The sequence below is a fragment of the Pezoporus flaviventris genome, unplaced genomic scaffold (genome assembly GCF_033815535.1).
Source record: "Pezoporus flaviventris isolate CSIRO_AGI_PZ_B2104156 unplaced genomic scaffold, CSIRO_AGI_Pfla_v1 ptg000023l, whole genome shotgun sequence".
Classification (NCBI taxonomy): domain Eukaryota; kingdom Metazoa; phylum Chordata; class Aves; order Psittaciformes; family Psittacidae; genus Pezoporus; species Pezoporus flaviventris.
In genome coordinates, this window is record NW_026892571.1 from 18,994,420 (window position 1) to 19,062,260 (window position 67,841).

At 49.1% G+C, this 67,841-nt stretch overlaps 4 protein-coding genes and 1 long non-coding RNA gene across 7 annotated transcripts; 4 read left to right on the forward strand and 1 right to left on the reverse strand.

The window, feature by feature from the left end:
• The first annotated feature begins 1,206 nt into the window (after positions 1–1,206).
• On the forward strand, positions 1,207–18,306 carry HSPA4 (heat shock protein family A (Hsp70) member 4). Its single transcript, XM_061457128.1, has 19 exons — positions 1,207–1,449; positions 5,240–5,297; positions 6,944–7,084; positions 7,790–7,912; positions 8,372–8,471; positions 8,875–9,008; positions 10,798–11,042; positions 11,424–11,500; positions 11,792–11,943; positions 12,869–12,975; positions 13,289–13,422; positions 13,858–14,039; positions 14,423–14,512; positions 15,002–15,154; positions 15,638–15,763; positions 16,741–16,848; positions 17,163–17,282; positions 17,634–17,795; positions 18,052–18,306. Exons 1-19 carry the CDS (start codon positions 1,343–1,345, stop codon positions 18,250–18,252), a joined length of 2,520 nt encoding a protein of 839 aa, XP_061313112.1. The 5' UTR covers positions 1,207–1,342; the 3' UTR covers positions 18,253–18,306.
• A 2,455-nt stretch (positions 18,307–20,761) lies between these two features.
• Positions 20,762–26,065, forward strand: RNF14 (ring finger protein 14). 2 transcript variants are annotated; one of them, XM_061457121.1, is made up of 8 exons: positions 20,762–20,947; positions 21,240–21,397; positions 22,116–22,640; positions 23,063–23,291; positions 23,972–24,144; positions 24,643–24,773; positions 25,006–25,101; positions 25,183–26,065. In XM_061457121.1, exons 1-7 carry the CDS (start codon positions 20,794–20,796, stop codon positions 25,064–25,066), a joined length of 1,431 nt encoding a protein of 476 aa, XP_061313105.1. In that variant the 5' UTR covers positions 20,762–20,793; the 3' UTR covers positions 25,067–25,101; positions 25,183–26,065. The 2 variants fall into 2 exon arrangements, with proteins under 2 accessions (XP_061313105.1, XP_061313104.1); XM_061457120.1 differs by having other exon boundaries at positions 25,006–26,065.
• A 2,548-nt stretch (positions 26,066–28,613) lies between these two features.
• Positions 28,614–32,487, reverse strand: GNPDA1 (glucosamine-6-phosphate deaminase 1). Its single transcript, XM_061457123.1, has 6 exons — positions 32,303–32,487; positions 32,128–32,229; positions 30,571–30,753; positions 29,747–29,931; positions 29,039–29,213; positions 28,614–28,751 (listed from the first exon to the last, which is right to left on the reverse strand). The coding sequence occupies exons 1-6, from the start codon at positions 32,424–32,426 to the stop codon at positions 28,654–28,656; spliced, it is 867 nt and encodes a 288-aa protein (XP_061313107.1). The 5' UTR covers positions 32,427–32,487; the 3' UTR covers positions 28,614–28,653.
• A 2,198-nt stretch (positions 32,488–34,685) lies between these two features.
• On the forward strand, positions 34,686–35,601 carry LOC133271325 (uncharacterized). The gene is made up of 2 exons (XR_009744087.1): positions 34,686–34,770; positions 35,317–35,601. It is a non-coding gene; the product is annotated as an uncharacterized LOC133271325 (long non-coding RNA).
• A 2,772-nt stretch (positions 35,602–38,373) lies between these two features.
• On the forward strand, positions 38,374–53,790 carry NDFIP1 (Nedd4 family interacting protein 1). 2 transcript variants are annotated; one of them, XM_061457125.1, is made up of 8 exons: positions 38,374–38,578; positions 46,055–46,142; positions 47,286–47,416; positions 48,662–48,749; positions 48,924–49,048; positions 50,435–50,501; positions 50,882–50,987; positions 52,756–53,790. In XM_061457125.1, the coding sequence occupies exons 1-7, from the start codon at positions 38,540–38,542 to the stop codon at positions 50,983–50,985; spliced, it is 642 nt and encodes a 213-aa protein (XP_061313109.1). In that variant the 5' UTR covers positions 38,374–38,539; the 3' UTR covers positions 50,986–50,987; positions 52,756–53,790. The 2 variants fall into 2 exon arrangements, with proteins under 2 accessions (XP_061313109.1, XP_061313108.1); XM_061457124.1 differs by having other exon boundaries at positions 38,376–38,578; positions 52,779–53,790.
• Positions 53,791–67,841: the final 14,051 nt, after the last annotated feature.

Here is a 67,841-nt window from a genome sequence, read left to right on the forward strand (position 1 = left end):
TCCTCGCTGCGCTGCCCAATACCCTCCCTGCGGAGCGGCGCTGGGCTCATTCCCTGGCACCTCGCTCTACGCTCAAGGACGCCCGAGGCTGAGCCGTTCATTACTACCCTGGCGCTGGCACCGTGATGCAATTCCCGGCCCAGCGGCAGCTGCCAGCGCGGCGTCACCCAGCTCCCTGCCAGGAACGGCACCCGGGGCTGCTGCTGGGCACGAGCCCTTCCTGCTGCCGGGGTTGAGTTTCTCGGCCGCGGGTCTGCTGGATCATTGGGACAAGGAGCAGTGCTGGAAATACAGAGCTGGGACCTGGGGAACGTCCTGTTTGTAACACAGTGCATTGCTGCCTTACGTTTTGGCTCAGAATTAAAAGCATTCCCAAACAGGAAGTGTCATAAAATCACAGAATCCCAAACTGTTCCAAACGGGTTGAAGGGACTTTACAGCTCCTCCAGCTCCAGCCCCTGCCACGGGCAGGGACCCCTTCCACTGGAGCAGCTTGCTCCAAGCCCCTGTGTCCAACCTGGCCTTGAGCACAGCCAGGGATGGGGCAGCCACAGCTTCTCTGGGCACCCTGTGCCATTGTCCCACCACTCTCATAGTGAAGAACTTCTTAATGTCTAATCTCAGCCTCCCCTCTGGCAGGTTAAAGCCATTCCCCTCGGCCTGTCCCTGCAGGCCCTTGTCCAAAGCCCCTCTCCAGGTTTCCTGTAACCCTTTAGGTGTTGGATAGAAGTTTCTCGAGGTTGCTAAAACAGAAGCTAGGTTTCACTGCCATTTTGGGGGGGGTGGGGGTGGTGGTGAGGCAGAACCACAACCGTGGTGCACTTGAATGGCTCTGGCCCAGAACAATAAAGGGTGATTTCTCAGTATTTTGGGTCCTTTTCTGCGAAACCCGAGTTTCCGGGAGTTGTGACCCATTTCCATCGCTCTCACAAGCACGCTCTTTGCCTCCAGCCCCCTCCCTTGTCATCCGGTGATTACATCGTGTGGAAAACGGCAAGTTTAACTTAAACGTTCTTCCTCTCGGCACTGCAGGGCACGAACGGGGCTGTGACGCCCCAGACCTAAAGGCAGGCAGGGCACAGAACCCCCCTTTCTCGACACAACCCCCTCACTTCTGGCCAAGGAAAAGCGCGCGCACAGAGCTGGGGGCGTGGCCAGCGCTAGCCCCGCCCCCCGGCGCGATCCCCGCGCCCCTCGTTAGTCTCGCGAGATCCGCCTCCTCCCTGCGCTCTCTTCTGTGCCGCGGCCCGACGGGATCCTTCGAGAAGTGCCCCCGCCCGGGCAGGCCCCGCCGCCGCGCATTTAACCGCGCCGCGCCCCGCCGCTCCTCCGTGCCGCAGCCATGTCCGTGGTGGGCATCGATTTGGGTTTCCAGAGCTGCTATGTGGCCGTGGCCCGCGCCGGCGGCATCGAGACCATCGCCAACGAGTACAGCGACCGCAGCACGCCGTGAGTGGGGCGCGGGCCGCGCTGAGGCGGCGGCCTCCCGCCGGAGGGACCGCGGCCGCCGGGGCCGGGTGTGCCGGGGCGGGAGGCAGCCGGGGCTGGGGGCGCTGGGTTTGCCATACAAACGCGATAGGAAGCGAGCGGTACCGCGCGGCCGGCGCGGAGAGAGGCTGCGGGTGCGCCGCGCTGCTGCTTTCCTTCCTGTGCAGTGTGAGCAGCGTGTGCGCCCTGAGGCAGGGCTGACTTCTGAACGGGGTCTGTGAATACAGGGAAAGGCAGCCACATCTTTGCTGGAAGTAATAAAGCTTAGCTCCTGATAAATCTCTTCACCGTGTTCCGATATCCTCCTGCCTGTTCCCCTGCAGTTCAGGCTCTCCTCCCATTTCAGCCGGGCTGAACGCTGAGCTCGTGTTGAGGCTTTTAAACTCTCACTTGAAGCCAGCCACCAGACTGACTGGGGATGTGAGCAGCGCAGCCAGCCCCCCCCCCCCCACCTTACCTGGAAAAGGCCCTGGCTGTGATAGTGCAGTTTGCCGGTGAACTCGGTCTTGAAGCAGGTCGCACTTCACAACGTTTGTAGTGTGTTCTAACTCTGCTGCTCTAAATCGGACTCCCAACACTTGTCTCGGGAACACTGTGTGATGCCTGGTTTTAATAAACTTTCTGAGAGGGAGAACTGGGATAAAACTCTTCTAAGAATAAATTGCAAAATAAAGATGGAAAAGAAACCCTCCAATGCATCAGATCTGGAGGGAACTGTTTGCAGAGCTCTCTGAAAAGTTACTCTCTGTTGTAGCATAGTTTTATTTTAAGCAGGTGTTGGAGTAAATAGCTGTCTTAATGAGATAGTTACATTGTCTTAGGTGGGGTTTTTTTAGGTCCTTCACATCTATTTATAAAGATGAGAAGAATAAAATGATCTTGCTTCTCATTAGACAATACCTCGGCTCTGTTTGCCTGTTGCTATCTCTAAGCAATGAATCAATGAAGGAAGTTTTTAATCTGGTACCATGTGCTGGAGTAAGGAATAGTCGCTGAAGTGTTGTCAGTAACATGGCAGCTTAAGGGTTAGATGTACTAGGAAAATAGTTAATGTGAAGAACTTCAAGGTGCTCGTCTAGAAGCTCTGGGTACCTCAGGGAGCTGAAGTTCTGCTTATATATATTTGAGGTAAGAAGACACATATGGCTCACTGAGGCTGTGTAAAGTACCTGGCGCAAAGCATCTTCCAGGAAATAATTCAGTTATGAAGGGCTGAAGTGAAATTGAAAAAAAAAAAGAAGCATAATTCAAATGATAGAAAAAGTTTTTAATAGGACTTAATCTCCAAGCACAGTTCTGGAGGAATGCAGATACTACTGTGTGAGCAAACCCATCTGTAAAGGGAATGCTTAATGACTTTGGCTTGGAAACAGCCTCTTTCAAAAAGCCACTGCTCAGTATTTCTGTACCGTGACCTCTGGAGAAGTCATGCAAGGTGTTGTGGCAGGTTTCCTCAGGAGCGTGCTCATGGTCAGGGTTAAACGCTATTTACTATGATGACATCCGTGTTTTGGAAAGGATTTTTAGGTATCTGTTATTGTCATTGTTTGTTTTAGTGAAGTAAACCCTGCTGAATGCACTGTATTTAGTGCAGTAGCACAATGGTGTTCTCTCTGAATCTGCTTTCAGCTCTGCACTTGGATTCTTCCAGAATCCTGTGAAATTGGAACTTCTCTATCCAAAAGCAGCACAAAACATGTTTGTCTTTGAATACAATATTCTTAAAATGGAGAAGTGGTAGAGAGCAGGCTGGTAAAAATGAGAGGTGGGGGGAAGAGGGAGGTCGTCCATTATCTCCATAGGATGAAAGTGAAGTTGTAACTGAGCTTATGGAGTTGAGTGCTGATTTTTTTTTTTTTACTGTAGAGGAAATGTGCTTTGAGGGGCAGGAGATACCATCTGGGGAAGTGGAAGCCGGTGGGAGTGTGAAGTTGTGCCTGCAGGAGCATTAATGAAGTTCAAAGCCCTGCTTAAGTTGCTTCATTAGACCTGTGATGACCTTCAGTGTGATTATGACTCTGCTCTAGGTGCTGTGGTTAGTTATGCAGCTCCCAGTAAATTGTGTAATAGTCTAATTCGTGTTTAATGAGTTAACCCTGGATCCTGTAGTAAACTGATTTGGGGAATGAGGCTGCCTCCTCCTCCTTCCTTCCTTGCAGTTTAACTTAGCTTTGTCCAGGGCCTGATGTGGCTGCTTGGGGCTTTGAGAAAAGAAGGGCTGGGATGGGCACAAAGGGAAGGAACAGCTGAGAACAATCCCATCTGTCCCACTGCAGCTCCTCAGAGAAGCCTGCCTGTTCATAAAGCATGGTTAAGAAGGATGTTTGCACTTCAGGGTTTTATTCCCTGCACATAATGAGTTACCATATCTTTGATTACTGCGCTGTCTCCTTCTGTTGAGAGGGACTTCTGCTTTGAGTTTTTAGTCTGGCAGGTTTTGAGAGTTCTGTGATCTGTCTTAGTGGATTTGTGGTGGATGGGGCCCATGGCTTGTGAACTGAGCAGTGAAGTAGCAGGGTATCTTATTGTTGTAGTCTAGGAGAAAAGCAGCAATTCCTGTTCATGTCTTTAATTCCTTTCTGGAGCCCAGAGTAAATTAGTAACCAGCTTCCAGCGTAGGGCTCCTGAGCTTTTTAACCATAAGCTCTACAGCTTGTGTTCCCTTAGGGTTTGCATAGCACAGAATCCCCTCACTTTAGCTGGTCCTTTGAGTAGTTGTTTCAAATAACAACAGGTTCATTCAAAAGTGTTAATTCTGTTGCAGCACATTGCTTTGGGGTGGGCTTTGCCTCAGTTGTTAAGCTGTTAATAAATTGGAAGAAGATACAAACCCAGTGCTTTATCTCACTGTTGTCTTCAGTTCTGGTTTTGACCATTTCTGTTTGACAGGCCAATTACAAACCTCAGGCTGGGATGGGATTTGTTTCTTGTGGCAGCCCTGTGGCAGAGCCCTGTTGTAAAGCAGATTCTTGACCTGCTGCACAGGGAGCAGTTGAATTTTGCTGTTCCAGTGTTGTGTGAATAGTAACTATCTACTTGATTCATGGCTTGCTTTTTTCCCCAGTAAGTTTACCTCAGTGGTATGAGGAACTTGGATTGGAGGGCTGGATTTAATTTTGTTATGTATGCAAATAAAGAGGCTTAATAGGAGCAGGAATTCCTTCAGAATGGAGGGGGTTTATTCTGTGTTTTTCAGACCTGCAGGCTGTCACAAGTAGCTTGGTATGAAGTATGGTTTTTCTTTCTGTAATCTATATTGCAGTGAGTGCAGATGAAATGTAATCACCAATTTTTCTCTGCAGGTTTGCTTTGCAACTGGGAAGGTTAGTTAGCATTTGGCGCAGATATGCAGGAATGATTTCTTGAATACCTGATTTATTTCCTGTATGTCTTCTGAACAGTTGAATGCTTCCTGTATTATTAATGAACAACTTGTCTTTGTGTGGCCTTAGATACATGTGTAACTACTGAGTTAAAGGGTGTCTCCCCAGTTAACTATATAGATATAGAACTTGAAGCAGCATGAGTTAAGTTTGGGTTCAGTGCTGTGCTGCTGTGCAGAGCATTGTTCTGACTGAGCTGAAAGTTCCTGTTTCTTCCCAGAATTTCTGTGCATATATTGCAGTGAGTGACCAGCTCCTCAATAGACCAAATGCTGTTTAAAATCTGATACTGTCAACATTTCTCAACAAGATAAGCAGTGCAGTTCTACCAACCACTTACTAACAGTCAATCTTTCCTCTCATTACAGGTCATGTATATCATTTGGACCCAAGAACCGCTCCATTGGTGCTGCAGCTAAAAGCCAGGTGAGAGTGTAGGCTGGGTAAGTCACTAGGTGAGGAGCAGGGTGTATTGTTTGATTACGGAAGGTGACAGGTGTCTCTGAGCTGGTTTCTTGGTGTCTCTATAATGTGTGAACAGCTGAGCTGAATTCAGCTGCTCAGCATGTAATGCTGCTCTGGTATCTTGGGTAGGAAGCTCAGGGTTGATCATTGCATGTGATGAAGTGTGGAAACAAAAAAAGATGCATAGTTTTGCTTCTTCTGAAATTCTGATAAATACTAATTAGAATTTACATTTTCAGCCCAGAAAGCAAGCTAAGCAGAGTGCTTCATCCTACCTTAGCTTGTTCTTTTTGTATGTCTTATGATAGCTTTTAATTATGTGACTGCATTCTATGGAATTCCATCGAGTGCGTAGTTCTGGCAGAAGGGGGACATACTTGAATGTAAATATATCTTTCTTGACTCTTTGTGGTTGAGTTACAACCTAGATGTCTGTCTTGGGCATTCTTGCTTATGCTTTGAGTGTCTGTTTGTGTAGGTAGGTAAATATGATTTAAGGACACAGAAAAAGTGAAGCTGACTTGTCCTGCTTCACATTTGGGTCCTGCTGTGTCATGCCTTGTGTTGCTGTGAAACCCCTATAAAATGTGACTATTTTTTTCTTTGAAGTCCTCTACAGGAAGTGACTATTCAAACACTTGGTTTTTCTTAGCCTAAAATACCTAGAGATGGGTGAAGAGTCATTATCTAGAATACAAAAATGACTGGACACAACCATGTTATTCAAGAACAGAACAACTGTACTAGAACTAAATACAGATGTTTTTTCTGGGATTGAGTGTCTGCTTAGCTTAAAGAAAAGCATTGATACAGAGATCCAGTAGAGATGAGGTATGTCCTACAGAAACTAAATGTACCCAACATCAGACCCAGGTTATGTAGGAAATAGACACTTGACTAAAACTGAATCACAGGTAAATGTTACATGGTACAGTGTTGTCTGCTCAGTGAACTGCTCTGGGGTTTTAGTATGTGTCTTGCTCTAATGTAAATTAAAGAATTAAACAAGTTTGCTTTCACCATGTGAAAACAGGCTGTAACTTCTTTCACTTCTCCATTTGCACTGATCCCTGCTATTAATAAAAGACTCTTGTCAGTTAAATCAATTTGACAGTAGCATCTTGGGGCTGTCTTGACTTTTTAAAGCTTCGTGACTGTGTCCTTGAACTGTTTTGTGGGAATGCCTGTGTTGACTGTCACATGCATGTGATGAACCTGAGATGGAGTTTACATCAACGTACTTGTTTTGTTTGTGGAATTACTGGCTGTGCTGTGATAGAAAGTTGGGGTGTAGGTTAAGGGGAAAAACACTTTGCTGTCACTTTTAAAGAGTGTCCTACAATTACACTGTGACAATGGAGTGCTGTTTTAATCAGATGTTGATAGAATCTTGGCTCAGTTTCCTAGCATACGTTTTATTTTAAATCTCAAATTCCTGTAGGTTCCGTGAGTGATCAGAGGGAAGGTGCCTTCTAGCAACTGCCCAGATACAAGATACAAATGACAAAACTCTGCCGGTGGGAGAGGCATGAGAACAAAACTCTGTCTTCTGTTTGAAATTCAGATGTTGCCCTGACATGTTGTATTAAAGATTTCTTTTCCTCTAGGTTATTTCAAATGCAAAGAATACAGTACAAAGTTTTAAAAGATTTCATGGTCGTGCATTCTCAGATCCCTTTGTTCAAGCTGAAAAAGCAAGCCTTGCCTATGAACTTGTCCAGCTGCCAACAGGCTCAACTGGCATCAAGGTAAGTCTGGCAGATCTGAAAAAGAGCCAGAGGAGGAAACTGATAAAGTGCTCTTTAGTCTGTTTATTTTAAATCTTCTTGCTGTAGTTTCTGTTCTCTTGTGAATGGAAAATCTCAAATGGGGAATGAAAGGCTGATAATGCAGATGGTCTCTCCAGGTGTTAGGTGAGACTGTATTTAGTTATACAGCTTTACTGCCTTGCAAAGCCCACACCAACTGCTGTAGCAGTGCTTTTTACCTTTCACTCCACGGTGAATCTGGAAGACAAGTTACTTAACCAGTGGACTTACTTGGCTACTGTCCAGGTACTGCAGAGTTGTGAGAAGTCAGCTTAGTTCCTTCAGCTGAAATGGTAAAAATGGGTCCTTATCTACAACAGCTGATCGTCTGATTTGGATTTTAGCAATAACTGATGAACTTATCCCACACCAGCAGGAAGGAGGGTATCCTATGCGCTGCTTACAACTTGGGGTTAAAAAACACAAAGCTGCTCTGCACATTTTATATGTGAATTAAAATGTGCATTCCAGTGTTTATCTCACAGTTGCTGTGCACGAGCCAGGCCCTCAGGGAGAAGCTTGTACAGAGCTGGATTACTCTTTAAGCTTGCCTTTAGTAAAGGCTCTTTCTTGCATATGTTCCTTATGTGTGTAGCTTGTGGGTTGTGCTGTAGTGTAACCTGTGTGCATGATTCTTCTTTGAAGGCTATGTATATGGAAGAAGAAAGAAACTTTACTATTGAACAGGTGACAGGAATGCTTCTTACCAAGCTAAAAGAGACTGCTGAGAATGCGCTCAAGAAGCCTGTAGTTGACTGTGTTGTTTCTGTAAGTATGTGATGGTAACCAGGTCTTACCTATTTGGTTGGCATCATAGACTGAAATGATGGCAGCATGAAATTGCCCATGAGACTTGAATATTCAGGTATTTGTCTTTTCTGTTTAAAATGAATCTTTCTCCCATCTCTTCAACTCTAGACTTACTTCATTAATGGTGAAATGTCTTCAATGGCTGCTAATCAGCAGCATAAATAATATTTGATACCTGTTTCTGGTTCTTTGCTCCTAAAACGAGTGGCTTGAGAATAGGGTGGAAGAAACTTCACAAGAAGTAACTTTGTCTTCATGTAATGTTCTTCTTTCCCTTTCTCTGTTTCAACTGAAGTGAGCACTGAATTTGCAGGGTACCTCAGTTGTGCTCTTTACTGATTCTCTACACACACTTGTAGCTGTTTGCTAAAGGTGGCTGTTCTAAATGCTTATATTGGATATCTGATCATCTTGCAGGTTCCTTCTTTCTACACAGATGCAGAAAGGAGATCTGTGATGGATGCTACACAGATCGCTGGTCTCAACTGTCTGAGACTGATAAATGAAACAACTGCAGGTAGCATCTTCCTTTCTCTCCCTTGCTTAATACTGTAGTTGTATTAAATAAAAGGGCTTGTAATCTGTCAGTGATCCATGTCCTCTGGAGTTACTGCTGCTTTTGTAAACTTAAAATGGATTAGTCGATCGTAAAGTTCCTTGAGCTCTGGTCTGTTATTTTGTTGCTTTACAGAGGCATAAAGATATTTCCTTAGTATGTGTTATAATGCAGCTACTGGGGGGCTTATGTTGTTTTGTGTTTTTCCGTGTCCCTTTAGCCCTGGGAGTTTTGTTTAACTAGAAACTTTTTTCTGTAGCTTGAAAATGAAGGTGAAATGCTGATTATCTTTACTGATGACTCACTTAAGGAATTATGGACCTGAATATCCTGACTACAGTCTCTGCTTCTTGTCTCTGTGTAGTTGCCCTGGCATACGGGATCTATAAGCAAGACCTGCCTGCCCCGGAGGAGAAGCCACGGAATGTTGTTTTTGTGGATATGGGGCATTCTGCGTATCAAGTTTCTGTTTGTGCATTCAACAAAGGAAAGCTGAAAGTAAACAATCAGTTCTGCATCCATTTTAATCACTAGTAGCAATCTTCACCAGCGCATACAGGGCCTGTGACAGGCAAGCTTGCTTGTCTTTACACTGTGCATCCAGACAGCTCAGTTCTTACTCTTAAAGTTGTTCTTTGTCTGGAGTTAAAAGTAGGGCAGGGAGCTAGAGAGCTTTTGAGCAGTGTGTGGAGGAAGCAAACATGCCTTAATCAGCACATTTTGGCAAAGAATAAAAAGCCCGAATTAAACTGTGTAGTCAGAAATTATCATATCTGACTGGATGCTGCTTTCAGAGAATACTCCAGTCATGAGAGCAAGCATGAAAGCAGGCATTCCTAGGATGCTCTAAGTGTCATGTTTTAAACATTAGCTGCGGGGCTCATGTGAAAGAGCAAAAACATTCTAATTACGTTAAGCTTTGAGTGGAAGGTAAGCAAGTTACAGTGTGAGCTGCAAAAGCATTACTGTTCTCAGCATTTCTTAGTGGCCTTTTTACAATTACAGTCTGGGCTTCTGCAGTTCCAGTAACTGAATCGGTTGGAGAAACAAACCCAAACTTTCAAGCACAGGGCAGTGAAATGCAGAGAGGGCAAGAGTTATGAAAGTCTTGGTTTTTGTTGAAGTCCTGTTTTCTCTTGTAAGGAAGCGTGACCTACTTTGTGTTTCTCCGATTTGTCTTTTAAACACTGTAACCACAGAAGTGTGGAAGGGATGCCTCTGAGTGTAGAGTGGAGAGCGGGGCAGCAAGGCGGTTAAAACAGTGTAGAGGCCAAACCTTGTCTGGAGGTGACTGGAGGAGAATAATGGGATACTTCACTGATTTCTGTTACTTAAAAAATCAGTTCCCAACATGTTTAAAGCACAGAATCAGCTGAGGTGGATGGGTCACAGATGTTCTTTGCAGATAATCCCCTCATCAGAAATGAGCACCTATTTGTGAGAGTTAATAGTATTTATTCTCTCCAGGTTTTATTCTTGGCTTGTTCCACCCTTCTGAGGCATCAAAAATTAATCTGGGATATGCCTCAAACTGACAGTGGCTAAGCAGAATTTGTGAACCGATGGTGTGCTTACAGTACAAGCTGCTGAACAGATTGTGCTGCTGAGCCTTGCCCTAGCTTCCTAAATTGCCTCTGAAAGTTGCCACCTGGCTACAGGAAGGCTGGGGGTCCAAAGCTGCTTCTAGCATTTGGTACATGGGGTTTTTCTCCTGTGAGAATTGCCATTCAGAGAGGGGTCTCATATTTGTGAAGGTGCCAGAATTTGTCCAAGGTAACGGTGGTTCTGTCTCCAACAGCACTTTGAACACATCTGATAACCAGCTACAACAGGCACAGGATAGTCATGGCTTAGACTTGGTAGGCTTTAAAGAAAACCAAAGGTATCTCAGGATGTGTACATCTGTTACTGCAGATGCTGGTAATGTAATTGCTAATTAGGTTGCCCTGAGATAGAGTAGAATAGCTTAGTTGTTGCCAGCAGTGTCTGAAGTGTGAAAGCTGAGTATGGGACATGGATTTATTGTTTGGACTAGGTTGGGCCTCTTCTAGATGAGGCTTATCAAAAGAAACTCCTCACTGCAAAGGCAGAGTAAAAAATGAACTGTACCGGATTCTTCCTGTTGTGGCTGCACCAATGCAATTCTTCCTCAGCAGTAACATTGTAGTACTTGCTTTAATTACAAATTGACTGTGCTTGAAACCAAGAAATGCTTTGATGTTAACTGCTAACTGCTGTCACTGAGTAATGAGAAACTGCCACTACTGAAGAGTACCGTTTCTTTAAGGTTCTCGCTACAGCGTTTGACACAACACTGGGAGGCAGGAAGTTTGATGAGATGTTAGTTGAATACTTCTGTGAAGAATTTGGCAAGAAATACAAACTGGACATCAAGTCCAAGATCCGGGCACTGCTGAGGCTGTCCCAGGAGTGTGAGAAGCTGAAAAAGCTGATGAGTGCGAATGCCTCCGACCTCCCAATGAATATAGAGTGCTTCATGAATGACATTGATGTCTCTGGAACGATGAACAGGTAATGGCTATACTTTAAGCTTCGTTCAAAATGCTTCAGTCAAGAAACTTAGCACTTCAAACTCAGTATGAAGTGCTTAGTGCTGGGGGGAGGTGGAAATGGAAGAACAGTGTGTGTGGGGTGCTGCTAAGAATGATGATGTTTAGAGGCTGGCCAGCGGCCTTGAGGTAGGAGGGAGGGCTGTGAGTGTTGCAAGTGTGCCTGGATTACTAGAGCAAAGTTTGTGGGAGAGTTTAGTTCATAAGTATAAAATTAGGACTGGGGGAGGGAAAACCCTGCAGCATGTAGCTGCAGTGGCATTTTTCTGCTTTTGGTGTCCTGTTGTATTTGCAGTATTAACTTCTGGTTTGCTATAGCTTGATTTATGGTTTCCTCCAACAGAAGCAAATTCTTAGAGATGTGTGATGGGCTGCTTGCAAGAGTAGAGCCCCCCCTTCGCAGTGTGCTGGAGCAAGCCAGTAAGTGATGATGCATTCCGTGTTCTGCATACAGGAAAGACATCCCTATCACAAGCTTCCTTTGGGTCTTGACAGGGCTCAGAGAGGTGGATTTAGCACAGCTAACAATTTCTTGCTTAGCAGTTACAAGCTTTTAAACTTCTTCACACAAGGTAAAAACCTGAAAGTCTTATTGCTTCGAAACATGGAGAACAAGCTTAAATTAAGTAATGGTTGGTGTAAGCATCTAGTTTATGATGTCGGCATATTTGTGTAAAACAGTCTAAAAACTAATGTCTGACTCCTTTCTAGAGTTAAAGAAGGAGGATATTTATGCAGTAGAGATAGTTGGTGGTACCACAAGGATCCCCGCTGTAAAAGAGAAGATCAGTAAATTTTTTGGCAAAGAAGTCAGTACAACTTTGAATGCAGATGAGGCTGTGGCACGAGGTTGTGCGCTGCAGGTAACAAGTGCTGTTTGTTTTAGCTCTTGAGTATTGTTACTGAAATCACAAGTATTTGAGGCGGGGTCCCCAAGTAACATGAAGGATACTCCATGTGTATCCTAGAATGGATTCAAGTAAGCTTCAGGAAAGCAGTTGGAAGAATGAGAATAGCAGATTTAAGCAATTCCGTTGTGCTGTTTGTCTAAGCCAAATCAGAAGGTCAGTGTAGCTTGTTGAAGTGAAGCAGAGAGCATGTTTCAGTGTGGCTGGGAATTGGTAGTTTGATAAAGCTCATGTGATGTTTTGTCTTCCAGGCTCCTTTGGGGGCCCAGGTTAAACAGGGGAAAACCTTTTTTTGTTACAGCACTACTGATGAACTTGTGATATTAAACAGTTGCTTAATAACATGGATGGGAATGAAAGCTTAGCTTCTTGCTAATGGGAATCTGTCTCCTGAGCTGGAATCAGCCGCTTGAATGGCTTAAGCAGTAGTAAATATTCTTAATAGTTACAAGTGCTATCATACCTTGAAGGCGCCTTGATTTTGCTCTGATCACCTCACTTCTCTGAATGTTTAACATGTGCTTACAGCTCTGTTCAGTCAGTTGTATGAGCTGTAGGGATCTGCTTAAAGAGACTTTTCTGTTACAGTATGCAGATAGCCTGGTACTGTGTCACTGTAGAAAGTAACTTGGGATTTCCTAATCCCTTATGTGGGCACAAAACCCACTTCAGTAGCCTAACCATAGCAAACCAGACAACATGACTCTAAGGCAGAACTTGTGTATTTCTGTTTTTGGAGTGATCAGATTAAGACAGCCATTAGCCTCCCTTAAACTAGAGTAAATCAGCATATGAAGCTGCCTAAATAACCACTTGCTGAATTAAGTTAGTGTTCACCTGAAGTTTGAATGTTTCTAACATGGCTCTTGTGTTCTTTCAGTGTGCTATTTTATCCCCAGCTTTCAAAGTGAGGGAATTCTCCATCACAGATTTGATACCGTATCCTATTTCTTTACGATGGAATTCACCAGCAGAGGAAGGGTTAAGGTAAAGAAGTTCAGTTTGCTTTCATGATTATATACAGCTTAAAACCGAGTGATGACAACTGGAGTAAATGATGCTTTTAGAGCAGTGCTCAGTTAACAAATCAAATGCTGATACTTTTTCTGACGTTAATGGGGGGCAGTTTAGCACTTCCTACATGGCTGTTGGCCTTGCTCTAACCTAAAAGGTTTGGAGACTCTTCTTGTCCCTTCTTAAAGAAGCTTTTTCCTTAAGGTATAAGGGTCTCTAGAAAAGTTGTTACCTTTATCAGATTCATTAGCCATGTACTGAAGGATTGCTCTGTTTTCTCTTGCAGTGACTGTGAGGTCTTTCCCAAGAACCATGCTTCCCCGTTTTCTAAGGTCCTCACCTTCTACAGAAAGGAGCCGTTTACTCTGGAGGCATACTACAGTTGTCCCAAGGAGCTGCCTTACCCAGATCCTGATATAGGTTAAGACCATTCTTTAACCATTTATTAGTGGCCATGTACAAGTTTCAGGACTTCTGTCTGATCATATAGTCTGGAAAGTGCCATGGGGATATGTTTCTGAAGTCATGGGTCTACAGTAAAATGAGTGGAGTAATATGAAGTTTATGGACAAGTAGGCTAAATAAAGATCATCCTGATGTTGGAACAAACCTGAAAGGGGTACACTGAGAGTTGTGCTGTCTTTAATGCTCTCTTACAGCACACCACAGAGAATTCTAATAGCTGTGTTTCCTAGCACTGCCGAGTAAAAAAAAATTGACTTGTTTGACTTGAGTAGGATTTGATACCCTCTTAAGTGCATTGCAGTGATCTGTTGTCAGCAAGTCAGGTTTTACTTCACATTTAGTGATTAAGCTAATCAAATGGTACCTTTTTTTCTCTCTGGGATTGCTTAGCTCACTTCTTGGTTCAGAAGGTCACTCCTCAAACAGATGGATCCAGTTCAAAAGTGAAAGTCAAAGTCAGAGTAAATATCCACGGTATCTTCAGTGTCTCAAGTGCGTCTTTAGTGGAGGTTCATAAATCTGATGAGAATGAAGAGCCTATGGAAACAGACCAGCATGCAAAAGAGGAAGAGGTAATGAATTTTGTTGCTCTTAGTACTTGGCCAGTTGTGCTTCATCAGCCTTCCAAGTTCTGGGAAGGTTCTAATACTTGTGTAAGGATTTAGTAGATACCTCCAACAACTAAAGCAAAGATGAGATCAAGTACTAATTGAAGTATGTTACACCGGTGACAGATCCTCTTGATGCCAGGACTGGGGGGTATAAATAAAATTCCGAATTGTGGAGCTGTTGCTTGCCTAGATTAGAAGCTTATAACTTAAATCTTGAGACTCTAGGTTTCATTCTGTTCCTTTTGCCAAAGAGCACTAGGTGATGTGATGAGCCTAGGAGCTGAAGCAGTGATCTGCATATGCATTGTTTAATGTGTCAAATTGGACCTCTTTATGAATTTCAGAAGATGCAAATAGATCAGGAAGAGCAGCAGAAAACTGAAGAACAACAGCAGGCCCAACCTGAAAATAAGGCTGAGTCTGAAGAAATGGAGGTAATGTGACCATTTGAGACTCCTGTTTTACAGGATGCACTCGCACACTACGTATTCCCATGAGTCTTGTAGAAGTATTTGCTGCTTTTGCTGTAGCTCTGGAAGCTGAACTTTCATTGAATGTATGGGTAGTCTGTGTTTGATTAGAGCTTTGGAAGTATGTAACTAGTGTGGATAATTAACTGCAGACCTGGCAAGTGTTCTAGTACTAATGAAATGAGTGAACACTCCTTTTTGTGTAGCTTTCAATAACTTAAATACTAGAGAAGCATTCAGTTATTGACTACACTCCTGTGGTGGTTTCAGTGTGCCTGGGAAAAGTCTGTAGTTGCCTTCACTACCTCTGACTAGCAGCTGCACTGTCAGTGTGACAGGCAGTATGTAGCTCTGCTGAGGTGCACCAACTCAGTCGTACTTTCTGTTATTAGTCTTGAATACTCTGTGTGAACTGGCTGATGTTCTTACCTTGAATGTATTTCTTTAATGCAGACTACTCAGGCTGACTTGAAAGACAAGAAAGTGGATCAACCACCTCAAGCCAAGAAGGCTAAAGTAAAGACAACCACTGTGGACCTCCCCATTGAGAACCAGTTGGTGTGGCAGATAGGGAAGGATATGCTGAACTTATTCATTGAGAATGAGGTAAACTCTTACTTGCCAAAGTTGCCATTTCACTGGTTGAGCTCCAGAAATGTTGCTGTTTGAACATAGTTAATTGATAAAGATAATCAAGGAAAGATGGAAAGGCTCATGCGTTTTTGGTGAGGTGAACAGCATTGACCCACAGAGCCAAGCTACATTCTTCCCATTAGTGAATGCTGTAACTTTCCCTCAGGAGGGGTTCTGCAGAAGGCCAGTTCACAGGGTGATTACTTCTGAGATCACCTGCAGTTAAAGGTGCTCAGTGGCAGCTGCTGTCAAGTTGAAAGTTCCTCAACCAGAGGAAGATCTGTTGGGTATCCCACCAAAACTGCCACAAATCTTCATACATGTGCTGCGTTTAGAACAGTTCTGTAAATCACACTATTCCAAAATCTGAAGTCAGCCTTAAGCTTTTAAGGTATTCTAGCAGTGTATGTTAAATAACTACCTTTTTGGCTTACTAACTTGACAACTTGTTCACAGGGCAAAATGATAATGCAGGATAAACTAGAGAAGGAGAGGAATGATGCCAAGAATGCTGTGGAAGAATATGTGTATGATATGAGAGACAAACTTTGTGGTATTTATGAGAAGTTTGTTAGTGAAGATGTAAGTACTGCTTACTTGGTATCTTCTAATGCTTTTCTGTACGATCAGCAGTTGTATTGTCATAACCTGTGACCTGTATCAGATGCTGTCTTTATCTAGACTGTCTTCAGACTTTAAATGAGGAGAAATAGCTTTTAACCTTTCTGGCTATGCAGATAACTGTCTAAATATGGCCTGAGTACCAGCAGATGGTACCCAGCATACATGGTGTGTTCTAGTCCAAAGCAGTTGCAGCAGTTAAGGTGTTATCAGAGTGTATGTTTTGAGACTGAAACAGACTAGGTGCATGTGCACAATGCTTTTAAGGTTTTCGTGCATCTTGTCCTATTCTGCTTCTTTGTCAGTATTTAGGAATAGTGTAAAGAATAAAAACCTCAAAGACAGTCCTACCTGGGCACAAAATCAAGGGATTGGTCTGACTAAAGGTGGGTGCCTGTGTCTGGACAGGTTGCCCTAAAAATCTCTTGGTGTTATTAATTAGCTTTCCCTCTTGTACTAACGGAGCTTGGTGTGTTAGCTTTAAAGTTAGGGGACTGTGGTAATCAGTTGAGTCACTGCAAACTCCTGCCTGGATCCCTGTTGGTGGCAGTGGGAGCCTTGCCATGTAGAGCCCAGGCACCTCCATCTGAGTCAGAAGTGGGCCAAGTTGAGTGGGATTCATCACTCCCTCACTAAAGATGAGTTTTTGTCTGTTCTCTGGCTTGCTTGTGGACTGATGATGAAAATGTGAATAGAAAATAAAGGTGGGGGGAATAGGTGTTTGTGGGACAGTACTGGTCTCAGCTGTGATGGAGGGTTCTTCCTTAGCCCTGGGCTCTACCACAAAGCCATACTGAAGGATTTCTGATTTCTCATTAAAATAGTTTCAAACGAGTTCTCACATTTTTAGCCTGTAACCCTTCCAGAAAGGTTCTGAGCATCATTTAATACCATCTAACAGAATATCTCACCTACCTGTTTTGTGTGGGTTCCTTCAGGATAGAAATAGTTTCACACTGAAGCTAGAGGATACAGAAAATTGGCTTTATGAAGATGGTGAAGACCAACCCAAGCAAATTTACATTGACAAGTTGGTGGAATTGAGGGTAAGTGGTTCTTGGATGCAGTAAGTTCCAGTGGGAATGTGGAGAGCTTTGTTCAGGTGGGGAGCTGTCAGAGCTCTCCTGGTGCAGTGATGAGCACTGCTAACAAGCTGCTTAGCTTGCTCATTAATAAGCACATGAGGAGCAGGCCTCCAGTAAACCTGTAGCAGTTCAGGGTTGAGGGAGATTCAGTCCTTCCTGTAAGTAGGGGGAATAGTAGAAGTTTCAGGGGGGTTCAGAAGTGGTGAATGTACCCTATCAGATCGTGCAGGAGCCATGGCTGTGTGGGTTTTGATACCTGCTGTTCTCTGTTTCAGGCTCTGGGCCAGCCTATTCAGGCAAGATACCAAGAATCGGAGGAAAGGCCAAAAGCATTTGAGGAATTAGGAAAGCACATTCAGCAGTACATGAAAACTGTTCTTGCATTCAGAGCAAAGGTATTTATGTATTTAATTTCTGGCAGATACAAGCAAGTGCTACAAGTCTTTTCTGCATTTTAAGTAAGCTCCTTCAACAAGCTGGTGCACCCTCCTGGCTGTATTTTCAGAAGTGGATGTTGGCTTGAAAACCTGACAGTCTCTTAAGTCCATGAGGTGTGGATTTCCTCATGGACTTCAGCTCTCTGATTAGAGCTGTGGATGATCAGGTGAACTGCTCTGCTGGCTCCAAAAGCCTCCTGGCTAAATGGGTCTTTCTGGTGTGCGGGAGCTCGGGTTTGAGGAGGTCAGTGTGCAGTGCACTTAGACAGATACTGGTTTTGAACAGCTACTCCTGCTTTGCTGTTTCAGGATGAACAGTATGACCACCTGGATGAAGCAGATGTGGCAAAAGTGGAGAAGAGCACGAATGAAGCTACGGAGTGGATGAACAACCACCTTAATCTCCAGAACAAGAGAAGTCTTACGTTGGACCCAGTGATAAAAGCGAAGGACATACAAGCCAAGATTAAAGTAAGTCTTTGTACATAATTCACTGCATTTCCATGAATCTTTCTGATTATTGGTCTAGTTTGTCATGCTCGGAGAGACCTTAAGGGAAGAAGTCTGTGGTGGCAGGACAGTGACTGGGTGTTAACCTCTTGATCATTGGGGAGCATCTGCCTGTGGCTTGAATATCCAACTGGTGGTGGCAGAGTTCACCTGAGCAACAGGTTAACATAGAGCTGTGGTTGGATAAACCCACTTCTGTGTTTTGTTTGATTTCCAGGAATTGACAAGTATTTGCAATCCTATTGTCCGAAAACCCAAACCCAAAGTTGAGCTCCCAAAGGAGGAGCAGAAGCCACCTGAACCCAACGGACCTGTGGATGGGGAGGGTGAAGGCAACACCGCGGCCCCCACTGCCGAGCAGAGCGCTGCTGCCCCGCCAGCTGCTGAGAAGAAGCTTCCAGAGATGGACATTGACTGAGTGTCAGCACCTGTTTATATTATGGCGAACTACAATAAAGCTTTAAGTTGTCAACTTTGTATGTTCTGAATACAGAGTGAAGCAAGTGCATACCACAGCGCTCGTAGGAACTCCTGGAGAGGTTCGGTCAGTGCGTCGACTGCGGCGCTCAGTGCCTCGCTCAGATAAGCAGCATTTCTTGCCATTATGGTTGTATTTAGAAGTGTTGGTATTTTTACTAGACCTTTAGGAACAGCCCTAAGTTCATTCTCTATTTGTAGTGGCCATGGAGAGCTGGCCTTGATGTAGAGGGGTGAGACAGCAGCACTGTTCTCTAGGCACCCCTGGCCTGTGGTTCTCTGTTCACTTCCCGTCACTGGTGGCCCAGTGGCACTTGGTGCCATGTCCCCTGGTGTGGGAGCTGCTGGGGGTTGGGGGAAGCTCCCACCAGAGGCTGACGCAGAACCTTTCCGTCACTCACCCTCATCTAACCCTTGCTGTAGTGTTAACACACTGCTCCAGCTTGTTCATGTGCGCTCCAATAGCACCTGGTTACACGAGGTTGCAAGGCAGGGGCTGGTACCATCATGTTAATGGGTACCCTCACATCGTGGGTCTGCATCCCTGGCATGCATTCAGAGAGGAGCAGCTCCTGTGGATCCCTGAATGTGCTCCTAGCCAGGGACTGTGTGTGCCTGGCTGCTTCCCCCTGATCAGACCATGCAAGCTTCTCTCTAATGAAATTAGCTGCTTGTAGAAAGAGTGAATACTTGTATTTCTGCTGCCTGCGCTGAGCGTTGACTCTGACTTGCTCCTAACTCTTCCAGGGAATATGCTTGCTTCCATGGGGATACGCTTGCTTCCATGAGGCCTTCAGTTGGAATGCTTGGGGTTTGGTTTGGCTTTTTTTTCCCAGGAAAAGGAAGACCTGACACATCTTGGCTTTTTTTTTTTTCTATGATCTTTAGGCAGTGATTTGCTTCTAGTACTGATTGTCATTAATCTTGCAAACATTAATTTGTATCTGTTAAAATCCAAACCTGGAACACCCATTCAGATACTGCAAGAAATAAATGCACTGGATTCTACCCCATCACCTTCTCCAGCTCTTGATTGCAATGCAGAGGCAGTGGTGGGGGGGCAGAGGCAGGGCACAGCTCAAAGTCTTTAATGCCTTTTGTGCTGCTGCGGGTGAAGCTGCAATTGCCAGACCCTGCTTCAGACCCCTTTAATGAAGCAGAAGGGAGAGGGGCTTTGGACAAGGGGAATGGCTTTAACCTGCCCGAGGGGAGACTGAGATGAGCTCTTAGGCAGAAGCTCTTCCCTGTGAGGGTGCTGAGGCGCTGGCACAGGGTGCCCAGAGAAGCTGTGGCTGCCCCATCCCCATTCAACCCAAACGGTTCCGTGTTTCCGTATGGGACCGGGGCTCTGTACCGCCGGGGGGGGCTGGTCTCGCCAGGCGCTATGGGGCCTCCCAGCCGCCGGGGGCGCTGCAGCGGGCGGAGCCGTGCGCTGGGAGCGGGGCCGGGTCCCCGCTTCCTGTCCCCGTACCTGCCCCGCCGCGCTCCCCCGGGCGCGCTCCTCTGAGGCCGCGGCAGGGACGCGGTGAGGCCGGAGCGGGGCCGGGGCGGGGAGCGGGCCCTCGGGTGCCGCGGGGCCTCCGTTCACGCCGGCGGGCGCGGTGGGGTGGGAGGCATGGCCTGGAAATGCGGGTTTCTCCTCTCCAGGTTCCCTGCAGCCCCTTCAGGCACTGGAGCTGCTCTCAGGTCTCCCCTTCAGGAGCCTTCTCTCCTCCAGCTGCCCCAGCCCCGCTCTCTCAGCCTGTCAATGGAGTAATGAGAGCACGGGCAGGGCTCCAGCCCCTGTGAGCGTTCCTCTGCCCGCAGGTACCGGAGCCACGGCCCCGCACCGCGGAGCTCAGCGGTTTTCCTGCCTTACCGGAGCTAAAGCCCATGAGCTGCCGTGCCCCGGAGGAATGAGCAGGGACCCTGCGCTGCGCCCGCCGCCGCCGCTGCCCCTAGTGCGTGACCGGAGCCTGCCGCTTGCCCCCGCGCCGTGTGAGCACAAGGTAACCCACTGAACGTGGCTTCATTTCCCTGAACAAGAACTGAGAGGGGACAGGAGGGCACCTGCGCGGTGTCGGGGGGAGCAGAAGCTTCCATTGCTGCCTTCAGTACCTTTAACCGGAAATGGGGCTGTTGGCTCGTTTCGGAGCGCTGGAGGAGGGATGCTGCTACTGACTCGTTATCCTCGGGCTTTCTCGTCCGTCCCTTTCAAGCATGAACTCACTGTCCCTGTGTCACTTTTGCAGCAGGTCTGGTTCAGCCGCTGACAGAGACCATTTGCTTTTTGACTTCCCAGTGTTGAGGGGTTTATTTTATACAATCCTCAATATCCTTCTGTCTGTAAGAAAGCTTGATTCTGTTTTACACTGCTGCATCTGTTGCTTGCGTTTGTAGATCTAACAGAAGCATGAAACAGAGACCCCAAATGATTCCTTTGACTAGGGTGCATTAGCTCGGTGGATGTTGAAGAGCGGTTTTAACTCCACAGGAGGTTTAAATGTCTTCCGAAGACAGAGAAGCCCAGGAGGATGAGCTGCTGGCACTGGCCAGTATCTATGATGAAGATGAGTTCAAGAGAGCGGAGTCTGCCCAAGGGGGAGAAACAAGAATTTGCCTGGAATTGCCCCAAAACTTCAAAGTATTTGTGAGCGGTGAGTTGAGACCTTTTATGTCATCCCAGACCGAGGGGGTACCCTGGTGACCCGCAGGGACACCGACCTGAGCCGTACCTGGCCCCGTGCTGTGCTCATGGCATTCCTGGGGCTTGGATTGGAGTAGGGATTTCATCCTCCTACATCCAACCTCCTTGGTGACCTTCCAAAGCAGAGATGAGCAATAGGATTTCTTTGGAATAACTGAGTTCATTTATTACTCCTTTCCCTTGAGGCTCTGTCTTCCCAAGTGCTGCAGGACATCAATTCTCACTCCTTGGTGTTGTCTCAGGTGCAGGCAGCTCCGGAGGCAGCCTCCAGACGGGTGGATTCGAGTACAGCGTCTGCTTCCTGCCGCCCCTGGTGCTGAACTTCGAGCTCCCTCCAGACTACCCCTCCACCTCCCCGCCCGCCTTCACCCTCAGTGGGAAATGGCTCTCCCAGGCCCAGGTTTGGCAACGTTTTAACAGAGCTTCTATGCCCATGAACAAGTTCATGAATAACCCAGCTCCGAGGGGTGTTAACGGAGCAGGGGAAACGAAAGACAATCCCAGAACCCCAGCCTGGTTTGTGTTGAAGGGACCTTAAAGCTCCTCCAGCCCCAACCCCTGCCACGGGCAGGGACCCCTTCCACTAGAGCAGCTTGCTCCAAGCCCCTGTGTCCAACCTGGCCTTGAACACTGCCAGGGATGGGGCAGCCACAGCTTCTCTGGGCACCCTGTGCCAGCGCCTCAGCACCCTCACAGGGAAGAGCTTCTGCCTAAGAGCTCATCTCAGTCTCCCCTCGGGCAGGTTAAAGCCATTCCCCTTGGCCTGTCCCTACAGGCCCTTGTCCAAAGCCCCTCTCCAGGTTTCTTGTAGCCCTTTTAGGCACTGGAAGCTGCTCTAAGACCTTAAACAACAACATATAAGGTCTTAAAATATCAGGTCTATAAACGATGACATTGCTTTTCCAGTTGGCTCTTCTCTTGTTTCCTGCTTGTTTTCATTTGGTTGCTCTTCTGAGGAATGAAAGCTTGCATCTCTGAGGGTGATATTTGTATTTTATGTACATATTTAAAGCTGTGGGGGCTGAGATGGCAGCATGGGCTAAGGAGGACTATGGGAGGGAAGAAGACAGTCATGGGTTGTCAACTACTGAAATCTGGAATCGTTTTTCCTTTCCTAGCTCAGTGCCCTTTGCAAGCATTTGGACAACGTCTGGGAAGAGAATCGAGGCTGCGTGGTCTTGTTTGCCTGGATGCAGTTTCTGAAGGAAGAAACACTGAGTTACCTCAATATTTCCTCCCCGTATGAGCTGAAAATGTGCCCCCAGGGGAGCGGGCAGGGCAGGACACCTTTGGTCCCTCCCTGTGCTGAGGACTGTGGCGGTGCAGCGGGCTCTGCTGCAGCTGAGGAAGAAGTCATGGATGCGAGAGCCGTGCAGGACGTGGAATCACTGTCGAGTCTGATCAGGGAGATCTTGGACTTTGATCAGGCCCAGAGGAGGAAGTGCTTTAACAGCAAGATGTACTTGTGCAATATCTGCTTCTGTGAGAAGCTGGGCAGTGAGTGCATGCACTTCACCGAGTGCAGCCACGTCTACTGCAAAGCGTGCCTCAAGGACTACTTTGAAATCCAGATCAGGGACGGGCAGGTCCATTGCCTCAACTGCCCAGAACCCAAGTGCTCCTCTGTAGCCACGCCGGGCCAGGTAATAGCAGTGTGTGAGCAGCGGTGGTAGCGTTCTGCTCCCTTACCCATCATTACAGAGGATGAGGTGTGGCTTTTCCTGGGGAGCCCTGTGAACAGGTCCAGGGAAATGCTTTTTGCATCCTCTGAGCCGCACTGGGGCAGCTGAGCTAAAACGGGATCACTCTGCACATGTTTTGCCTACTTTGCTCACCCTGATGTCGGTCAGAGGCCTGAATCAGTGTCCCATTCCTTTTCACGCTGCATGCTTTTCCTTTCATTAATGAATCATGAAAACACCGTTTCTAAAAGTGTTTTTATGAGCTATTGGGGCATGGAAAGCAGATTCACCCCAGCTGCAGGTCCTTTCATTGCCTCCCTGTGGCTGCAGGTAGCAGGCTCAGCATTTCCAGTGCATCTGACCTGTCTGTAGTCTTTGTTCAGGTGAAGGAGCTGGTTGGAGAGCAGCTCTTTGCACGCTACGACCGCCTGCTCCTGCAGTCGAGCTTGGACCTGATGGCAGACGTGGTGTACTGCCCTCGCCCGTGCTGCCAGACCCCCGTCATGCAGGAACCGGGCTGCACCATGGCCATGTGCTCCCAGTGCAACTATGCCTTTTGCACCCTCTGTAAGATGACCTACCACGGGGTCTCCCCCTGTAAAGTCACCGCAGGTGAGTCTCCATGTTTCAGAAATGGAGTGAGAAGCAGTTAAGGTTTGCATAGAAAAGACTGAAAGTCAGCAGAGAAGCAGAGACACTCATCAGCCCGTGAGCTTCCCCAGAGATCAGACTCATGTGGAGCTGGTCTGCTGCTGGCAATTAAAGATTACTCCTTTGATGACACTCCACAGCTCAGGGGGTCCCTGAACTGCTGATTGCCAAATGCTGAGAGGCCACAGCAGGCAAGAGCAATTCTACATGTGCCTTTTCCTGCCCTTTCCTGTGTGTCCACCACTTCCCGTTTCAGGGTTGTTACTGGAACGGGGCGATGCTTCTCTGTTTGGCCTCAAAATCCTGTGACAGAGTTTCATTAAGTGTATGCTCAGAAAAAACATTCCCATTTTTCAGCTTAGTCTACGTTTTAGACTAGTCCATTGGCTGGCCTATTTTATAATGGTGTAAATGTATATATGTAAAGTATAACAGAGAGAAACTGTTGAATTTTGGGGTAGGGAGGTTTTAATATTCTCATCTTACGTATTCCAATGTCCTCCTTGCTTTTTTATCAGTTATGTTAGTTTCCTTTGAGAGTATTTATGCTGTTACTTGCTGGCCTCCTTTATGTAATATCTGACAAAACCTGTTTTATTTCCTTCCTGTTTTATTTGGGTTGGTTTTGATTTACTCCCCAGAGAAATTAATGGCTTTGCGAAATGAGTATTTAGAAGCAGATGAGGCAACTAAAAGGTTTTTGGAACAACGCTACGGCAAACGGGTGATTCAGAAGGCTCTTGAGGAGATAGAGAGTAAAGAATGGCTGGAAAAGAACTCAAAGGCTTGTCCCTGCTGTGGTACTCACATAGAGGTAAGCGCAGAGGGGAGAGGTGGAGGAGTCGTAGTAAGTCTGCGCACAAACTCAGATGAAGTCAGTTCTGTGCTTAGGCTGGAACAGAGATGGGTTTGTAGGTGCCAGGGTCACCAGGGAGGGCAAACTGCTAGGAAATGGTGAGAGAATTTTCCCTTTCTGTGTTGTATGGAAAAGGAGGTGATGTTTCTGGAGCTCAGGGACTTGGGTAAATACAGCAGCTGGGGTTCTTCAGACTCCAGGACTAAAATGATCCTGGTTTTCTGTGGATCCGTGTGGATCCCTTTGTTTTCCATGTGTTTCAGGCTACTGCTGTTTCCACAACAGCCAGGAAATACAAATAGCTTCAGAAAAATACTAATTTCCAGCATGATGATTATTATTATTCAAGCCAATGTGCCATGTGTGATTGTAGCTCCTAGACCTTTGCAACAGGGAGAAAACGTCAGGGGTTGGTCCAGACTTGGTTATTGCCATTTCTTGTTTTCTTCCCCTCAGAAACTCGATGGGTGTAACAAGATGACGTGCACGGGCTGCATGCAGTACTTCTGCTGGCTCTGCATGGGCTCTCTGTCAAGGGTGAACCCGTACAGGCACTTCAATGACCCATCCTCCCCCTGCTTCAACAGGTACGTGTTCACCTCAGCACCCTCACAGGGCAGAGCCTCTTCCTGCCTTCTGGTGTTAACGTGCTGCAGAGCTGCTTTGTTCAGGTCATGCTGATCGACCTGGGGCACTGCAGCACCGGTGGTTTGTGATACTGAAGATACTGAAACTTGTGGCTTTTGTAGCTTTTGTCCCATTTTTGGTGGGTGTTTTACCTTTTTTACACCCTGATGTGAGTTGCTGGCTGCCTTGCAGGTTGTTTCAAGCCATGCTTACTGAGGAGGAGTACTGGGAAGATGAAGATGAAGAGCAGTAGCTCTCTAGCAACAACACTGAGCAAAGCAGAATCAGGTGCTTCCAGTTTCATGTCAAGTTTGTTTGCTTTCCCCTTCTATTGCGTGGTAGAAGAATGGTACCAACCTTGCACTGCAGGATCCTCACCCTTCAAAGGCTGTGGCCAAAACCAAAGGAGAGCATTTCACCCATCCTGCAGTCAGGGTCACTGTGGAAAGCCCTGATAATCCTATTGATTGTTAAAGGCAGGTGCAGCCGGTCAGAGGTCTCAGTGTTGATGGCAAATTCACTTGTGTTGCTTCTCCTTATCTTGCCAGTGCTAAGGCACTGAGTGAGTGGCCAGTGAGAGGGTGGAAAGCATCAGTCAGACATTGAAACACATGTTCATGGATACATAGCTGAGAGTAAGATGAATTCTTGAAGATACTGAAATGCCCTTCTCAGATGATGAAGTAATTTATTTTTACTAACTCTTCGTAAGTTGCTAGGTTTGCTTCTGGACTAGATCCCTTATTTCCACTGTTCTTGCACTTCACACTGTTTCAAACCCCAGCTGGTTTCCCTGGCAGCTCAGTGAGTGGTGCTGGGAGCATGGCAGAGAATGCTGCAGGGAACTGCTCAGTTTGAAGAGGTTTTTCCATGCGCAGAATGGTCTAAAAATGTTGAAATTAAAACTGCATCTCTTGGGTTCAAATCAAAGAGCAGGGGCCGGGGGTATCTTGGCCACCGGGAGGCTCTTTAGAGGCTCAAGGTGAATTCCTCTCACTCAGCTTTGATTGATAGTAAATAAATTTATACTCAGATACCTGGCCAAAACGAGTACTGATTTAGTGCCCTCTGCAGAGGATGGGGGGGTCTGCGCTCTTAGAACTGGCAGTGATTAGAAACATGAGCTGGTAAGAGTGGATCTTGTCTTGGTTTAGCCTGTGGGACAGTGTGTAGGGAAAATTCACATTGTGTATGGTTTAAACTGTATTTCCTGCACCTTTCACCTGCACTAAATTCACTTTAAGACAGCAAACACAGTTGTCTCCCTGTTTGTCTACGTTCTGGCATGTCTATGGCAGTGCAGGTCTGTGCCTGGGTGGTGATGGCTGCTGGCTCCTGTGTGCCATGGGGCTGAGTCACTGGGCTGCAGAATGACAGAGTAGAGTGGGGCTGGTGCAAAGCTGTAGGGTGAAGCTGTACGGGGTGTGTGCTGCTGAGAGGCTTGGCTGTTCATGTTCTGAGTGACCTTGCACCCAAAGAGCCCAAGTTTTCCCTGAGCTCCAAGGATACCCGGTGGCTGTTCACGATGCCACACTGGGATTACTGCAGAGGGTGACACCAGCTCTGAGCTGCCATTCCCACTGGAGTTTCCACTCTGGCCATAATTTTTAACTCCAGAAGCTGCCTGCTTCTGGATGGGAATATTTGTGACAAGGAATGCGCTTAAACCCTGGCCTCCTGCCTGGGTGGAGGAGATGGTGCTGGAGCTCTCAAACCTACAGCAGGCCAGGCATGTCCTTTCTGCCAGGACAGAAGTGGGCTGAGGGCAGAGCTGGGACGCTGGAGGGTATGTTGGGATGGAAAGCTGTGGCTGGGGATGTCCACCAGAGCCACCACAGCACAAATGCTATAGGGAGTATTTGAAGGTGCCGCAGTGGCCTACCTCTGCTTTCACAAACGGTGCATGGAGGGGAAGAGGGGTGATGTGGTCACCACCGTGTGTGAATTCTGGGCACTTAGGACTCAGGGACAGACCCTCTGAGGAAGGGACAGGCAGGGGACTTCACTCAAAGCGCAATCAGTGCTGCAAAGGTAGGACAGATAACCCCCAACCCATCTTCACAGAACGGGGCAGGCAGCTTGGGTACTGTGGTGCCATTTCCTCCTTGTTTTTTCTCCCCTCTTGTAAAGTCCACCTCCATTTCTGCATGCACAGAAGGAGCATTAGGTTATGTGCAGGTACTGTGGTACTGGGCAGAGAGCTGTGACCTCCTTCTCCTTTAAAGGCCTAAGAGCCATTTTTATATGGCAGGACAGGAGCACAGCAGGTGTGTGGTGGAACGCTGCCTGCAAACACTGGCCGAGGCCTGAAGGAGGGAGCAGCAGTGGCTGTTCCTACCAGACTCTCTCTGTACAGCTTTGGCTCTAGGTGCTACTGAAAGCTTGTGCAAAATGACAGCTCTTTCTCATGCTTTGAAGGTTTTGTTCTGCTCAAAGACTGTGTTCCCAGTCCTGCTGACCCACAGGAACCGTTCTGTGCTTCATAAGCACAGTGAAACTGAGCACCAGGTACAAACGTGAGCAGTTAGAAAACTTAAAGACATTTAGTGTAGAAAGTTACATCACAGAGTAACAGCTTACAGCACTTCTGCGTGGGGGGAGTAAATGCTGCCCGCTCTGTCTTGGCCCTCGCATGGTAACATTTGATAGGAAACCCAGGGATCAAGTTCCAGAATTCATGGGGTCTTGTCAGTACAGGCTTTTGTCCAGCAGTGTGGGACTTGTGTAATTCCAGAGGGAACAGTTCTTCCTTGAGGCTTATTTGGATGATCAGGGGCTGGAGCACCTCCCGTATGAAGACAGGCTGAGTAAGTTGGGGCTGTTCAGCCTGGAGAAGAGAAGCTGCATGGAGACCTCATAGCAGCCTTCCAGTATCTGAAGGGGGTCTATAGGGATGCTGGGGAGGGACTCCTCATTAGGGACTTTAGTGACAGGACAAGGGGTAACGGGTTAAAACTTAAACAGAGGAAGTTTAGATTGGATATAAGGAGGAAATTCTTTCCTGTGAGGGTGGTGAGGCACTGGAATGGGTTGCCCAGGGAGGTTGTGAATGCTCCATCCCTGACAGTGTTCAAGGCCAGATTGGACAGAGCCTTGGGTGCCATGGTTTAGTGTGAGGTGTCCCTGCCCATGGCAGGGGGGTTGGAACTGGATGATCTTAAGGTACTTTCCAACCCTAATTATTCTATGCTTCTATGATTATTTGGGATTTCCTTGTAGCAGAAGTAAAAGTACAGGAAGGGGCAGCAAGAGAACTTAACTGCTTCAGCTTTGTCTGGCTCAAAGCAGGGTTCAGCCAGCACTTAATCCAGTCAGGTCTTGAAATGCTCTTGAGGACAGAGACTGCAGGTTCCCTCTGGGGAACCTGCCCCACTGCTTGGCTGTCCTCACGGGGAGATTTCTTCCTTATATCCAGTCTGAGCATCTCAGGGTGATCTGTGGAGGGAAGGACAAACTGGTGCTTGACCTAATTGCAAGGAATACATCCCAAAGCGTTGACCCATTTGGTTTCTGCAACACTGAGTTTTGTGTCTCTCCATATTTAAGTTCTGCAGCCTTCAGTCCACATCAGCAGAGCTGCTCCATGGGGGAAACAGCTCATTCTCCACTGACTTTACCTTCAGAGAACATGGCAGTGGCAGAAGCTTGTGGAACGCAATGCACTGGATCCATCCACATTTGGTTAGTCAGGGCAGGTGTTGGGCATGTTTTTAATGGAGAGAAGCAGCACATAATCACTTTGCTAATTTAGGAACACATCCAAGTTTATGCAGCAATTCCCTTCTTTCACAGCTGGTTTGCAGCAGGAAAGCTGGTTCAGCACCTCTCTGAGCAGTCTTATTAATCGCTGTATGGCTTCTTGGAGTGGCTTTTTTCTTCTCCAGTCTCCTTCATGCTGTATAACGGTTCCACAAGCTTGTTGTGAACCAGCATTAAACCTGATGGAGGAAGTGAAAAGATGACTTCAACAGACATAATAAGGCAACATTCTCTTTCATTGGATGCTAATGAAATTACACATCACTACAGTCCCTGTTCCTTTGCTCTCATTCCCATGCAGTTAAGAATCTACCTTTGCACTTCTGTTACTGCTGCATACCTCAGCTGTTACAGTTAAGAAATGTACTCCTTTGGGAGCTGAGTATCAGCAACATCTAATGCAAAGCATGGCTTGTGCCTCTTAAAAACTAAATACAACAGCTGCTTGGCCTGCTCAAATACCCACCTTTAAAGTATTTCACAGTCTTAACTCTGAGTTCCAGCGTGGCGTCCTCATCACACACAAACACAGTGTTGGGGTGCTGCTGGAAAGCAGATACTGTCCACATGTGGTTGACACCTTCCTCAATTGCTTTGTACAAAGCAAAGGCTTTGTGGGCTCCTGTGATAAGAATCATAACCTGGACCCCAAGACACAGAAGATGGCAGTTAGGGTCTGGAAGATGGTTTCAGAGCACACACACCCCCCTGTTGAACAAAGATTGCTGCGCTGGTCCCTAATAGAGCTCCATCATCCTGCACAGATGCACTTCACTGTATCACAGTTTTGGCTGCATTTTGTCAATGAAGTCGAGGTACAGACTCCATTAAAAGCTGTCCCAGATTTCATGATCTGCTGGTGGGACATTAAGTCAACCTGTGATTCTTGCAGTTATTTCCCCAGGTGAGATATTTAATCAAACACATCCTCCCAAACCTTCCTAGCTCCCTGTGGATAACAACTGTACTGCAGGGTTACACAAACCTAACTGCTGGTAGAGCAAAAAAGGAAGATGGAGCAAGAGGATCAGGTATTCAGCTGTCTGCAGCAGGAAAGGCATCAGCTGGCCTACACCAGCAGGGTGCATTGCAGCTCCAAAACGGAATCATCTTCAGCTGTTCCAGGAAGCCCTGTTAAAGAGCTACTGTATGGAGTCACTGCCTTCCTCCTAACCTCTCTGGCATCCATGACCGTGCCTACTCCGACCGTCAGAGCCATTGTGGGGACTTTGGAGAGGTCACCATCAAAGAACCTGGCGTTGGCCAGTATCGTGTCCATAGCCAAGGTCTTCACTCGTGTCCTGGATACCAAACTTGAGCCAGGCTCGTTGAAGGCAATGTGACCATCTGGGCCAATACCTGTGACAGAGACAGTTTGAGAAGGTCAGTGGCTGTACTGGTTGTCTTGGGGAGCAGGGAGAACAGCATTCCTGTTAGAGGGACACTCAGTGCTTCCAGGAACAGATACACATCTGAGAAAAACACTTGCCATTTTCTGTTCAAGCTCAGATTAGCTTCTGGTAGAAATGACAGCAAAAGCCCCTCTGAAGCCAACAGAGACTCTTCCCTAACGGTCCCTAATGGGACAGCAACGGACCAGAGCAGATGGCAGAATCTTCAGGCAAACTGATAGGAAAAGCTTGCCTTCAACTCCTCTGTGCTCAGAGGACTCCGACTGCTCCTGGCAGTGTCCTGTTAGCACTGGCAATAGCGGTACATTTTGTATTTGGTGCAATTCTAGCGCTGCCCGTTTCTCCTGCTAATCCATTCCCGAACAATTCACTTACTGGATTGAAATACTTCAAATGGGGGGAGCAGTGCACTGGAAGGCAACGCTGCCAGCACAGGAGTGCCCAGGGCAATGAGCACGGGGTGGCTTTCACTGCAGACCCACTGCACTGCACATGCACAGTCCCACCAGTACATGGGCTAGCTGGTGGAGGAAGGCAGCGCTTCCTGCCAGTGGGGTTAAGAGGCTATCAGTGTTTTGGGCCTCACCTCCCACAAAGAGCTCGATTCCTCCGGCTGCCTTGATTTTCTCCTCAAAGGCGTCGCACTCCACCTGCAGATCCGGGGCGTTCCCATCCAGAATGTGAACGTTTTCTGCCGAGATGTCGATGTGCTTGAAGAAGTTATTCCACATGAAGGAATGGTAACTTTCCGGGTGATCCCTCGGGAGACCTGGAAGCAGCAGAGCATGGACAGGACTACGACCAACTGAGAGAATATCACCCATAACGTAAGCCACCTCTACGCCCTTGCAGTGGCTTTGGTAACAGAGCTCTGCTTTTGGCTGTCATTTGTGACTCCCTCAACTTCCACGAGTTGGTTTTGTTTCCTTAAATAGCACAATTAAAATCAATCACTGTAGCTCCTCAAAGACTCCTATAAGAGCTCCTGTATGTGCTCATCTTAACATGCAGCAGATGTTCCAGAAAGCAGGCATGCACTGTGCCTCATCTGTTACCACCTTGAGCACTATAAACCCTCCCTGGACTGCCTATTCCCTAATGCTGCCTGATGAGGATTTTCCAAGAAAATATCTTCACCAGAGTAAAAGCAGCATTAGCAAATAATTAGCCCGTGTGTCTTTCACCTTTGGAACTTCAGGCTTATTACTAATCTCTTTGTACTCTTTCTTCTCAAGAGGCTGTTTCAGCACAGCTTGCTTCATAATGAAACAGTTCTCTGCTATCTCAACAGGAGGGCTCGTTGTTACAGGAGGGCAATCACAAGGTAACATGTTGGTCCTTGTCAGACACCTGAACCTAAAGCGACCTTTATAATCGCACAGCAAGGGTGGTAGTTAATATTGCACAGTATTGCGGGGATCCTTGGTCAATCAGTACCTAAGTTCATGTAAAATAACAGCAGTGTCCAGTGTGTATGGTACCACACACCTGATACCCTTTAGGATTTCATAGGAACATAGAACCCCAGCCTGGTCTGTGTTGGAAGGGACCTTAAAGCTCCTCCAGCTCCAGCCCCTGCCACGGGCAGGGACCCCTTCCACTAGAGCAGCTTGCTCCAAGCCCCTGTGTCCAACCTGGCCTTGAACACTGCCAGGGATGGGGCAGCCACAGCTTCTCTGGGCACCCTGTGCCAGCACCTCAGCACCCTCACAGGGAAGAGCTTCTGCCTAAGAGCTCATCTCAGTCTCCCCTCTGGCAGGTTCAAGCCATTCCCCTTGGCCTGTCCCTACCGGCCCTTGTCTCAAGCCCCTCTCCAGGTTTCCTGCAGCCCCTTTAGGCACGGGAGCTGCTCTAAGGTTTCCCCTTCAGGAGCCTTCTCCAGCCTGGCTCCAGCTCTCTGGTCATATTTCTTACATGGATTTCAGAATTGCCCTGTTCACTGCCATGGCCAACACAAACGTTATCCCTCCTGTTGTGAACGTTCCTCAGTGGGATTCTCTGCACGCACCGTGTGCTGACACCAGAGTCCGGCTGCGGTACCGAGCACTGGGGCACATCTGCCCCTCCTCAGGCCCTTCAGACCTGCACACCCAGAGCACAACAGGTCACGGAGAAGCAGCACTTCTGCTTTGCGGTCACTCACCCACGTACTCGTCCATGTTGAAGGTCTTCACGTACTGGAAGGAGAGGTCCCCGTTGTGGCAGTACTCCACCAGCTTCCTGTAGCAGCCCAGCGGCGTGCTGCCTGCGGGGAGCCGCCGCCTCAGCGCCGGGGCCGGGACAGGGGAAGGGCCCCCGCTCCCGGCCCCGGCACCCACCTGTGGGCAGCCCCAGCGTGAAGAAGCGGCCGGGCCCGGGCGCGAAGTGCACGATGCGGTTGCGGATGTACTTGGCGGCCCACTCGCTGGCCTGCGCGTACGTCTCCAGGATGACCAGCTTCATGGCGGGGCCTGCGCGGGGCGGGAGCCGAGCTGACGGGAGCCGCCATCTTCCCGCCGCCTCCCCGCTCCCCCACCCGCACACCCACCTACCTACCTGCCGCCGCCTCCCCGCGATCCCCTCCGCGGCCACGGGCACGGGCACGGGCACGGCCGGAGCCGGGGTCGCGGCTGCAGCACCGCCGGCAGGGCCGCCGCCCGCGCCCGCGCCCGCGCCCGCTCCCGCTCCCGCTCCGCCCCTCACGGCGCCCGCCCGCTCGCCTCAGGAGCCCCGCTGGAGGGTTCGAGCCTGGGGTTAGAGTGAGCAGAAGTGGTTAAATACAGCCAGTAATGAAGTGTTTGGGCAAGCTGCTCCAGTGGAAGGTGTCCCTGCCGTGGCACGGCTTGAAGCTGGGTGAGCGTTAAGGTCCCTTCAACCCAAACCAGGCTGGGGTTCTGTGAAACGTCCTTGTTCCTTCATGCGTGTGCTGAGGGGTCCCTGCCACTGCAGGCATGATACGTGGATGGACTCCACACCTCGTTAGAGTTGTAAAGTAGGTATGCTTTATTCAGCGCTGAGGCGCATGGGGATTGCTCCTCCAAAAGCATGCGCACCTTTCCTTTGCCACTCAGTTCGTTTATATTACATGTAATGATTACCTAAACATGCTTCACGCCTAATACATATGCAAAACCTATTCCCGTCTAGTAGTATAATTAGTTTTCTGGCATTCATCCCATTGGTGCGCCTGCGCAGTGCCTCCTGGTGGTGCTCGTTAGGGGGTCATGAGGATGAAGGCCTGTAGTTCCTCTTCATCACCATGAGTCACCTCTTGCTTTCACGCAGACTCAATAGGGTTTCGGCTCCGATCCAGACCTCAGGTTCGGTACAAGCCGGTTTTATGTATCTTAAAGCAGAAACTTGTCAAGTTTGTAAATTTTGTTACTCTGGCTATCTTCTGTTCCTTTTCTTTCTAAAGATACTGTTTGAACAAGAATGTCTTAAATATTGAGCTATGAATCTTACCTACTACAATTCTGCCAAGCAGCTGTAACTCTTACAATTCTGCTTCACCATTCTAGCAACTTTGACTCCTACAGTTCTGCTTCACCAAGCACAGTGACTGCTTAAGCAAGCAGGCACAGTGTTAACCCTTTATTTCCCGGTATCAGGGATCTGCCTGACTCGGTCCTTCAGCCGCTCCGCGTGTCATTCACTGACCCCTGATCCCTAAAGGGAAGCCGTGAGCTGTGTCCTGGGCAGGAATGAGGAGCGCTCATCCTTTATACACCTTGTAGGGACCATTTCAGGGCAGATTAGGGGCATTTGGGTCCTCAGCTGCAGAGACAATGAGCAGATGATGCCCTGCGGGTGCCTGTGCTGCTCCTGACAGCAGTGGCACCCCCAAAAGACCTGGCTTCTGCTTTGGCTCCAGCTGCCTTCAACTGTGATGGAGACGTGACTGGCTCTCCTTGCAGTCTGGGCTGGGTGCTGAGGTCAAAGCTCTCGCTGCATTTAGACAGCTTTTCACTTTCATCAGGAGGACACATAATAACCAACGGCTGTGCTAGGATCCAGCCCATTCAAACGGCCTGGCTGGCTGAGTGGTCCTCACACTGGGTCTCATTGTGGATGCTGAGAAGTCCTGGCTTGGTTTGCATTGGGATGAGGAAGGAAGGGTGTGACGGGCTGTAGCTAGGCTGTGGTTGGTCACGGGAAGAGTTTTAGGCTACAGAGACTAAGTGAACTGAAAGTGCCATGTGTTTGCAGCAGCACTGGTTAGCCAGCAGGCAGGGAAGTCTTGCAGTGGCTGTGGTGATGGGTGAAGAGCTGACAGCAGCATCCTCGTCCCTGCTGCAGCGCAGGGCAGCCTGGGCTCTGGTTCTGGGTGAAACAGCGTTTCCACTGTTCCCATGGGGGTCATGTTGGTGGGATTGGTGCCATGGACACCGGCAGGAATTGCAGTGCTTGTGGGTTCACAGATGAACAGGACTGTACCTCCACTGGGACCTGCCTGGGGTCTGAACGCTTCCCACGCTGTTCATTCACCGACGGCATGCAGGGAATGTGGTGAGTGTGGCCTCTGACCTGACGCCGAGAGGGGAGTTGTGGTGAAGAACCACAGTTCCCACCACAGACTCAGTTACTGCAGCTCACCTGCAGCTTCTGGTGTGCAGAGCCAGAACTGGTGCAGGGCTCGGAGGGGAGAGAGCACCAGCACCTCAACCCTGCAGTCACCGCATCATTGCTTGGCGTTACCATGGAAACGTGCGCGGGATCGGAGGGTTCTGGAAAGCAACTGCTGGAGACACGGAGCACATAGGAACTGATTGCAAGAGACACCATGGACTTCCCACAGCAGAGAGCTGTAGGGCAACAACCGTGTCCTGCCCTGGGGTGGCTGGGTTTGTCTGCTGTCAGAGCGGCCTGTGGACACCCATCACCCATCCCTGCCCTGCCTCTGCTGTACTTTGCCCCCAAAGGAGAAACGTGGCATTTGAGGATCAGCCTTACAGCATCCTACCACGCTGCTCACACAGCCCCAGTGTCAGGATGGATTTGCTTGAAATGCTGGGGTCTCTGTTGATCACAAAGGGTCTGGCTCTCGCTTTAATCTCCTGTGCAAGTGGCTTTGGCAGATACAGTGCACAAAGATGAAGGAGGCAGCCGGCAGCTCCCAGTAAAAGCAAAACATGTTTTGATGAGAGGAAGAAACTACAATGGTACAAGAGAGCCAGGCACGTGCATCTGCTGCCACAGCTGCCCCGTTCTGCCCACATCCCGTGTATCTGCATACTTTATGCAGTCTTATGTTACTTAGGAGTCGCTCCAGGGCTGGGTTATATGTGTGACTGGCACGCAGGGTATTTTTAGGTATGATAATTTATGCATGTTATTGTTTCTGCATTTCCAGCTAGCTGTGCAAATGTTGAAGAACTTCCTGGTATCTGAGCACGCTGATTTTCCTTCCTTGCAAAGGCAGCAGATGGAAGGAAACAAACACTTCTCCGCAGAAGAAGTTGAACCAAGGAGTTCTAACAAGCACAGCATTTTCTTTTTCTCTGTGTCGAAGTGATTAGAGTCAACAGTGCTCAGAGACCAGGGCTTTCGCTGGGAACTGCTTGGGAGCACTGGGATTTTTTCCCTGAAAAAAAGCAACAATTAAAAAATTATCTCCATAAAGGCCCCTCTCTCCAAATCCTGTAATCAAAGTCTTTTTAATATCCACCATCTGTCACCTCTCCCTGCTCCAGCATGTTCCACTTACCTTCCCACCTCTATTTATAAGAAAAGGAGAAACAAGATTCCATGTCGGGCAGATGTCGGCCCTGTGAGCCCCACTCCCTGCTTAGCTCTCCCAGCAGCACCCAAATCCCAGTTAGGAGTTTGCTGGGGGGGTCACCACAAGCCAACGTGCTGAGGTGGTGCACGAGCAGACAGCTCTAGAGCACACACATGCCAGTCCCTTCCCGACAAGGCTGCGTTGGGGATTGAGATGAGACATAAGGAAGAAGTTCTTCCCTGTGAGAGTGGTGAAGCCCTGGCACAGGGTGCCCTGCTTATTTCTCACTATTCTAGCTTTAAAACACCCTGCCTCTGGGGTTTGTTATTTAGCTTTTAGCGTTCAATATTTATTACAAAGTGCAGATGAAAAGTGTTCCCTTTATTGCGCAGTCATACACAACAATTAAAGGAGCGCTTGTGCAGTGCTATTGTACAGTGATTTCAGAAGACTCTCTACTGCAATTCTGCAACACATTCAGTCGCTTTCAAATACTTCCACAGCACATCCCATGTGGAAGTCAATGAAAAGCAATGACTTCAAGCTTCAGAACACCTCTTGGGAGAAAAGACACTTTGCACTGGAGGAAGAGTCAAAACACACAGAGGCATGAAGTGATGTGCCCAAACCCATGTGGGAAAGGAAAGCAGAACCAGTCATGCGCTATAACCACAGAGTCATCTTTCTACAGCTTTCCCCCACCTCAGAAAATCAAACACACACAGAAAGCAGCTGGAAGAAACTGCATTGCCCCCCGCAAATTAGTCTTGCTCAGACTACACGGCCTAATTAGGCCGTGGTTTGCCTCCAGCTAGCCCCAGAATGGCTCTGACACAAACTGCTTCACCATTTCTTCAGGATACATTCCAGCATCTTCCTGCAGGCATCTACAGGTTGCTTCTTTTTTTAGTGTCTACGATGTCTGAGTCAATCAGTGCACAGCTAATCACCAGTGTGGCTATAGCCTTAGGGCTATAATCCCACCTCAATGGCAAGTAAATCTGTGCGTGTCAGCAGGACAGCTTCTTACTGCAGGGAGATTCTTAGTGCAAATGGTGAATGTTGTGGAAAGGTGAAACCAGAGAGCCCGCCAGCGCCTGCAGCTCGCATTCCAGCTCCTTCAAAGGTACCTGTGTTGCAAGAACCGTGCGTTCTCCTTGCGTCTCCAGCATTTCTCATGAGTTGCCCTTTGAGGTTATTCCTGGCTAAAATCCTTTATGATTTCTGCCTCTTCTTCAACATGACATCCGTTCATCTCACTAAGGCAGCAGTGAGCTATCTACTCCTGCAAAGGCAAAAAAAGGAAATGTCCAACCTGATTATGGCCCTGACTAATGAGCATCAGGGCATGTATTTATGACTGAGTAGTTCAAACCGATGTTCTCAGGTTTAAATGCTTCCGACTCTGAATTTGCAGCTTGGAATCCCAGGGGGGCTGATTCAGCCTTCCTCATCCTAAAGCTGATATATTTAAGCCTCATAAACCTTAGGGACTGATGTGGGTAGTTCTGTACAAGGCTGACTATAGCTGGACTGCGCACGTAGAATATAAAGGTTACACAAGCTGGGAAGTCTCTTCACCAGTGCAACATTCAACGCAGAAACCCGTCTGAATAAACCAGGCTCTATCTCCGTGTGGTTTCCTACGCGTGCTTCTTTTGGATTGAGGTTTCAAATCTGCGATGCCATCTGCTTTCTGTGGATATGAAAGATCTGATGGTGCTCTCGGAGGAGTTGGCCAACATCTCGTATTTGCTTCAGCTGCAGCGCAGCATGTCGCAGGCCTCTTCTCTGCCTGTGCGGGTACGCCGCTGCGGATGGCAGTGCAGGCACGTGTCAGCACACCGATGGGGTGTTGGTGATGGGGATAGGTAGGGGTACATATGGCCAAGCCTTGGTTAATGTGGCTTAGGACGGTGCTGGTTTCTGTGGGTGCCCTGGTGCGTTCTTGCTGAGGTGGCCTTGTTTTTCAACACGGGTTTATTTCAATTTTCTGACTCAGTGGGTTTCACAGAGTCATCATAAAATCACAGAATGTTTGGGTTGGAAGGGACCTTACACATCACCTAGTCCCAGTGTCCCTTTAGGCACTGGAGCTGCTCTCAGGTCTCCCCTTCAGGAGCCTTCTCTTCTCCAGGCTGACCCAGCCCAGCTCTCTCAGCCTGGCTCCAGAGCAGAGCTGCTCCAGCCCTCGCAGCAGCTCCATGGCCTCCTCTGCGCTCGCTCCAACAGCTCCACGCTCCTCGTGTGCCGTTGGCCCAGAGCTGGACCAGAACTACCCAGAGCACAGCAGAGGGGTGGAATCCCATCCCTCCATGTGCTGCTCATGCTCTGTGGATGCAGCCCAGAACACGGTTTAACAACACTTTCTATGGAAGCTTTCATTCTGAATAATCATACATGAAGTTTCATTATATAATATATAAAATGTATAACATATAATATATAATAAAGTGGTGCACAGAGTTTGTGTGGTCACTTCTGCAGCTCCCACAAACCGCCGGCCCACAGCACCCCGCGGGCAGAGGAGCACCGGGGGCCCCGGGGCCCGCTCCGGGCCGGCTCCGGTCGCTCCCCGGGCACCAGCGGAGCCGGCCTGGCCCTTGCACCGACCACCGCTCCGGACCCCGCTGCCAGCGGGCCTCGGCCCCGGCCCGCCCCGGCCCCGCAGGCGGGCGGGGCGGGAGGCGGGCGCGACCGAGCGTGACGGGGGAGGGCGGGAGCGGAGCCCGCAGCAAGGAGCGACCCGGTTGCCGCCTCCTGCGCCTCCGCCGAGCCCGTCGGGAGGCGGCCGGGCAGCGCCGCCGCCGAGACCCCATCTCCGTGCCCGCTCGCCCTCGCCCCGCCGAGCGCCATGGCGGCAGCCGAGCCTGGCTGCGGCCGGTACCAGCAGGTGAGGGGGGCCCGCGGCTCCGTAGGCCGCGCCGGGGAGGACGGGGCCGGGGAGGACGGGGCCGGGGCCGGGGCTCCACCGCCTTCCCCCGCGGCTGTGCCCAGGAGCAAGGAGCCGGGCGGCGCCTCAGCCCTGGCCCGAGGCCGGGCGTCTCCCAGGGCTGCGGGCCTGGGCCGGGCCTGCGGGAGCGGAGCCGCTGCCCCGCTGCGGGGAGAGGCGGGGATCGGGGCGGTGACCGGGGCTGCGGAGGCCTCTGTGCCCGCTGGGGCGCGGTGGGCCCTGCCGGCGGGCGGGCCGCGCTCGGGCTGCGGAGCGGCGGCTCCTCCTCGGCTGTGCAGCCTCGGGGCCGGGGCGACCTTGCGCGCAGGCGGCGGTCCCCGGCCGCTGTTGTCAGCCCGACCCCCGCGGTGCTGCAGGGCCGCGCCGCCGCGGTCCCAGCCCGCAGGTCGGGAGCGGGGCTGGGCCGGGACGTTACAGTTAGCTTCAGTTCATCGCTGACTTGGGGTCCCCGCTGCCGCAGGTTGAAACCCCCGCAGGCCAGAGACCGGCCCTACAGAGCTCCCTCTTAAATGCGGGGTTGTTCTCCCTTCCCCGCCTCCTGCGGGATTGGACGTGTTCTGTCAGGAGCATCAGCCCCATGGAAGGGGTTTGGGCCCCCTTGGATCCCGCTGTGTGACCCCGCTCCTCTGGTTGTATTCCTGATAAGCAGACGTGGAGAATTCATTACGTAAAGGGAGAAGTCCCTCCAAATGGTACACAGCACTTTTCCTGCTGACCCAAGGTTCTTCGTAGAAATCCCTGTGCCATGACTTTGCCTTGGGAGCATTGTCAGCGTGGGTAGGCTGTCTCCAGAAAATGCGATTCTCTTCAGGGATTCACTTCAGCACACGAGATGCAATATTACCCTTATCGTGCCAGCTGGAGGCCTCTGGGGTTTACATACTAGAAATGTAAAAGTTAAGTAAAACTCGGGCTTTTTTCTGTTGTTCCGTGCAAAGCAGATGTTTGCTTATGAAGACAAATCTCTGTTGTCGTTCTTGGAAATGGCAGGTACAAATAACCAGGTCTTCACTAATCGCCTTTCCTGTCAAGAGTCCTGCCATTGGCATTGACCCCAACAAACATCTTCGCAAGTGTCTTTTAAAAGGCTCTTGCTTCGTGTCCCATCGTCTGGAGCCTGTGGAGAGGGGTGACAAACGTGCCACTGCTGAGTTGCTCTTCAGTGGCGCTACCTGCCCCATACACGCTGTCCTGGTCTCCTTACAGAGCAATGTGTGAAGCTGGTGTTTCACCAGCTCCTGTGGACACATCAGGCAGACAGAAAGCAGAGAGTGTTGGTGCTGTGGAGCTCTATGGGGCACTGCAGAGAGCAGGCTGCGCCCCGGGGGTTTTACTGCTAATGCCAAGCAGATCATGGAGGCTCCAGGAAAGCAGTGGTGTAACTGGGGTGCACAGGCAGAAACTGCCCTGTAAATATATTTACTTTTCTGTAGCTGTTTAGAAATTGATTGTTTTTCCCTCGACCTCTGCCAGAGCCCAGGTATTTCATGGAATCCCAGCCTGGTTTGTGTTGGAAGGGACCTTAAAGCTCATCCAGTTCCAACCCCTGCCATGGGCAGGGACACCTTCCACTAGAGCAGCTTGCTCCGAGCCCTGTCCAGCCTGGCCTTGAACACTTATTTGTGGTGGTGTAACGTGTGTTACTGCTGAACCAGCTCCTAATGCTTGTGTAGCTCCCAAAACCCCTGCAAGCTGTGAAACTAAAGATGCAGAGTTGGTATTTAGATGAAGAGGAGATGAGAGGGTGGGAGAGTCTCCCCAGCACTGAAGGTGTTTCAACAACAGCTGATCCTTACTGTGTGCCTGGATGTACAATTAATGACTACCGTGTGCCAGTGAAGACAGACTTGTAGTGATTTGATATCTGCATGTGTGTACTTCCAGAAGAAAAAGGTTGATGGTGATGAGGGTGATCAGACCACAGCAGGGATCGATAACTGGGTTTGAATCTGGCTGTTTTCTTCCACCCTGTTCCTCAGCCCTGTAGATGGGGAGTGAGGGGTGGCCGTGCACCCCAGCAGCCTCTTTGGCTGCAGACTGGCAGCCTGTGCTGTGTCCGTTCACCCACGCGTGCAGTGTTCCAGGGCTGTGCAGTGGCACATGATTTGTTCTCTAAAGCTAACTTTCCAGCCCGTGTGCTCTGTGCAGGCATTAGATAATCTGATAAAAAATAGCCTACGATGACGCCTTCGGATGATGTTGCAGTCTGATCTGACATGTTGAGGAAGTGCAGCTCGGTGAAGAATAAAGCTAAAACTCCAGAGAAGGGATCTCGGCTTCCCCCAGCCCTTTTCCATCAGGAGCACAGGCTGGAGCAGTGTGACCAGGGCAGACTGCTGGTTTCAGTTCCTCCTGGAACCTGCTGTCAGGGTGATGGGCTGAGCTTGCTGTAGATGGGAATGGGAGATGTCTGCAGGAAGGACGGCAGCAGCACGCCCTGGTGTCGTTATCCTGGGCGGTGCTGTGTTCCAGAAAGGGACACTGGGAGGCTGTTGGCATTTAGACCTGCCTCTGGGGAAGCTGTACAGGGATGTTGTTAGGATTAGGTGGCTTAAAGCCTTTTGGGCATGACCTGGATTGTGAGTTCAGTGGCAGAACTGTATTTTGTCCTTAGAATAGAAACCAGCCTCCACGCTGGAAAAAATAACCAGGCTTTTAATAGGTTTATTTACAGTGTGTGTTCACCGCAGCTTGCTTTTTACTTGAAGCTTTTGAAGATATGTGTGATGTACGTGAGTGATGTAAACCCACCTAGAAAATGATGGGTGTGTTAAATAGTGAGGACACATTCCTTGCTGAGTGATGTTTCTTCCTGTTCCATTTGTTGAAGGCTTACATGGATCCTGAATCTCTTCATAAGGGGAGGTGTCCATGGCAAACATAAGGAAGAATTTGAGTTCCTTTGGTTTTCTTTTGGTGAAACTGCAGAAGAAATACATTGCTGAGGATATGATGTGAATGCAGCTTGAATCCATGGAGGACCACAATGATTACTTACTATCTGGGAAGGCTGGAGTGAACCAAAGAGCCAGTTGCCACCTTGTGCTTGCCTCAAGCTTGTATTTCATTTTTTCTGTTGAAGCAGTCACACAGATTGAAACTCAAAGATGAGAATATACCAAATCTTTTAATGTCAGCAGTTACAATTAGTGGTGTCGGTGCTGTTCGTTTCCTTGGTGAGGTGCTTGCAGTATGCAGAAGATGTGCTTGCTATAGATACAAGCAACTGATAAGAACGATAAGAAAATTTCCAGAGTAGGTTGTTTTCAGTTTTTTTTTGCATTCAGACAAGCAGAGTGGGAGATACCCATTGGCATAAACCCAGGAAAGATTTAGAGAGTTGCAGAGTAAAGTGATGCTCTTGCATTCTGCTGCAACTGATAGGGACCACACGCCTTGCCTGGGGCTGCCCAATGACCAGCCCAGAGTGTGTTGAGGTGACTAAAGTCTTGCTGTTTGCCTCTGAAACACCTACGCCTGTAGGCAGCAGTGTACCTGTCAGGTGAGGCTGAAAGGCTTTAGTGATTCTATCTGAAAAAGTTATTGTGGAATTAAAATATAGTCCATCTCTAACAGGACTGGGAAGAGGCAGTGAAACAGTAGTTGTCCAGCGTCATAAATAGTTTGTGTAACAGGAGAAAATAGCCTTGCAAACTTCTAAATAAAACATTATCTTAGGTATCAGGATTCTGCCCTGTGAGGGTGCTGAGGCGCTGGCACAGGGTGCCCAGAGAAGCTGTGGCTGCCCCATCCCTGGCAGTGTTGAAGGCCAGGTTGGACACAGGGGCTTGCAGCACAGGTTTGTGCTGGCCCAAGCGCGTGTTTGCAGTCCAGCCAGACCAGTATAGTTCCCTGTTTGAGCAGAGCTGTTTCCCAGGGCTGAGGTGTATTTCCATGTTGGCAGGCCATTAACTGCAGTGAGTCAGTGAAAACCATCCTCGTGAGCAGGGGTGGTACTTTGATGGACATCAAATACGTTTTGCTTTGTGGTGTTCACCTTGGTAGCTGGGGAGGTCATTGCAAACTGACCCTTCAGGTGGATGCTCCTGCGGGGTTCCTGGTCCTTGCCCGTGCATCCCACTGTGTGGGTGCAGCTGTGTGCTCACTGCATGGAATGTTTTGGGAGGGGGAATGAAGGAACGGTTCTCAGTCCTGTATTAAAGTGAAGGAGAAGCTGAGGCTGGCAGAGACCTCAGGATTCACTCCCCAGCGCTGGGCTGTGCTCAGGGCCCAAGGGAGAATCCATTCCCTATCGTAAGGCCTAGGCAGGAGCATCGGCATCTCCTGGTGCACGGAGGAGCCAGGGGAGGGTTTGCTTGGACTGTGACTGCTGAGTGTCACTGAAGAGCTGACAGCATGTGTGGGGCTGGGGTAGGCATTGTCACTCCTCGGGCTAAAAGAACTGGAGGTGACGACAGAGAAAACAGTTATTTGCTCATCAGGGAGAGGCCTAATGGATGTGGGCTGCCTTGTCTGACAGCTTATCAGTGCTTATATTGTATATCTATTATATATATATTATACATATGTCTGACAGCTTATATGTGCTGTTATTCCTGGTGATTAATAAGGGGAATTATAAGTTATAGGGATCTGGAACAGCATAGGGCAAAAGTCAAGATTTCAAGTCAGGGGATGTAAGGAAGTATAAGTCAGTGAAAATAATTCTCTTCTTCAGAGTTGGCAGCAACTTGCATTTGCTCCCACAAGGCCAGAGATACGGAAGGAGAGGAATAAGGGATGTTGCGATGGGAGTGAAGTGTAACCTGTTTGTGGGCAGGCTCTTGCTGTGCTGGAGTACTCCCAGATTTAGTAGTGGTGCACATTTTAACTTACTTATTCTTAGCATTTGGCTTGCAAAGGTGATGATTCCATTGCTCTGAAAACATCGATCCTGTTGCCTTTTAAGACAAATATCAGTTCTCTTTCTGGCATTCACCTGAATATCTGCCTTTTGAAATCTCAGAGAAACCACAGTAACAACAAAAATGGGATCTGATCAGGGTTATCTTCCTCTGTTGCATTTGTGTGCTGTTCTACCTTGTGTGCCAGACATAAAATAAGAACTGAAATGCAGTAAACACAGATGATCTGTGGCTGAGTTAATGTATTATTGATGATCTGTTGCTAAGGCGAAGCTTGTAGTAATGCTGAATTAGTGTAAAGAATATCTGCAAAGGGCACGGGGAGGTTAACACCCCCCAGGGTTAAATCTGTGTCAGCAGCCCCTGTGCCAAGTTCAGCAAATTTAGAAGAATTAATAAATATATGTGTTGGAAATGCTTTCTGCAAAGTTCACATGGAACTGTTTCAAGACAGAGAAGCTGTGGCTGCCCCATCCCTGGCAGTGTTCAAGGCCAGCTTGGACACAGGGGCTTGGAGCAAGCTGCTCCAATGGAAGGTCCCTGCCTGTGGCAGGGGGTTGAGACTGGGTGAGCTTTAAGGTCCCTCCGAACGCAAACCAATCTGTGATTAAAGCCTCAAATATAGGAATCTTGCTGTAAAAGCTAAAATCCATCAGTAAATCGAAGAAGGAAGACCCACAACCTCAGCAAACCAGCCATAAGTCAAACCCTGCTTTCACCGGGTTCTCTGAGTTCTGAAGACTCAGCAGTGGCCCAAGGGGGAATTGGCCGCAAACCCGAGTAGCGTGGCTCAGTGCATCCCTGGTGCTACCTGGGGCAGACAGAGCATGCGAGGTGAGGGCAGAGCTGCACCACACGAAGCCTGGTGATTCATTCTTCCTGCCACATGAACCCTTGCTGCTTTGCTAATAGGCACTTAGTTGAATTTTAGATGGTTGGGATCATTAAAAAGGCTGGCAGGCATTTGTGTACGTTGTCCATTAGAAGAAAAAGCTGTTTTCTGTAACTATACCTCCTGCAGCCTTGAGCTGCGCTTCCAAAAGTAACTGTGTTTTTTGTGTCATTACCTGGATTGGAATGGTTTGAAGCCAGCAGTAAGCTCCGCTCGCTTTCTCCCACACAACATTGTTGTAAAAATAGGCATTCCTTTTTACTATTGAAAGAAGAACCTTGTAAGAATTCCAGTGGTAGGAATTAATGTTCCACTCAATAATCTGTGTCCTCTTTCATTTCATCTCTCCCAGTGTTGTCACATCTAGCGCTTTCCTTCCCCCTCCCTGGTGATTGTGCTTTTAAGCTGTATATGTCTTCTTTCTTGCAGACATTAGGGCTTTAGTTTCTGCCACCCCTTCACCAGGTGAAGGGGTAGTGCAGGGAATGCAGTATCCAAAGTGTTCTGGTGTGTTGGAGCCTTTCCTCCTTCACTAATAGAGTGGGTCTTGCATCCAAACATCCAGTGAACTGCGCTTCGAGCATCTGAGAAGGTTTTGGCTTTGACTTTCACAGAGCACATGGATGGAGTCTGGGCTTTGCTCTTAGGCATTAAAAGGAGTAAAAACCCACAACAGTTATGTATGAAACAAGCCCTTCAGTTAGAAGTGTGAGCTGATTTTGATTTTTTCCTTATAAGACATGAAGTGAAACAGGAACATATTCCCACCCCCTGACCCCTTGCATTACATTCTTGGGAAGGACTTGAATGGCAGCATGTCTCTCCAGAGAAGAGAAACCAAAACATCATGGATGGCTTCAAGAGTAGTAGTGTGGGTATATGGGAGGGGTAGGTCAAGGAGATGTTAAGGAAGAGGTTGCAGGGTTATTCCTGTGGTGATTACAAAAGGGGGTAGTTGGTGAGATGATGAGAAAAGGAAAGAAGAAGAAAATATCATTAGGTGGCAGCTGATTTACAGATTCCTTTCTGGTCAGTTCTGCTTTGGATGCTTCTGCCCTGGTATTGCTGGATTCTCTGGCCAAAGCCTGTGTTCACGTGCCTGCTTCATGCAAGTGACACTCTGTGTTTGATAAGCTGTGTGGTTATTTATACAGAGACTGTGGGAGGCACAGTGCACAAAATAACCCATCTCCTTTTCAGTCATGCAGTGTGAAAGGTTGAAAGGAAATGGCAAGATCCACACTTGTATGTATCTTTATGTAATGTATCCATGGAAAAACCCTTAGCAAAGCCACAGGCAGCAAGGGAGTCTTCTGTTGGGTATCTCATGGTGTCCCTTCGACTAAACCAGGTGTAACTGCAGTTCCTAAGCAGTGTGAGCTGAAGAAGTGCCAGGGGAATGGGAAGGTGCTGAAAAGATGTGTGCTGCTCTTTGCCAGGTGTGTGAGGATACGACTAAAACCACATTAAAGCTGAGATGATGTATAGATCATTTCAAGTGGGAGCGTTTGGAGGGAGGCTGAGCTGCTTCTCGTGTATCCCATGGTGCTGCACAACAGTTGTCCAACAGAAGAGTCTGATGTGTGCAGTTAAAACTGGGGGGTGATTTCACAGAGCTTGGGAAGCCCTGTTAACCTCTCTGTGTGTGGGTCTGTTCAGCTGCAGAATGAAGAGGAGCCAGGCGAGACTGCACCCGTGCTGAATGATGCCCCTCCACCTTACAGCAGCATTTCTGCAGAGAGTACAGGTACATTTCACTTACAAAGCAAGGTTTGCTCTGCTCTTCTTCCTTGCTTGTTCTCCTTATTATTGATGGGTGGCATTGCAGCATCCTTGCCAAGGCTGCAAAGGACCAGAATTGATCCAGAGAGACTGCTGTTACTTGTGGTTTAGGAGATGCACTTTGGCTACATTCATCTGATGTCATCCCATCAAGTGGTGTTCAAGTTACATTTCGTGGTGTTCTCAGCAGGTTGAAGACAGTTAAAAATCAAAGTGCTGTGAGGATTTGTGGTTCCCCTCTCATTATTTGCCATTTGGATGATGCTGTGCTCCTTCCAAAAAGGGCTTGTTACTTAAAAGGGATTAAGAATTCACTCTTCCTGCAGTTTTCAGTAACTAAAGACTTTGTCCTAAGGATTATACTTCTGAATCATCACACTGTCATGTCCCTAATAGCTTGTAGCAAAGCAGCTTGGTTTGTGTTGGTTATGTATCAGAGCATTTTGGCTTAGGTAAATCTCTTTTTTTTTCCCTATTTTTTTCATAGTCAACTATGCAGACAAGATTTGTGAATCAAATGCAGCATACTGCAGGGTCTGTCAGCCAGCTATGGGTAGAAGTTTGGATATTGTATTTATCAAGCTGCCTGTTGAGCATCCTGCCTTGGCACAGTCACCATGAAGATGTCCCGTTAGTTCTAGTTCTTTAGTGCATCTCAGTGACTGGGGCTCAGAAGTGCGATGTCATTTATTCCAATCCCTTTTCCATCCAGCTAGAAACTATTTTGAGTCTCTGTCTGGAAAGACTGGTCACTGGTGGGCTGCGGCTTGCAGTGAGCCTTTGACTCACTCAAAGCCCTTGGATTTGAAAACATGACTACTTCTGATCATTGAAGTCAGGAGAAACACAGCGTGTATCATTGTTTTAAACAGGAACAGCCAGGCCTGTTACACTGATACCCAGGGCACTGCTCTATATCAGATAAGGTGCTCCCATGTTTTCCACTTTCTGTTTTGGGATGGCAGGAGGCTGGGAGGGAACAGGAGGGGCCGGATCTGACAGCCTGGGGTATTGACGTCTTCTGAAGTCATCCAAAGCACAGCTCATTCCCAACACGGTGTTCTCGGGGAACCCACAACTTACCTTCTGTATACCCTTTGTTTTGCAGCTTATTTTGACTACAAGGATGAGTCAGGATTTCCTAAGCCTCCATCTTACAACGTGGCCACAACACTGCCTAGTTACGATGAGGCAGAGAGAACCAAGGCTGAAGCCACAATCCCCTTGGTTCCTGGAAGGGTGAGTACACTCGGCCAGCTCCGTGTCCTTCACGTTGCTGGTGGAGAACTTCTGGTTTAACTCCTGCTGAGCAAGTGCCATGGCTTGTGTTTGTTCTGAGCTTCCTGGGGCGCTGGTACCACACACTCCCAAAAGCCTGGGGCTAATTTGGGTTTTTTTCTGCTGGTTATTTTTATTATTTGTAATTGCCAGTGTTCCTGTGGGTGGCTGTGGTGATGTAAACACCTCAGCAATGCCAGCATCCAGATTAGCTGGGCACACTGACAGGGGAGCTGTACTGTGTCCCTGGGCACCGCCACTGGGGCTTTTTAAAGACTTAGGATTAACTGTTCAGCCTTGATACTCCTCCTGCTTACTTTGTTGACTGCCCCAGAGGTCAGTGTAGCTGATACAAGGATGGGAAAGCCATTCTGTCAGAATAATTAGTTTTTCTTTTCATTTATTCTGTTTTTTTTCCAGCACTCTCTCTTGTTCAGCTTCTTCCTCTACCCCTGCGTTACATGGCCACTGCTTGTTCTGCTCCTTCGTAGAAGCCAAATTCTTTGCTGAGATGACAGGTTTAATAGCTTTGATGAGTAGAGGAGCTCTTCACAGTGAGACCAAGAACAGGCTGGGTCTTGACTATCTTAAAAATACTAGAAATCATATTATGTATATAATATTTCATGCCCTGCATTGTCTCAGGATGAGAAGCGTCCTGCTTACATTTGTAGCCCTTTGTGATTGAGGATTCCAGCCCTCTGCCCTACAGGGGACTTTTCATAGAATCCCAGCCTCGTTTGGGTTGAAGGGACCTCAGAGCTCCTCCAGCTCCAACCCCTGCCACGGGCAGGGACCCCTTCCACTGGAGCAGCTTGCTCCAAGCCCCTGTGTCCAACCTGGCCTTGAACACTGCCAGGGATGGGGCAGCCACAGCTTCTCTGGGCACCCTGTGCCAGCGCCTCAGCACCCTCCCAGGGAAGAGCTTCTGCCTAAGAGCTCATCTCAGTCTCCCCTCGGGCAGGTTAAAGCCATTCCCCTTGGCCTGTCCCTGCAGGCCCTTGTCCAAAGCCCCTCTCCAGCCTTCTTGTAGGCCTCCTTTCTTAAATGTAAGTGAAGCATTTTGGATCCCTCTGTTGAACGCTGCTTTCTGAAGGCTCTGCAATTTGCTGGCCCTTTCTTGAAGAGCCCCATGCAGGATTTGTAGTGCTGTATGGACTGGTCTGACATAAATCCACCCATGTCTCGTCTCCCTTGGATTTGCAGGATGATGAATTTGTGACCCAGGATGACTTTGACGACACTGACCAGCTGAGGATAGGAAATGATGGCATTTTCATGCTGACTTTCTTCAGTAAGTCCATGGGGGGACTTCCCCTTCTTTCAGGCAGTGAGCCAAAGTAGCTGGAGTTATTTTCACACTTAGGTTTATGTAGCACTAGGAGAAACCTGTGTGCAAAGGTTTATGTTTTCTTTGATTTGGAATGTAAAGAGGACTTGACCTGCTGCTTTTCTCCTGCTTTCTCAGTGGCATTCCTCTTCAACTGGATTGGATTTTTCCTGTCTTTCTGTCTGACTACTTCAGCTGCAGGACGATATGGGGCCATTTCTGGGTTTGGTCTGTCCCTCATTAAGTGGATTCTTATTGTCAGGGTAAGTTGTGTAGTGCAAACCCATGCACATCGACAGTTTAGCTCGGTTTTATCCCCCTTACGCTGAAGTTAGCTGAAGTGGATGGGAGAAGCCCGCTGGTGCCCTCTGGTGCGACATGCCTGCGGCACAAGCAGGAGGGGATAGGAGGAAGCACGCTTCTGTTTCATTTCCATATAAACTCGGCATATCCGGGCTGTTTAAACATCCACTGTGCTCCCCTCTCCCGGATCACACAGCAGAGGAAGGGGATGACTGGTCAGAGCTGGTTTCTTTTGTGGGAGCCTGGATATAGAGAAAGGCTGATGTAGTGTTTCGAAAACTCGGAGCGGGAGAAAGAGAAACGGCTGTGGGGGAAAGCAGAGAGGGATCAAGATGTGCTGGTGCTGGAAGGAATGGGGGGAAAAAAGCCAAAATGTTTTTTGGAGGGACTGGGAGAAAATGTTTCTATCAGGAAAGCTTTATTTGGAGCCCAAGGAAGGGTGGTGTCTGTGAAAATGGCACACAGACATTCCAGGCTGAGAGCTTAAATTGCAAGCAAAAAGGCTCATTAGGTGTGCTTCAGTAGAGAGCATTTGGGTTAGGGCTGTCACTTCATACCTGACCTTTTGGGGCTAGGAATTAGAATGTGTCCATGCAGCATCTATTGACTTTTCCTGTAGGAAGTGGAGCTTTTTGTGGTCACCTGGTACCAGTGGTGTTAAGAGCTGTATGCTTGATTAAGAGGTGTGGCAGCAGTAGGTGCCACTTTACCTGTGGATGTGATTTAACCTCTGATGACAAGCTTATCTTTTGTTAGGTTTTTAAACCTGAATAGAATGAAAACAAAAAAACCCTGCTGTATTTACCACTGACACAATGAGCTTCAGTGCTCTGATAGTGTCAGTGCCTTTCAGTCAATGGGCAGTAATTTTCCCAATAGAAAAGCCTGTCAGAGGGTTCCACAGGTCTGGGGTTTCTTTTTCAACTGGACTTTTGTTTGCTGTGCTGTCCTACCTCAGTGTAATTAATGCACTGCTGCAGACCTGGTCTTCCCTTTCACAAACTGCAGCTGTGGTTTACAAGCATCAAAGATGTAAGGGAAAATAGGGGTATTTGCCCAGTAGTGTCTTAATGCTGCACTGATTGCGGGAGTTTATGGCTGGGCATTGTTCTGTTCCATTCCCCTTGGTTAGAGTTTGCCTGGTGTGTGTGGAAAAACCTTAAATGAAAGTCTGTGGAGGTGGCTTGTTCCCTGCAATTGGTGCAACTGATGAAATGTGGTGTTCTATAAAGTCTCTTCTGTGCACATCTGGGCTTGATCTGGTTACTGCTGAAATGGGAGGGAGCAGATTTGGATTCAGGTGCTTCCATGTGCTCTAACTTGTATGTATGTATTTTTTTCCCCAGTTCTCCACCTATTTTCCTGGTTACTTTGATGGCCAGTACTGGCTCTGGTGGGTCTTCCTTGTACTAGGTGAGTGTTCAGCAGGGAGAAGGAATGTGTGCTTAAAAACTCTGTCAAGTGCAGTTTGGGCTTTACTGGCTGTTCAGATACGTGCATATTGATATAAAAGTGAAATATAACCCTCGTAGAACCCTTCCTCCTACTGAAGGCCTTCAAGGTTTTAAAGATACACACAAACACTGTCCTTTTGTTTTCATTTCTTGGTGGCAGCATCCTGAAGCACTGAAAGATTGGGTGTCATTGATTAAAAAACTCAATTACCTTGTATCACATCAGCTGTTGTGCATCCCAGTGACAAATGTCCCTCTCTATTAGTAATGCTGGGTTGAACTGCTCCCTCTAACTGAAGGAGCAGCACCTGTGTTAACTGACATGGTTTTTCCATCTAGGTTTTCTGCTGTTCCTCAGAGGGTTTATTAATTATGCAAAGGTTCGCAAGATGCCAGACACCTTCTCCACTCTCCCCAGAACCAGAGTTCTCTTTATTTACTAAAGGTAAACTTTCTGCTTTCCTGATTTTGTTCTCTTTGGTTTTAATTCTATTTAGTGACCCTTTCAGGCTGGGCTTTGCTTTGGTTTGAATATGGTTTAGGCAGCAGACAGCAGTTGTTTCTTGGTATCCCGTAGTCAGCTCCTGTTGCAGCAGAGTCCAGACTGACTTGATGGGGAGCAGAGGAATACTTGACATTTCTCCTTGAGTTTTTGCTTTGAGGAGTTTGTATATTCATTAGACTCCAGGACGTGAATTGTAAGAACAAAATCTCTGCCCCTTGCTGTTGCACTGCATTTGGCAAGCGAGTCTTTCAGAAGAAGCCACATGCCTGAAGCACGTGGTGTGTCCTGAACGTGAGTGTTAGAAGGTTGTGCCAGTGTCTTTGGCTTATGCCCCAGACAGAACCATTTGTGTGGATTTTGCATTCTGCTTGAATAGTCTGCCAAGTTCCTGAAGAAATAAAGCTCCTGCACACCTTTGCTTGTTAGAAACCCCTCTCGCATACTAGAACGTAACACACTGTCCTGCCTGAACATCCTTCAAAGGCCTTAATGCCTAAAAGTCTTTCATTCTGAGGCCAAACCTTAACTTTGCTGCCTTCTTAATGGGACTTTAAAGAAGGAGGCTTAAGTAGTCGAACCCTTCTAGCATAATTTCCTGCTTACAGCAGATAATGGCCTTGCATTAACTGTCCCTCCCTGAGGGGAAGGAAATCCTGTTGCTTCCCAGATGGTGAATGCAACATGATGCTCCCTTTAGAAATATCATAATAGCACTAGATTTCCCCAAGACAGGGTTGAAGCAATTGCAGCTGGGACAGTGGCATAAAGAAAGCAAACAAGCCCCAGCTTTAAATTGGGGGTCATTAAATTGTTCAGATTTTAAAACTGAGGCTTGATTCTTCCAAATTCACTTTCCTTTCATTAGAAACTGCAAATTGCGTAAGATTGTGCTTCATTTCTAGGCTGTAATGAGAGCAGGCCACACAAACCAGCCATTGTGCAGTGTTTTCCAGCCCGAGTTTCCACTGGTGATTGTGTGTAAAAATAGTTCAGTCCATTTATTGAAGTGTTTCAGTTCTGTTTAACACAGTCATGGTTTACAGCCTCCTCCAGGGTTTGTAATATCCTCTCGTATTCCTGCTGAGTCACCAGAGGGTTTCTTTCCCCCCGCTGTATGGTCACGTTTCAGCATCAGCTTTATCATCTGCAGTTTGTTCTCATTGAAATTGTGCAGCTTTACTGAAACTTAACTTTTCACGGAGGAGGAGAGGAACAGTTAGTGCCAACCAGCAAACACCAACTGGTGAAACTGTATGGAATGGGTAGCTTGGTGGTCACTGTTCCATCCATGTGTGTTGGTGATGGATGTGACAACCGCGAGGGGCTTGTGGTTGGTCTAAGGCTTAAACAGTTCCAGTTTAGAAGTAGAGGATGTCTCTTTCAACCCAGACACTTGATGGAAAGATACAAACCTCATCATCATCCTGGGTGGATGCTGCAATTAAAGGCAGTCCAATTTTGTTCTCATAGTACGGTGTAATTTGGTACATGTGTATGTTTAATGCTGATGTTTCTAAGAGCCTTGTCTGGTTCAGTGCCTGTTTTCCCCTGAGGAGTTTTAACTCTTCAGACGCACACAAAAGCACCGAGCATTTTGCTAGAGTCATGTCATTGTGTACTGAGATACTTCATAAGCCTTTAGACATCCTGCACTCTTTGTGAACTACATCCTTCTTTATCCAAAATAACAATCTAACTATAGTTGCAGTATTCAATATCCTTCTCCGACAGATGTTTTCTGGGAAATGTCTTCCTGCATTAGTGAATTCTCCCTCAAGAAGCAACAGGACACCTGCAGGAAGTGAATCAAGACTCTGGAGCAGAAGAAAAAATAATCACCTGCTTTAACGTAACTAAATAAAAGTACTGTTCAAACAGACAAGGAGAAGCATTTCTTTCTATTTGTTTCTAGGTGTAAAGTTTGAATAATTAACGCAGAATTCTGTAATCATTGACTCATTTAGTGGCTGATGTTTGAAAAAGCTCTTGCGGTCGAGTCTGTGACGTGCTAATAAAGCCTTCCATGGGTAGTTCTGTAGTGAGCTTGGTAGCATGAGCCCTGGCCCTGGAGCCAGCAGGGGACAGACTTGCTTTAGTTCCTCCTCCATCCTGGGAGCTGGCCTGGGCTCTGCTCTGGCCTCTGCAGCCTGTGCAGTGCTGCTGGACAGAGGAGTGGCCTCAAGAGGTGGCCTCAAAGATGGGGTGGTGGCCTTGAGGTTGGGGTGATGGCTCTGTTCTGGCCACACACCTTTTCCTGCTGCTTGTATCCAGCAGCACCTCTGCTGCCGTGGCCAAAGCGGGTCTCTGGTACAGGCTCTTGAGGGCTCATTGGCAGAGAGCGTTGCTTTGAAGGCAGCACAAGTATTACGTTTTTGATAGTCTATACTCTCAATGTTGTAGGATACTTTACTTTCATACTACCTACCTTTTGGATCTCTAGGGGTTTTCACGGTACACATTGGTAGTGGAGACACGAAAGGTGATGATGCAACTTTGTATAAAAAATGACCTTGCAAAACAAAGGCCTTTTTTCTTTCCTTTGGCTTTGGGACTTTGGAGACAATTCCTACCCCACCTGTAATTCTTGCTTTTCTAATTTGTGTTAGCAGAGACTATGATGCGTTCTAAATGTAGATTTAATGTGCACTCCTGTGCTTCCTGCCAAGCGGTAACTCACTTCGGAGTTTTACTATGTTAAAACTGTAAATACAGCAGAACGTTAATAAATGTCACTTATGTAGCACTTCTTGCTGTAGAGCAGTGTTTAATTTGGGTTCAAGCCTTCATTGCACCTGGTCGTTGATTACAAATGCAGATGCTCTGGGGGAATTCCATTGCTCTTCCATGGAAGGTGTAACAGGAATCTCCAAGGTGTCTGTCTCCCCTTTGTAACCAGGTTTCCAAGTCCTGGTGCCAGCCTGGCAGCTCAAGAATTGGTTGGGTCCATACAGTTTTGGGGCTGTCTTGGATTATTTTGGTAGTTTCACATATAGAACTCATCTGCCTTGTGGAACTGTTCATGGGTTTGGTTCATGGCTGAGCTTCTCCCATTTATAGTCCTCACAAACAAACAGGCTGATGGGGATAGATGGGGGTTACACAGACTTCCTTTTTAAACCAGAATAAGTGTACACAGAGAGAATTATTAAGTTTGTCCTGTGAAGCAAAACCTGGTGCATTCAGGAACTGCATCACATTTGCCCAAGCTTGGTAGATGAGCCTTGTGCTTGCTCTCATGGAATCTGGGCCTTATTTAGGATGTGAATATTTGGCATTCCTGCTTTGGTGGCTGAAGCTGCAGGCACCTGCTGCTCATCATCCCCTGCAGACAGTGTTCAGGGCACAGGGTGGGATGTGCAGCCAGGAGCAGGTGGGTGACGGGCCCATGTTCAATGTGTGTTAACACCAGCTCCAAGCTCCAGTAATGACCTTGGGGCTCTGACAGCTCGGTCCCATATCAGTGGCCAGTCTGTGCTCATCTGCAGTGACCAAATGCATGCCTTTGGCCCTTCCACCCCCTGGGTTGGCTTCTCCTTCCAGCACTGTAAACCTGCAACCCCTGCCACGGGCAGGGACCCCTTCCACTAGAGCAGCTTGCTCCAAGCCCCTGTGTCCAACCTGGCCTTGAGCACTGCCAGGGATGGGGCAGCCACAGCTTCTCTGGGCACCCTGTGCCAGCGCCTCAGCACCCTCACAGGGAAGAGCTTCTGCCTAAGAGCTCATCTCAGTCTCCCCTCTGGCAGGTTAAAGCCATTCCCCTACAGACCCTTGTCCAAAGCCCCTCTGCAGTTGTCTCCAGCTCTTTCCTTGGCTGCTGGCACAGGTTATTCCATGGCAGCTCTCAAAATGGTTAAAACTACTTTGCATCAATAGCAGCCTTATGCAGAAAAGCTCAGCTGTGGTACAGAGGAGTCGCTTTTTCTCATCCATATACCAGACTCGTTTGTACACTGATTTCAGAACCCTATTTTTCAATCATTTGAGAGTTGCTTTAAGGTTTCTCCAGGTTTTTTTTAAACCTTATTTCCAGTTCCCATGAAAGAAGGAAAAGGAACCTGAGAGGGGAAGGATCGGATAAACGGAGACCAGCACATGCTGGAGGAAATCAAATCTGTCTATGGAGAAGGTAGTACCACCACGGAGGAAACGAATGGGATCTGTCCATTGCCCCTGCTCTTCTGCTGGCTCCGGCTGGAGCTTGGCCCCCAGTGGAAAGATCACTGCTAATTTATCCATGTGAAGTAGAGGATTATGCTAAGGAATAAAACCACTGGAGACCTCCAGGTCCATTTTGCTTTATTTCCCAAACTGTTTGGGGAATGGACAAAAAGCCCATCAGGGAAGGAAGGTACCAGAGCGTGCGGGGTTCAGTCATTGTTTAACGTGAAAGAGCAATCTCAGGATGTGTCCCAGAAGCTTATTTTTAAATCGTAGGACTCGCACAGACACAAACCCTCTTTTGCTAAGCTTAAGCATGTAAATAAAACCTAATGGCAATGGATATAAGAAATGAAGCAAAAGGCAGGGATCTGTGCCTGGGGTCTGGAGTGCCAGGAAGGATCTACACCAGGAGCCAAAAGTTCCGGGGGGGTTAAACACCGTCCATGTCCCAAGGCCAAGTGGAGTGAAGCACAGGGGTGCTCTGGAGTGCCTTTGTAAGGATGGAATCACTCTATAGAAGTTATCCTGAGTAAGAAATCAGCGTTTCCAAAATATCCATTGCCCTTTGGTGAGCTCCAATGGGCCCCCAAACTGTAACCTCGGGTGATGCTCGGCTGGAGCCATCTGGGCACCAGGAGATGGTCCTTGGAGCATCCTCCAGGCACAGTGGGCAGCGTTGCCTCCTGCCCATGGTCATCACCCCCAGCAGCTGCAGGGTCTGGAGGCAGCACGGGGGGCTTTGTGGGTCAAAAAGCCCCATGCCCACAGTCCCACAGCCCATGGGCAAAGAGGGCAGCAGATCGGAGGGCCGATGAGGAGAAAAGTCCATCTTCCACCAGGGTTTGTCTTTGTTGTTGCTTTAACCAAAGGGGCTGGAGCTCTGTAATTAAAGGCTCAGTGGCTCTAATTGGAATAGGTTTAAACTCGAGGTCAAAATCCCTTCTGGCACTTCCTCTGCCTAATAACCAGCAACAGAAATCAAACAAATCCAACTGGCTCCAGCCGCTCATCTGCACCCAGCAAAGGTCGCGGTGGTGATAAGGGAGCGCCGCGGCCGCGCACAGCCCCGCATGGAGGCACAACAGCCCAGCGCCGAGGGTGCAGCACCCAGCCCCGCTTGGGGCGGGATGGGACAGTGTCGGTGCCAGGGGATGAGTGACAGCGGGTCAGTCCCTGGCTGGACCGGTGCTGGCGGTGGAGAGAGGACGGGGCATCTTGTGCCAGTGCAGTGCGTGGGACAGGGATGGGGAGCGTTCAGCATCGTTCCACCAAAATGCCAGGTTTCTTGGAGCAGAATGAGGAAACCGAGGCTGTGGTGGGGGCTTAAAAGGAGGGTTTGTGACCGAGCGGTAATTCCCGTGAGCCTGGTGGTGCTGAGCGCGGTGTGTGCGGGGCTGCACCCCCAGCCCACCCACTGCTCCGCTTCCTGCCACCGCCGGAGGTCACTGCCCCTGCCAGGTCGCCATTTAACTGCCTGTCTAATTATGCCCTAATGTGGCCTTTAAAGTGATCTGGGAGGAGGGAAAGAAAGAGAAAAGAAAAGGGCTTGCAGATGTGCAATGGTCAACACTGCAGGGCTGGGATGCAGCGGGTGTGCGTGCGGCCATCTGTCCTTCCCTCCCTCCTGCCCTGCTGCAGCTCTGCCCACCCTCGCTGTGATGCCTGCAGCAGCTTTTGCCCACAAATTGCACCATTTCGGGGCTCTCTGCCGCTGCTCCCCTGTCTGCCCGCCCGCTCACACGCATTGCACTGCCTGGATTAAAGGGCAGCACCTGCAGTGCCCGGCTGAGGCTGTGGTGCAGCTGCAATCACTGCTGCCCCCTCCCGCAGCTGTGACCGGGGCAGTGCTCAAAAGCCCCAGCTGTGCCTGGTGATGCTTCCTCTGGGACTTCTGAGCCTGCAGCAGGGGATGGGGAGCCCCTGCCTGGGGGAAAACTCATCTCCCCCGCAGCCCACATAGGCTGCAACCTGCAGCAGCGCCATCACCCTTTGCCATGGGGTGCGCTCCCTGTTTGTGCACTGGGTTATTGCGTTGGTTCTCCAAGTTGCACAGAGGTAAGTGGGACCAGCACAAAATGCCTGGTTAGGATTTGTCCCTCCGTGTGGGAGCTGGTTTGGGTGGTGGAGCTGTCAATGGGACTGGGTCGCTGCTGGGGGAGCTGCTGGTGGCAGCACACTGCAGCTCAGCAGAGGGACAGCAGAAATACATTAACTTCAGTCTAACTAAAACCCCTTTGCAAGAAACCCCCCAAACCCAACCCACCAGTGTCCAGCACATCTAAAGGGTGGTTGAAGCCTGCAGGGGCAGTCAGTGACGCAAAGAATAACACAGAGCTTGGCTTTGACAAGATGATGTTTTAAAACTCCCAACTCAAGCCCCTGAAACAGCTACAGGTTCGAATCTGATGAAGCGCAGGGCAGTGGCTGCAGCAAGGGGGATAGGGCTGGAGTGGTTACCTGATGTAAATGTGAGCTGATTCTGAGTCTGGCTGGGAACTCTTCATGCCAATTCTCTGGCTTATCCCTTAGACCAGCCCTTGGTTTCAGGGCTGCCACTGCAGAGCTGCAGCTCCTGACAGCCTCCTCTTCCTCTTCCCAGAGCCATCCCTGAAGGATGCCCCCAGTGATGTCCCTAACTCTTTGTTTTCAGGTGTCCCCATGTCCCCATAGGGTGTGATGCTGGGTGCCGGTGCTGGATGCTGCAGACCTGCCCGGCCCTGCTGGGCCGTGGAGGTGGGCACAGCACTGACATGGCTTGCTCATTCCTCGGGCAGCTCTCTGCTAACACCTACATGGAGGTGAATCAGGCTTGGCTTTAGGGCTGGGGTCTGGGGAAAGCAGAGCTGCAGACAAGGCAGCATTTTGAGTGCCTGAGGGGAGTGGGAACTGGATGTTTTAGGTGCAGGGATGGATTTGGGTGCAGGACCTGGTGTCTGCAGCTCTGAGCTGCCCCTTGGCTCCTTCGTGGAAGTCCATTTCTCTGCTCCATTGTGGCCAGGTGGGATGAAATTGGACCTAATTACTCATGAATGGGCAAAGTGATTTGTCTGTTATAGCAGAGCACTTCTATCAGGGAACTGAGAAGCACAACCTAGAGAATGGATTTCCTGTGGTGTGGGATGCAAAGCCCCATCCCCAGGCTTCCGGATGAGCCACTTGTGCTTAATTCCTTCCATTTGTGTGGGTGCTGATGTCGGTGTCCTCGTCTCTCCGTGGTTTTAGTTGTTTGGAGCAAAAGCTCTTAATTTCTTGGAGGAATTTTACTGCCATCTCAATCTGCAGCCCAAAGGGCAGGAAGCTGCTCTGAAGGACTCAAGATGAGTCCAGTGCCAGATTCTGGCCCAGGGCAGTGAGGTGGCGAGCAGACGTATAGGGTACCAGCCCCTTGTCCTTTGGTCCTGCCCGGTTTTCTAGGAAGGCTTTTGTCAGACAATAGCCTCTATTGCCCCAAGCTTTTCAGCTGGAAATGGGAGGAAGAAGCATTTTACAGTGCAAGCTTTCCAAAGCTGCTGAGAATGACTTCCTCTGCACGTTAAGCAGAGCCTGAGCCAGCCGACAGCAGGTGAGGTGGGGAGGAGGAGGTGGCAGAGGAAGGCTCTGCCTGCTGCCTTTCCCCCCAGTTATCTCCTCTTTGCCCCAGTGTGTGCCCTCCTGATAGGGATATGGCTTAAACCTCCTGATGGGAATGTGCCTGTGTAGCCCTGCTGACTGACACCCAAAGGGTTATTCCAACCCCTCCCTCATACAAGAGGTTTTGGAAGCTCAGCAAGTGCCAAGAGGAGAGATGCAATTGAGGTGCTTGCGTTGCTGGAGATGCAGTACTCCTATTAAGCAAGAGCTCTGTTTCTGTCCCCGCTAATTGAAGTCAATTGCTTTCTGCAATCAGACTGGGAAGTTCCCTTTCCGACCATGATGTGAGCTGTGCTTTAGTACATGATTTCCAGTATTTAGGCAGCTTTTAGTGTTCTCCCTTTAATTCCATGTGCACAGTCGATTGCTGCCAGCCTGCAGCGGTGGTCCTGGAAGGGCTCTGTCCCTCTTTAGAACAGGAGGGGTTTCTTTGCCTTGCATTTCTTGTTCTCATCCCAGGATGTGCTCCCCGGTGCATCCTTGAGGTAGAGCCTGGGTACCTCTGAGGTTGGCTTTGTTCTACCCAAGCTGTGGCCCTGTGCTGAGTGTGGGCTGCAGCATCCCTATGGCCTGTGGGCTCAGCAGGAGGAGAACTGTTTCTAATCTGGTCCCGCAGAAAAGTCCTCTTCCAGATTAGAAATTAAGGCCATGAAGTGGGCGTGAGTCATTCTGTTTGTTGCGGTCACGGTTTTTCCTCTCATTAATCTTACGGCCTGTTTTCACTGCTGGGATCTGAATGGGAGGGAAGGCTGTGGAGCAGGATGGAAACGCTGTCTCCCGGTCCAGCAGCTCTCGTTGCATCATGCACAATTGCCAGTATCTTTTTCTAATTATTATTTATTTTAATTCTTTCCATTCTGTAGAGAATCTCCGTGTTGTCCCAAGTGGTTTGCAATAGCTGTGTTGGAAAAACAAGGCTTTATCTACAAGCAAACATGTACCATTTGAATTTAACTAGTGCAAAGCCCTGTTTGAGGTTAATACCACTTTATTTAACTTTAAATCAATGTAATAAATACATACATTAATAAGTATTATTTATATATTCCCAGGGCAGTGCTGGAGTCCCTGGGAGTGTTCACACACCAAATGACTCCAATGCCATGGGTTAGTGGTGGCCTTGGCAGTGCTGGGGAAGGGTTGGACTTGATGAGCTTAAAGGTCTTTTCCAGTTGGTTCTGTGGTTCTACGATATTGAACTTGCATGGATCTTAAAGGAAAAGAAAGCCTTCTTGAACTGAAATAAGAAAGCACACGAAAGGCTTTGGCTTGGCTTTGCCCTGTGGCTTCAGTGTCTAAAGCCAGATCCATCCCTGGGCCAACCCCACTGTAGGCATTGGTGCCGAATAGGCACATCCCAGGGTTTTGCTCTTGCTCATGGTAAGAGCAGATTTGGGCTGGTTGTGGTGACTTGAATTACTGTCTCTGTGGCCAGTAGGCAGAAGAGAGGAGCCGGTTGTATTCTGGACTGCAGCAGCTCTGTGCTGTGATGACACGATCAAAACATTAAGGATCCTGCTTCTTGGGGAAATGCAGGAATCCAAAACATCTGGGAAGCTTGTTTGTGCTTGTGTTGCCTGCCTTCATGCCTTTGTTCATCCCTTCCAATTACTGCTTCTAAGTATAAACTTAAAACAGAGACTAGGCCGAGTTTGTGGGGAACATATGGACAAATGGAAAATAAACAGCGTGAGGAATTCCTGGCTAATGAGCTCTTGGATGATAAGATACCACCAAAAAAGGAGACAAAGAGGTCTGGTCTATCATGAGAAGCAAATTTCACTAATGATACCCAGCAGCATTTTGATGCTGCGCTGCAGCCTATCTCCCTCACGGTCTCCTCAGGCTCCAGCCTGCAGAGGACCCGGTTCTCTGTTGTCTGCATCAGACCCATACTCACAGGCTCACTCGGACCACGGTGATGGGCCAGGACCCCTGGAGCCTCGTGGCTGAGCGACAGCCGCGGCGATGGAGGAGCCGCATCCTGCCCGGGGCTGTCCCAGCAGCGCCGGCCGGTGGCACTGGCTCCGTGCTGGCTTTCCACGAGCAGCACGTGTTTCCCCTCCTGGCCTCCCCCGGTACATATGCCATTAATTACTGCAGCTGAACAACAGGAACTCGGTCCTTCCTCCTCAAGTTCAAGGTTCGCGTCTCTCTTTCTTCCTGGCAGAAGAATAGATGTTTCCTTGCACTTGAGGCAAGAGCTGCTCTGCTGGCTCTGCTTGTTTGTGGTTAGGTGGCTGCTCGGGTTATTTTTGGTGCAGGGGGTTCTGATTAACAGCTACTGCGAGGCAAGGTGTTCTCTGCCTGGCTTGTGCACCCACGTCTGATCCTCAGAGCTTCTAAAACACCCTTGGCTTCCTCTGAAAGCCCCTGGAGCGAGCTGAATGCGAGCCCTTCGCATCCGAGCGTGTGTCTTGGTTTTCAGAGCAGTAATTTACACTGCCACGTTCTCTGTAAGCTCAAGGAAATGGCATTTTCCCATCCATACACCGCTGGGGACAGCGGAGGGGACAAACTGGGGCTGAGCACGCAGGAGGACATCACATAGGGGTTCCTGTGGGGTGAGCACGGAGCGCTGCCTTGCTGGGCATCACGTAGGGGTTCCTGTGGGGTGAGCAGGGAGCGCTGCCTTGCTGGGCATCACTGCTCCTTCCCAGCTCCTTCTGCTGGTGTCCGGATCTCCCACAGCAGGCGGTCACGGGCACTGCTGTGCCTGGCTGTAGGGCGGGGAATGACCGGGATGCTGCCTACGGGCAGTGAGGGCAGGAACTGTGGAAGGGGATTTTACTGAGGGGTGAATGGGCTGAGAATAAGTGTGGGGATGTGGGGGGGAATCCAGCAATTGGGCAGAGAGCTGGGGAAGGAGAGGGAGGATTTGGAGGTGGCCACGTGGGAAGGGGAGAGATGAGAGAGCAGCCCCCCAAAAATAAAGCAAAGAATAGAAGCGGTTCCTAGGGTGTGTGTAAGTGCTGAGGAGTTTCTGCCCCTGCAGGGGGGGGCTGTAGGACTGTGCTGGACACTGGCTGGGGCAATACACTGATTCGGGGGGGGGGGGGTGTGTGTATTTCAAGCTGCTTATGATGCAAAATAGCCTCAGTTCAATGAATGCAGCACTGGAGCGTTTCCTTCCAGAGAGCAGGAATGCAGTTCTGAATGCCTCTGTGGCTCTCTTCTTCTGGCCAAAATACTGTTTGAGCCTTAAACCCGAATGAGGTGACAGGTTTTGATCCAACCCGAAACCAAGGAGTTAAAAATCAAAGCAGCGAGCGCATTGTTTGTTCCTGGTTTGTGCCTTATTCCAGGAGAAATGGGGATTCTTCAACTGGCTCAGCTGGAGCAAAAACCCCCTCGGATCAAACAGGGAGTGAGCTGGAACAACAAAGGAATGTCCTGGTATTTCTTTTTCCAAGTTTAGAAATGGAAGTCAGGGCAGCTTGGGATTTGTGGAAATTCCTCCGTGCATTGTTAGGAGGTGGAGGAAGTGGTTTAAAGTTTAGCCACTGGATTCTGCCTTGCAAAGCAGGGCCCACTTTCCACTTACCCAGCGCAGGTTGCCCCTGGCTTGGCTGCCGGGGCTGCGGGCAGCTGCCTGCTCCCCTGCACCAAGGGGCCCCACACATCCACCTCCTGTCCAAGAACCATGCAAACACCTTTGGGGGGGTCTCACCGTGCCCCCCACCCCGTGCGGGGCTCCCTGATGGCAGGCAGCCTAGGGAAAGAATGGAAATGGTTTTCCATTCCTGCTGCGATTTCTTTTGCAGCTGCTTGGCGCAGCTGGGGGCGGAAAAGGTGGATTTCAGTCACTGTCAGCTCCTCGAGGAGCTCTCCCCGTTCCTGCACAAAGCTGTTCACGGGGATCTAGGTCACACTCGTACGTTTTGACTGCCTGTTTCCCAAAGCCATGAGGGTCATTAGGTATCAAACCAGCCTATAACGTCCCCAGGTCGAGTATAAATGGATTGGGTGGTGAACAGAAACATGTTTCCCCTGTTGCAGTGTATGTGTCCTGGTGGTGTGTTTCGGTGTGCTGTTTGCTGTCCAGCCTGCCTGTGCAGCTGGAGGGTAGAGCTTATTCTCTGCTGGCTGGGCTGGAGTCGAGCGAGGCTGGGAAGCAGGACATGGAATGGGATGTGCTGTCCCCCCCCACTGGGCAGGAAGCAAGAGCCCCATCGGCTCCTGCCAAGGAAAACCTTTGGAATATCCTCGGAGGGGATGGTTTTCCCTCCCCTATGACCCCGCGCTCTGCCTCGGGATGGGTGTTATTGTCCTGTGGGGCTGTTCCCCAGGGACCGCGCTCCTCCTCTGTGCTGGGGGTTGATGCTGTTGCCTCTTGCTGCTGGCAGTTGGTGGGATGATGCTCTGAGGAGCAGCTCCTAGAAAGACACCTCCTAATACGGGGTGTAGCACCCAGCCATGGGGCAGGAGGGGATGAACTGCGCAGGGTGGTGATGGGATGTGCAGGGCTGTGGTGAAAGGGCCCCGCTCAGCATCCCTGCCAAGTACCTGGTGTGCACCTTGGGATGGGGAGGGATGGGGCCTGGTCACATCATGGGGCCTGGTGCCTTTCCAGGGTCCTGTGTGCTGGTTTCAGAGGCAGGGGCAGATCTTGGATCCTCTGAGCCGGCTGAGGCTGCGGCATCTGGCACACGGCAGCCCTGGCTAGCACCGCGTTATCCTTCCCTGCACTGAGATGCTCTGTCCTGCGTCGGGGCTGAACATGTTTCCCACTGAATCCGTGCAGGGAACCCGAGGAGGCTGTCCTGGACCAGGCAGGGTCCCAGCTGTGGCCCAAGAGCAGGAATCCTGTGGCCAAACCCAGGCTCTGGGTGAAGCAAGGGGCATTTCTTCCTTTTATTCTTGTGCCAATGGGCTCTGCAATTGGGCAGCAGCACTGCAGCTGCCTGAGTCTTGTTCCAGGTCAAAGCCACCCTGCACAAAGGTGCCCCAAGAGCAGCTCTGCCCAGCACCCGGCTCTGTCAGCTCCATCCCAGTGGATGACTTCTAGCTGGGCAGTTTTGCATACAGCTTTTTCCAGTCATGGTTGGTTTTTCTTCTTGTTCTGACTTTTTAATGCAGTTTCTTCCTGCAGTCAGTGAAGTGCTTTGGAAGTTAATGTGAACCAGTGTTACATTTTTGTGTGTTTTGGGTTATTTGTCTGGGCTTTTATTAGGCTTGTCATGCAAGTCCTCATGCAAAAATGTAAGAGAAAAAACTGCGTGTGTGTGTTCATCCTGCGGATCAAATCCAAGCCCATCAGTACACGATGCAGGGAATTGTTCTTTGTTTTTCAGGGAAATTAAGTCCCGGTATGAGGAAGCCCTTGGGGCGATGAGTGGTACCTATTGTTTTATTCATGCTCTCCGTCAGCCTTGTCTTTCCCAGTGCCTGCCACATGCTCTGCCTGATGGAGGTGCTGGGACTGGGATGTGTCTGCTGTGAGAGGTGGGCTTTGAGACACCAGCAGATCCCAGGGGATCCACACCGGATTTTTTTTCCGCTTGGTTTTATGTATGTATGTGTGTGTGCATATGTATGTATATATATGTGTGTATATATATGTATGGGATTTAGGAGCTAGTTTTACTTGGTCAGAACAGCCCTGGCTCTGATTTCCGGCTGGTCCAGGGATGGGAATGACCTGGGCAAGGGTCTCCAGCAATGTCACCCTTGTGTCCATGTCGTGTGGGTGATGCCATCCTCTCACTTGCCAGGGAAGCAGGAGACACATTTTAGTGCAAGTGAGCAGACACTGAAAGAACCTGATATGGAAAGAACCTGCCTGTTACAACACCCCAGAGCTCCCAGCCTGTGTGGATGCTGATAAATGACGGTACCTTTGGGTTTCTTTTCAATCTCTGAGGAAATGGGGTGGTTTCTGTAGCATTTCCCAGTATCTGACAGCCTACAGGAAGCTGAAAGCTTCTCTGCTGACTCCTTGCTGAACGTGTACCTGCAGTCAAAGTCCTGCTCATTTCCTTTGGGCACCAGGCAGGGTGTTAAGGCAGCTCCTGCAGTAAATTGCACCCACCCAGGAGCTCCCAAGCAACGATACAGACTTTTCCAGCGCATACAAGACTGAAAGAGCCTTTCTTGACATAAAGGGTACAACTTTGAGTGATTCAATCTGAGCAAAAAGCTCAGCTGCGATGCACCATCCTCTGGGTACAGCAGCAGCAATGCCCATGAGATGCTCTGCTCCTCCTGCAGCCGTTTGCAGTGGTACAAAGTAGCTGTAAAGATCCTGGTCTGGTTCCACCCCGTGTCTCACTGTTAGCACTGAAATCTCTGTGTTGGTGATTTCAGCCTTGTTGGCAGCAGGGTCCCCAGGCACAGGGCCCCCCCGGCAGGGATGTGAGTGAGATGTTATTGGTGCTGAAAGGGGCTGCTGAAGCGTGTCCTTCAGTTAGCACAAACCTAACATTATAACGCTTATGGTTGACATTTCAAGGGTTTGAACTCTCTTGTTCCTTCTGAAGTCTGTAATTTTGGGGGTAGCCTTTTTGTTGCAGCACAATCATTATTATAATAACTCTATTTCCAGTGCTTGTGGCAATGGAAACCAAGGGCTCCAGAGGGAGCAGGAAAACTGCTTTGTGAACTGACAGAAGGAATCAAGTTTACTGGACAGAAATTGCAGTGGAGGTGCACTGCTGAGAGCTCCTGGCTCCCAGGACCTGCTCCAGGCTGAGGAAGCAGCTCCTGCTCTGGGCTGTCCTTCCATTAGGGCTCTAGAAACTACAGAACTGGTCAGTGGCCAAGGGAAAGGCAAGGAGGGAATCGTGACTGTGAAAATAGCAGGTTTAGTCTCCCTTGAGCTCCTGGCAGTGCTCCACGCCGTCACGTCAAGGTGCTGCATAGGGTTATGTACCATTACCCCAACAGCCGGCTGTCCTGTTTTAGGATCAAATGCCATTTCAGAGCGTTACAATCCTTGTTTGTGTTTTTATGTCTACCCAGAGTTCGTGCTGAGTCCCTAAGTACATACAAATGGTTTAGCCAGTGAATTACTTGCAGCTTGGATGAGCTGTTCAAGGCTGGCCCTGGTTTGAGTGAGTCTGGGTGGCTTCTCTTGAAGCCATCCGAGATCCTCTGTTGTGTGAGCCTTTCACATCAAAATCCCCAAAAGCTGTTCCTGGTTCTGGTTTGTGTGTTCCAGTTTCAGCCGGGAAGCAGGAGCTGAGCATCCTTCCCCTGGGCTACAGCCGGTGCTTGCACAGGCTCTTTTGGTCTTTGCTCCTGGGAGAACCTGGGTGCTTGGGCAGCCTCTGCCCTGCCCGAGGGGTGGCAATGTGCCCTCCTGGAAACCCACCAGCACCCCAAGGGGAAACCTCGGCTCTGAAGTCGGAGCACAGCTCAGGGTGGGTTGTGCGTGGAGGTGTGACGCAGGGGTTGGCATCCCAGCATCCTGGCATGGTTGGGACACCTTGGATGGAGCAGAACGGGGGCACTGGGAGGGGTTAAAAATGCTGAGATTGGGGAAAAAATGAATATTGAAGAAAATCCTCATTAGCTGAAGGGAGAAAGGAAGGAGGACGGCGAGAAGTTGTTAGCAATGGAGAGTGAGCTTTAACAAAGACCTCGTGTCCAGAGCGCTTTAACTTTTCCTGGCATTTCCCATCCATTCCATTGTTAAGCCCTCGGCTGTCGGAAAGCGGCGCCGGGCCAAGGCGCGGTGATCTCAGCGCGGAGGCTTCTGCACTCGCCTGTTTATGCCCCTCGCAGCGTTTGCTCCAGGTTCGGTTTCCTACTTGGAAGAGAAGAAAAGGGGGGGGAGGGAGGGAATCTTTCATTTATGCAGCCCCCCCCGTTCGGGTGCTGTGAGGAAAAGAGCACCTCGGTGGTTTGCAGGCAGAGGATGGACCTCAGCAGATTCCCACCATCTATAAGGGGAGACAGGAAGGCCTCAGTGACTCATAAGCACACAGATTCGGCGTGCGGGCTCCTCTTTGTTGTTTGTTACCTCCGTTTCATGGCTTTCCTTCTTTCTGAGCGTGTTTGTGTATTTTAGCCGATGCCATCGGTTTGTCGGGGCGCTTTGTGTGCGGTTCCCACGCAGGAGCAGCGGGGTCTGCTCACACAGACAAAAAAGCAGCCAGTGGAAAGCCTTGAGGGCTCCGCTTGGTGCCACATCCTGATGTGGGGATCGTGGGGCAGGGAGAAGGAGCAGGAGGGATGTTTCCCTGGTGTGGCTCAGCCGTTGCTGTGCCCCAGGGGGGTCAGGACCTGGCAAACAGAGGTTTGGTCTCGGAGCTCCCCAGCTGAGCAACCCTAAATCCATCACTCCTTTGTCCTTCACGTGGTGCAGAGAGGGTGAGAGCACCATGGCCAATGTGACCTGGGCATTTAGCCATCCATGCTAGGCTGTGTGCCCCATCATGGCTCCTGGTGCTGCTGTGGTTCCTCTGGAAGTCCAGCTTGTCTCCGTGTGCTGCCAAAGGCAGGATGGAGGGGTGCTTGTCCCAGCAAAGGCAGCAGGTTTTCCTGATCTATTTAAAACCAGTTATTTGTCAGAGGGATGGGATGGGTTTCCCTTGAGCAAGGAGGTCTTCATTGCTCTCTATGGATGTTTGTGTGGTTCACGTGTCATGCCTTACACAGAATGCCCATTTTCCTTTACCCCTTGTCCTCCCACCAAAATCTCTTCTGCTATTGCAGAGTGTATGAGTTGATCACCCCGCTGTGTCTCAGAGCTGGAGACTGCTTATGCCAATGTTATGTTGGCATAAGAGGTTCCTAGCATGTCATAAGGCATGGAGAAAGCCCTTCTGAATGAAGTATTTCACTGATGTAAGGTATTATTTGCGTGCCATAGCTGCCAGCTGTGGGATTGCTGAGCTGATCCCTGTGTGTCAGGAGCACCTCTTGGCTGTCAGTGTGTCCCTGCCTACCCAGGGGTCTGAAAAACCTTTCCACGCTGTGCTCTGGATCTGGGGACACGAACAGCACAGCTCTTTAAATGTGCTCCAAGTTTTGGAATCACACAAGCAAGCCCTAAACTTT

Excerpts from the sequence above, each read along its gene's own strand:
- HSPA4 (XM_061457128.1), top strand. The coding sequence starts at position 1,343 with ATGTCCGTGGTGGGCATCGATTTGGGTTTCCAGAGCTGCTATGTGGCC. Across the intron at positions 5,298-6,943 it reads GTGCTGCAGCTAAAAGCCAG|GTTATTTCAAATGCAAAGAA; the intron begins GTGAGAGTGTAG and ends CTTTTCCTCTAG. Across the intron at positions 15,155-15,637 it reads ACTTATTCATTGAGAATGAG|GGCAAAATGATAATGCAGGA; the intron begins GTAAACTCTTAC and ends ACTTGTTCACAG.
- RNF14 (XM_061457120.1), top strand. The coding sequence starts at position 20,794 with ATGTCTTCCGAAGACAGAGAAGCCCAGGAGGATGAGCTGCTGGCACTG. Across the intron at positions 21,398-22,115 it reads AATGGCTCTCCCAGGCCCAG|CTCAGTGCCCTTTGCAAGCA; the intron begins GTTTGGCAACGT and ends TTCCTTTCCTAG. Across the intron at positions 24,774-25,005 it reads TCCTCCCCCTGCTTCAACAG|GTTGTTTCAAGCCATGCTTA; the intron begins GTACGTGTTCAC and ends GCTGCCTTGCAG.
- GNPDA1 (XM_061457123.1), bottom strand. The coding sequence starts at position 32,426 with ATGAAGCTGGTCATCCTGGAGACGTACGCGCAGGCCAGCGAGTGGGCC. Across the intron at positions 29,932-30,570 it reads AATCGAGCTCTTTGTGGGAG|GTATTGGCCCAGATGGTCAC; the intron begins GTGAGGCCCAAA and ends TCTCTGTCACAG. Across the intron at positions 29,214-29,746 it reads CGGTCATGGATGCCAGAGAG|GTTATGATTCTTATCACAGG; the intron begins GTTAGGAGGAAG and ends CTTGGGGTCCAG.
- NDFIP1 (XM_061457125.1), top strand. The coding sequence starts at position 38,540 with ATGGCGGCAGCCGAGCCTGGCTGCGGCCGGTACCAGCAG. Across the intron at positions 49,049-50,434 it reads AGTGGATTCTTATTGTCAGG|TTCTCCACCTATTTTCCTGG; the intron begins GTAAGTTGTGTA and ends TTTTTTCCCCAG. Across the intron at positions 50,502-50,881 it reads GTGGGTCTTCCTTGTACTAG|GTTTTCTGCTGTTCCTCAGA; the intron begins GTGAGTGTTCAG and ends TTTTCCATCTAG.